Genomic DNA, 72,089 nt, shown 5'->3' with positions numbered 1-72,089 from the left:
GTATAGCTAATTGATCAGAAATTAATATATAGGAAAAATTCAGATAATTTTGAAAAGTTGCTAGCAATGAATCCAATGCAAGTTAAAAATAGTATTGTAAAGGGAATATTTATCTTTAGCTTTTTAACATTATGCAAATCATATTATGTTGTCATGGGCTCTATGGGTTTTGCTGCTTTGAAGTCTTCAGGCTATAGCCTATTTTTGTGACTAAAACTACTTTTTTTTTTTTTTTACTACAATGTGGCAATAGTTAAAACAGAATGGTATTGACAAAAAACAGACACACAGACAAATGGAACAGAATTAAGAGCCAGAAATAAACCCAGTGGTATTTGGGCAACTGATTTTTGACAAAGGAGCCAAAAACATGCAATGGAGAAAAGAAAGCCTTTTCAATCAATGATGCTGAGAAAATCAGAAAGCCACATGCAAAAGAGTGAAACTGGATTGCTATTTGACACCATACACAAAAGTTAACTCAAAATGGATCAAATACCTAAATATAACACCTGAAACAATAAAATATATAGAAGAAAACAAGTATTAAACTTATGAACCTTAGTCTTAGAGAGGCTTTTATGAATTTGGCTCCAGAGGCAAGGGAAGTAAAAGCAAAAATAAATGAATGGGACTATAAGAAACTAAAAAGCTTCTGCACAGCAAAAGAAACCATCAACAGAACAAAAATAACCAACCAGATTGGAGGAGATATTTGCAAACAATACTTCCAATAAGGGGGTAATATTCAAAATATAAAGACCTTATACAACTCAGCAACAAAAATACAAACAATCCAATTAAAAAATGGGCAGAAGACCTGAATACTTTACCCAAGAAAACATAAAAATGACCAACAGATATATGAAAAGATCCTTAACTTCAGTAGTTATAAGGGAAATACAAATTAAAACCACAATAAGATACTACCTCTCACATGTTAGAATGACTATTTATCAACAAGGCAAGAGAAAATAAATGTTAGAGAGGATATGGAGAAAAAGGAACTATCACATATTGTTGGTGGAAATGTAAATTGGTGAAGCCACTATGGAAAAGAGTATGGAAGTACTTTAAAAATTAATTAATAATTGGCTACCATATGACCCAGCAATTCCTCTTTTGGGTATCTACCCCCAAAATTGAAAACATTTATTTGTAAAGATATATGTACTTCTATGTCCATTGCAGTATTATTCATGCTAGTCAGGATATGGAAACAACCTAAGTATTATTTGACAGATGATTGGATAAAGATGTGATACATACACAAAATGGAATACTACTCAGCCATAAGAAAAGATGAAATTCTGCTGTTTGTGATAACAGATGGATCTCGAGAGTGTCAACTCTAAGCAAAATAAGTGAGATGGAAAAGGACAGGACCTTATGATTTCACTCATATGTGGGATATAAAACAGAAAGCAACAAATGAACAAACAAAACAAGCAAACAAAACTCACAGACACAGACAACAGTATGGTGGTTACTAACAGTGAAGAGGGGTGAGGAAGACTGAAGAGGGTAAAAGGGGTTAAATATATGGTGATGGAAGGAGAATAAACTTTGGGTGGTGAGCAATATACAAATGCTGCATTACAGAAACTTATATAATCTTATTAACCAATGTCACCCCAATAAATTTAATAAAAAATAAAACTATTGTTTTTTAAAGTAGCTCAAAATTCAATTGCTTTCTCCATGGGAATTTTGCCCATGGATAACTTCCAATAGTCAATAGGTCAAGAGAACTTCAAATACAATAGAAAATGAAGATTTTATAAGTCAGTTCTGATTCTTAAAGAGGGTTTGGCTCTCCAGGCCTGTTATTCAACAAATTAAACAAGTGGTATATTTATTGCATGCCTATAAATGTTAGTATTTTATCAATTCCTGGGATAAAGGAAGGATATAATCTTGACTTACTGCTATCATTATCATATTTTATAATTTACACGGGAGACTTTTTTAGGTTTATATGCTGATTTTTCAAACTTATCTACTTGTCACCCAAGTTTCCATTGGCTTGACTGATATTCCCAGTTTTGCCTGCAAAAATAGAGAATAACCATTGCTTCCTTAGTAGTTCTTTCATTTCCTTTTTGATATCACTTTCTGAGCCCCTCAATTTCATTGCTCTTCAAATATTTCACAATTAACAGGTGAAAACAGCAAAATTAGGACATGTAAAAAAACCCCGAGAGCCATGTTCTCTAACCACTAGGAGGAGCTCCATATTCCCAGCATTTAACACACACACACACACACACACACACACACACACACACACACACACACAAAAGAAACTCTTAATTAAAATTTTTAGTAAAAAGGATAAAAGTATTATAAATAAAATTGAATATAGGCAACACACTCTCCTTGAACCTTTCTTGAAGTTCTCTTTTCTCTGAGCCCCATGAAACCTGTGGGTTTCTAGGTATCTTTCATTTGGGGCATGCCTCCATTTTTGGAAGGCTAAGCTAGACCAGGCTGGGGCTCAGAGAGAAGGGAACCTTGAGAAGCAAGTTAAGCATTCCCTGCTCTAGGCTATCGGAAGGGAGAAGGGATGGTGCTGTTTTGTTTACCTACCCTCTCCTGATGTTACATCTGGATGGCCAAGATCAGCTACGTGGGGATGGGTGAAACTGGGCAAAAAGATGGTTCTTTGTTCTTTTTCTAGTCTAGTTCTTAAGGTAAAATAGCAGAATGAATCGAAAGGCTTCTACTTGGTCCAGCCCAGTTCATCATAGTAGGAGCCCAAAGGCTTTGGTCCAAGGCTCTAGCTAGTAATACATATCATGTATATACTTAGATTACCCTTTGTGCTTTACACCTCTCCTCAACATACTGGCAGTGGGAGATAACTGTTAAGTCCTGGAGGGTTTGAGCCTAGCCTCTCCTTTCATTAGGAGGACCAGTTATAACAGACCTCCTCTGCATTTGATTGAGCGATTTAGAAATATTTTTAAAAAAGTAAATTACCTTCATAATTTTAATTTTCACAAAGATAACCATTTTTCACAACGTGATATATATTAAATATATAACAACATTAAAGAACATATACGGAACATCTTTTCAATCAGTGCACATGAACCTATATCTTTCTAATGACTGCAGAGTGTTCCGTTGTGTTTGACTAATATCTAGTCATTATTTTAAAAACATTTTTACTACAAAATTTGCTGTATTGAATATTGTTGCATACATATTTATGTATGCACACATCTTTAAGTTTATTTATATGATCAACTATTGAAAGTAAAGTCAGGGGTGAGGTTAAATAGCACATTTAAGATTTTACCAAATTTCTTTCCAAGAGTAAAAATGTATATTTCTTCTGGTAGCATATTGCCCGCCACACCCTTATACATTTTAAAACTTTAAATCTTTTAAAGTACTTTAAGTAAAACTTCATCATTTGTTTTAATTTATATTTTAAGTAAGTTTGAGCCACGATAATTAACTATTTGTAGGTCTTTCTTTATGAGTTTCCTGGTCATGTCCTTTGCCTATTTCCCAATTTTGTTTCACCTTATTTTTGTTGCTTTGTCATAATTCTTTGTGTATTAGGAAGTTTACTCTTTGATGTATGTATTAATTTTTTCCTCCAATTTGTCATTTATCTTTGACTTTGTTTATTTTTTATTGTCATTGTTGTTATTTGGCTCTCCATTTAAAATTTTTACTCTGTTCTTAAATCTTCCAGTTTTAAAAAAAAATCATTTTTATATGTCAATTTTTTATTATTTTTAGCTTTCTTGAAATGTGTGAAAAAAGCTTTCCTTATCACCCGAAGATTAGAAAAGAATTCTCACTCATTTTATCCTAGTATTTTTATAACTTTATGTTTTTTTACATGTTAATCTTGGACTCAGTCTAATCAGTGAGCTCAGGAACTGCATCTGGGCAGGGCTCTGTGTCTTTGGTTTGCTTCTGCATCTCCGGCGCCTCATTATCAAGTGAGGCAAGAATGAGTTTCGTGGAAAAACAAATTAAATTGGCTTTTGGAAAATGAGCTTTACAGAAAGGTGAAAGGTTTAGAAAATTTCTACCTTTGTATTTCTGTTAAAATATCTTTATGTGACCCCAAAAGCTATAGGTTCCCAGGGGTACAGAAAAGAGGATAAACTATTGGTAGTCTGAGGAAGAGGGACATCATCAACACAGACACTGCATTTCTCTGTTGAAGGGACTCTGTGGAGGTTCCCTAAGTCTTAGGGTTTCTTAATCACAGTACCTAAGACTTCTGAGGTGTTCTTTGATGGCAGTATTGGTTTGAAACTAGGGCTGCTATTTGTATTTCCAAAGTGTATGGCCCATTCCTTGGTTGTGCATTAATGTAAAATATTTGTGTAGAGAAATATGAACCAAGAGCTGAAGTTTGACTGCTCACCCTTTTAGTCCTGTATCTGGGGGATTAGATCACTTTTGGGGCATTAGCCTGTTTCCTGCTTTGGAAGCTTACTTTCAGTCATTTAAGCATATTTGTATGTCTCAAGGAGAACAGGTAGGTTACTCAGTTTCCTAGTGAGGCTGAAAATTGGATTCAATCATATGGACTGATTTTAGAACTTGGACTACTACTCAGGAATAGAAGCAAGGTGTAGCTGTTAATTATATTTTCTATTCCTTCTGTACTGAAATTAGGAGGGACCCAAGACCTGGACAGTAGGCTTGATACAGCTATAGCTGGCCTGGATGAGAAGGAGTGTGCTCCACTTTCCTCCCTGTTTTCTCTAGTTTTGCTGGCATTCCTGGAGTTGCACATGATTTTTGCCAACATTTTTTTCTCTTTTTTTTTGTTGTAGATCCCATAGATTTTATTCCTCCCATCTTTTCACAAAAGTAAACTTCTTCATAGTGTTCCTTGTATCTTCTCTTCTCCTTCACCCCCACCCTCCAAAATCAAAAGTTATCCCTAGCTACCTCCTCACACTTAGTTTTGTTGTCTTTATCCTTTTTTGTTAGGATAAAGGCAGGAAAAATGGCTTCTTTGCTGGGATAGGGGTGGCAGGAGGATGAGCTAGGCAGGGGGGTCGTCTGGTTGTCGTAAACCAGAAGGCAGACAATTGACCCTAAGGGAGCAAATAGAACCAGAGTGGATAAAGTAAGTGAGCAGGTGTAGACAGTGAGATTCAGTTGGGGAAAATCAACTAAGTTGAAAAGACCATTACATATTTTTAGGTTTCAGAGTTCAGATCAGATTTTCAAAAGTAGTGATGCTAATCTTCTCCCTTAAATCTCCCCATGGCTCATTCTTTCACACTATTGGGGTTACTCCTGGGAGACCTTCCTGACCACCACTTAATCTAAAATAGCCCTGGTCATTTCCCAAAACTGAATCCTCGTACCCTGCTTCATTGCTCTTATTATTACTGACCACTACCAGAATTTATTCAGTTCGCTGATGTACTTATTCATTCTCCCATTAAGTATAAGATACATCAAGGTAGCAGCCGACTTTGTTTTGTTCACCATTGTAGCCACAACACAAGCAATTGTGCCAGCCTAAGAGTAGACACTGTGTGGCTGTTCATTGCATGCATGAATGAGTGTATGAGGGAGTGAATAAAATGTAGTCCTGTTTGTCTTCCTATGAAGGAATTTGTCTAATCTGTGATAATCTTTACCAGATATTACCTTCAAAGTAGAGCACACAGATTCTCTTTTAAAGTAGGCTTAACGGGCAATAGCTTTTTGTACCTGTTGTAACTGTTCTCTTCTGTTGGTCATAGACTGACAGAAAGGCGAGAATGGCTGGTACACATTTCAGAGTCCTTCATGCTGTGGAAGCCCCTAGAGTTATCTGGGGATGATTCAACAGTTAAACCAAAGAAGTTTCTTTTGAAGTGACTGAAAAAGCCTTGAATAGGTCCCTAAGACCTCAGAGGGGAGCCTTCAAATGGGGCAGGTTTGAAACGCTCTTGAGCCAGCTGACAAATTAGAACAAATTTTCTCTGGGAGGGGTTGTGGCAATTTTTTGAGCACCACTATAGATACTTTCTGGTAACACCTGAACCCTGACTAATATGATGGAAAAGCAGGTTATTACTGTTCTAGAAAAGACACTTGTAGTAGAATCAGACGATTGATGTCCTAATTCCAATGTTACTCTTTAGCAGCTTTGTAACTTTGAGCAAATTGTTTGAACTGTTGGTGCCTCAGTTTTTTCTTTTGCAAAATGTGAATAAAATAATTCCTTTCTCATGTGACAGTGAGGACTAAATGAGTGGGTTATTGCAAAATTCTTAGGGAATGTTCAATAAATACTATCATCACTTATCACTTGTGAGAACTTGGGTCATTATGTTACCTCTGAGACCATAGCTGTTCCTCTTTCTTTCTTTTTTTCTTCTTCAAAAAATTGCATTTCTTATTTATTTTATGTTTACTTATAAAAGAAGTATGTCTTGGCTATTGGCAATTTGAAATTATAGAATATATAAAGAAAAAAAAATAAAACCAACCACAATTCTGCCACGGAAAGGTAGTTTGCAGTTGCCCCTTGAACAACACTGGGTTTGAACTGTATGGGTCCAGATACTTTTCTTCAGTAAATACAGTCAGCACTTTGTTCCAGAGGGTTTTGAATCTGACTGATTTAACAAACTGCCAACCAAAAACAGTATTTTTGCATTTCCAGCTACAATTTCCCAACTGTGGATTCCCAATCACAGATAGAAAATACTTTTTTTTTTTCAATTTGAGGTTTGTTGAATCTGCGGATGCAAAACTGGGAAACAAAATGCTGGCTACAGGGTCATAAATTGTACTCAGATTTTTCTTTTAGGGGGGAGGGGTTTGGTGCCCTGAACATTTGTGTCATTCAAGGGTCAACTGTAGTCTTAATTTTGGTTTATTTCTTTTTAGATACTCTTTCTACAGACATACATGTACCTACTTTTTAACAGACTTGACACTTTTTTTGTTCACGTGTTCATTTTATATTTGCGTGGAAGTCATGATTCTATCCATTTATTTATTAAAAACAATTTTTTTAAAATTTATTTTCAGAGAGGGGAAAGGGAGAGGGAGAGAGAGACGAAAACATCAACGAGAGGGAACATGGATTGGCTATGCCCTACACGCCCCCCACTGGGGACCTGGCCCACAACCTGGGTGTGCGCCCAGACCGGGGGCTGAACCCGCAACCTCCTGGTGCAGAAGCCGATGCTCAACCACTGAGCCACACTGACAGGGCTCTATCAGTTTTTTTAAATGCTCCTCTATCACGATCTATATGTTTTTCTGTATGTATACGTCAATTTAAAAATGTTAAATAGCAGCCTGGCCAGTGTGTGGCTCAGTGATTGAGCCTCGACCCATGCACCCAGAGGTCGCCAATTTGATTCCCGGCCAGGGCACACGCCCAGGCTGTGGGCCCGATCCCCAGTGGGGGTCATGCAGGAGGCGGCCAACCAATGTTCTCTCTCTCCCTCTCCCTCTCCCTTCTCCCCTCTCCAAAATCAACAACAAAAAAATTTTTTTTTAAAATGTTAAATAGCAATCCTGGCCAGTTTTGCTCAGCGGTTAGAGTGTCGGCCCTCGGACCAAAGAGTCACAGGTTCGATTCCGGTCAAGGGCACGCGCCTGGGCTGCAGGTTCGATCCCCAGCCCCGGTAGGGGTTGTGCAGGAGGCAACCAATTGATGTGTTTCTCTCATATGGATGTTGTTTTTATTCTCTCTCTCTCTCTCCCTCCCCTCTTCCCTTTCTCTCTATCTAAACATCAATGAAAAAATATCCTTGGGTGAGGATTAACAACAACAACAAAATTAAATAAAAAACGTTCAGTTTAGAGGGGCAGGAAAGGGTGCTGTGGTCCCTTCTAAGGCTGCTCTCATCAAGCCCTTGAAGTCCTGTCTGGGACAAACCAGGACAACTGCCAAGACCCTGGGGTCCCCAGAGTGGGTTGGCGGAGAAGGATGGACATTTTCCAGGCAGGACTCCGAGCTGCAGCCTTGGGCCAGGAGGAGCAGACGGCAGCCCACTGCCTCACTTCATTCACTGAATCCAAAAGCCACAGCCATGTCCCTGTCCCAGGAGATGAGCTGATCCCTGCTCCTCCCTGCTGGGCTCACGGACGGACGCTAACTGGAGGCTTCCTCTGGTTCCCACACAGGAGTAAACCAGGAGGAGAAGCAGCCGGCTGGCATTGAGCGCCATCCTCGCCAGGAAATTCCTGCTTCCGCTGTCATGTTCAGGGAAGCTGGGCAAAGGGACCCTGCAAGAGGCCGTGGCGGGGAGTGGTGGCCCACCACCCTTCTTCCGTTCTGCTGCAGTACTCCTTGAGCATCTGAGCAGTCTGGGGGCCAGAAGTCCAAATCAAGGTGTCGGTGGGGCCTTTGAGACCTTGGGGAGGACCCTTCCTTCCTTCCAGTTTCTAGTGGTTGCCGGCCACCCTTGGCGTCCCTTGGCTGGTAGATGCAGCCCTCCAATCCCTGCCTCCGTCTTCAGGTGGCCGTCCTCCTATGTAAGACTTGACACTTTTTAAAATTTATTATTACTGTTGAAGGAGGTAATCTAGAGGAGGTAACCTCTGGTTGGCCATGAGTTGGGCCTGGCAATCAGAGGCTCCTTGTCCCTTCCCCTGAGCTGTTTTGCTTGCCTTCCCCACCTTCGAAGCTGCCCCAAAGACACAGCCTTGAGGGAGTAATGTGCTGTTGAGATGATCTGGGTGGTGTGCGTGACTGGACACTTTTTACACCTCTAATCCTCTATGTAAACTTTAACGATTCTGGTGGGTGGGTGTGAAAATCTACTTGTCTTGTGGCCACTGAAGACAAGCCTGGTACGTTCCCTTGCTTATTAAACCTGCCACCTGCCATTCTGAAGTGCTCTCCTCCTTTGTGTGCTCTCTCCTTGCCCTCCATGGATATGGGCCAATTTATGAACGAACAACTACATGTATAGATTTTTATCCTCATTGCTTTCAGGAGCATCATGGCATTGCCACTTCTTAATGTTAAGTAGTCTTTGAACAAAATCATTTTTAATGCCTAGGTAATATTCCATCATACAGATATACCACAATTTACTTAGAGAGACCCCTATTTGGGAGCATTTAAGTTTTTATTATTTTTGCTTTATCAATAATACCACAGTGAAAGGTCTGTACATAAATCTCCTTGCTGTTCCTAATTATTTCCTTGAAATATACAGTGGAATTACTAGATCCAAGGGGATAAATATTTAAAATCGAATCAAAGGATTTTTTACCTTAATTTCTTCAGTTAAGAATAAAAAAAAATAATATTTGAATGTCTGTCCTGTTGACTTAACCAGTGTTGCCAGATGGTTTAAATGAATGTATGCAGAAGTGCTTTGAAAAACATATGGCATTGTGTAAATGCCAAATGTGGTTTTTATTGTAATGTGTATAGGTGTTGCCCTCAGAAGTACATAAAACACTTTTTGGAGTCCAGGTTCATTTAGATTATGTGGAGGAAAATAGCAAATTTTCATGTAGGTATGTAACTGTGATATAGACAGGAAAGTATGGATATTTTGTTCAAAGTGTTAAAAGGTTGGTAGTGAGTTATATGATGACATTTGAAAGTACACACCTGGTCCTGAATGCTTTCTCCCACTTATTTTTTCTAGTGCATCTATACCAGATTGTAGGCTCCCTGAAGGTCTTAGCTAGTGAATCACTAGCTATTTTGCAGGTGTTTGACGAGCACTGGGGTGAAGTGTGTGGACTTGCCAAAGTGAGCTGATTGTAATCGATGCTCCGTAATTAATGCAGGGACATGCTCCTCTATTCTTTTTAGTATTGATGGGGATATCATGCCTAGCAAATGAGGAGATGGATGAACCTCTTTAGGTGGTTCCCTTGGAGGTATCATAGATATTTCTTATTTCTAGTTATGCCTCTGACTTCACAAAACAATGCATTCCTGCAGGCTTCACTATGAGGTGATTTAGCAAAGTTACAGAAACACTCTGCACCTTGCTAGATTGCACCTCCACTATCTCATGACAGAAACTAAGAGTCACCCTTAGTTTCTATTTCCTACACTAATATAATATGTCACCAGCTTATATCAGTTCTACAAAGCATATCTGGAATCCATCTACTTCTTTTTACAGCCATGCCATCACCTTAGTCAAAATGTCATCATATCTCACTTGGGCATTGCTATAGCTTTTTTTTTCTTTCTGATTTCATACTTACTTCCTTGCAATTCATTCTCTCTACCCATCTGATGTTTGAGTGGCCTTTTAAAGACATGAAGCCAATTATATCATTCTCCTGCTTAAAACCTTCAGTGATTTCTCATGGCTCTTCAAATAAAACCAAACCTTGTAAGGTGGCCTACATGGTCCTGGATGCTGTGGCTTCCATCTCCCTCTCTGAAATCAGTTTGTACCTCTCTCTGCCTTTCTCATGGCACCCTCACCACAATAGCCTCTTGTCTAGTCCTCTGACCAACAGGCCCTTTGGTGCATGATGCTTCCTTCCCTGCATGCTGTTCCCTTAGCCTGTAGTACTCTTCTCCAGCTCTTTCTACATGAGCTTATCTTCACCCTTCATTTTTAGCTCAAATAACACCTACTCACAGAGGTTTTCTCTGACCATCCAAGGTAAATTGGCCTCCCCTAGTGACTGTTCCCAAACTGTTTTCCCTTCATAGCACTTATCACAATGTATAATCCTATTTTAAACATTTGTTTACCTGCTTAATTTATTTCTCTCCTACTGAGGTATAAGCACATAAGGGCAGGTGTTTGCACTCATGGTGCTGACTCCAGCTCTCAGCAAAAAGATCACTGATTCAATGAATGAATAATTTCAATGTGTTTTATTTCATTGGTGAAATTTGTTGAATGGGCAAGTAAAAACAATGATAAGTGAGCTAGAATTGATGAGGAAGCTACCTGGTGAAGTGGGAAGGCATGTGGGTAAAGACACAGGAGTTCTAGGAGGGGAAGATGGTGGCAGGCAGGACCTGAGGAAGTGTAAGTGCGTGAGAGAGTGAGTTAGTGTGTGAGAGAGTGTAAGTGGATGTGAGGGTGGACGACCAAACTCGTGCAATGCAAAGATGCAGAGCAGAAGGTTCCTGTGCTGTGGAAGGGAGCAGCCAGCTACCATGGTAAACAGCTTTTCAGGGCGCTTCTCCCTGAGCTGTGGGGAGGTCCCACCATTTTGGAAGATCCCAGGTCTTCCCTGGGAGGAGGCAGTGGGAGCAGCTAGGCCCCAGCAACCTGAGCCCACTAGTGCACCTGACATCATCGGACCAGTGGACACCCTGTGTCAACACAGACCAGTGCACAGTAGTGGAGCTGCCAAGGTGCCTGTCGTGGAAGCCGCAGACAGCCCGGAGCCCAGCACCATCCCCCATAGTAGCAGCCCGATCAGAGTCAAGATATACCCCCAGCAACAGAGGCTGGGGAGAAGACATCCATCCCCAGGCAACAGAAGCACAAACCAGTTGAGACCTATCCCCAAAAGCTACAGCAAAAGCTGAGCAGGAGTTAAGCCCCACAAGGCAGCAGCACTCCCCAGCCACCAGCAGTGGGACCTAGGGCATCACCAAGGCCTGTTCAGTCCAGCAGCGAATAAGAGCAGTGGGAAGCCAGAGCTCTAGAGAGAGACTGGTGCAATCCAGCTTCCTGCGCATGGGATCTGCAGGGTGCAGGGGCACCAGAGAAGCATGTGTGACACTGCAGAGACTGTGCAATCCAGTTACCCACAGGACCTGCAGGGTGCTAAAGCACCAGAGAGGTCTGTGTGACTCAGCAGGGTCTGTGCAATCTCGTTACCTATGGGACCTGTGGGACGCTGAAACACCAGAGAAGCCTGAGTGACCCAGCAGGTACTGTGCCATCCAATTACCCGTGAGACCTGCAGGGTGCGGGGGCACCAGAGAGGCCTGTGCAACCCAGCTGCGCACAAGATAGGCATAGAGGATGTGAAAATGGAGGCAGAGTGAATAGAAGCTACACAGATGATCTCCCAGGACCAAATGGGAATTACAACTAAAATAAAGACAAAAACATCAGAAAAAAACAACAGAAAAGCAGCAGGACAGGACCACATAACCAGGGACACTGGTAGGATCTGTGGAGGTATGAGAGGGTGGTGGGCTGGGAGCCCAAGAACAGCAGCAGTCTTAGCTGTGAGCAGCGCCCTTGGGGAATAAAGACCAAGCCCGCTCCACAGCGCAGAGAGCAGGGACAGAGCGCTAAAATAGCCACAGCCACTCACCTGGGGGTTATGGCAGAGAGAGGGCAGGCTAGGCTGGAACTCTGCGGGGACACCTGGGATTTGGAGGGCACTCAGAGTGATTACTGAGGAGTGGCCTCAAAGGACAGTGGCCAGTGTGCTCCTTCCCAGCACTGTGGGAAAAGCCTCCCTCTCCTCAGAGATTCAGCCTTTCCCAGGTGAGGCAAAGAAATGAAAATTGAGGCTCATTAACAACCAGCATCTATCCCACCCTCTGGAAATCCTCTTATGCAGAACACCAGGGCTACATTCCAAGGCACTGAGTAACTGAGACTACTAGTCACCAGGAAAAAGCTAGAGGATAACTGAACCTTTCCTGGGCATGCAAATCTACCCAGGAAAGTAAGACTTGACAGTCATGTTTAACGTGAGCCCACCCAGGCTTATCCAAACCCAGTAGAGGGAGCCACAAACAGCAGGACATCAACACCCACAGGGAAAATTTGGCAGGCTCCAAAACCAACTAAGATAACCAAAATGGTGAAACAAAGAAACAAATCCCAAATGAAAGAACAAGAGAACTCTATTGAAGATGAGATCAATGAAATGCAGCTAAGCAAATTATCAGAGGTAGAGTTCAGAGCCATGGTCTTGAGGAAGCTCAACAGCATGAGTAAGGACATCAGCACCATGAGTAAAGATATAGAAACATTGAAAACCAGCCAAGTGCAAATGAAGAATGACATAGCAGAAATTAAGAACATATTGGAAGGACTAATCAGCAGAGTAGAGGAAGCTGAGGACAGGATCAGTGAATTAGAAGACAGGGTAAAAAAAATCAACCAATCAGAAAACTAAAAGGAAAAAACAATTTAAAAAAAGGAAGACAGCTAAACAGAACTGTGGGACAACTGGAAACGTAATAACATTCACATCATAGGAGTCCCTGAAGAGGAAGAAAATGGGCAAGGGTTAGAGAATATATTTAAAAAAAAAATAGTGACAGAAAACGATCCTAACTTAGTGAAGGAAGAAGGCAGTCAAGTTCAAGAAGCACAGAGCGCCCCAAGTAAGAACCCAAAGAGTCCCACACCAAGACACATAGAAATTAAAATGCCCAAAATTATAGACAAGGAGAGAATCCTAGAGGCAACAAGAGACAAAAGACAGGTTACCTACAAAAGAAACCCCATAAGGCTCTCAGCTGACTTCTCAACAGAAACACTACAGGCCTGAAGGGAATGGCATAAAGTAATTGAGGTCATGAAAAACAAGGATCTGAATCCAAGACTACTCTAGCCAGCAAGGCCATCATTCAAAATAGAAGGTCAAATAAAGAGCTTCACAGACAAAAAAAGGCTAAGGGAATACATTAGCACCAAACCAGCACTGCACGATATGCTAAAAGGACTGCTGTAATTAGTAGTCTTCTACTAATAGGAAGAAAAATAGAACCACACTAAACAAAAATGGCAATAAATAAGTACATATCAATTATCACCTTAAACGTGAATGGTTTGTATGCTCTGATAAAAAGACACAGAGTAGCTGACTGGATAAGAAAGCATGAATCACATATATGTTGTTAACAAGAGACCCACCTCACAACAAAAGACTCACATAGGTTGAAAGTGAAGGGATGGAAAAAAAATCTTTCAAACACGTGGAAAGCAAAACAAAAAACACACACACACACAAATAAAACAAACAAAAAAAAACCTGGGGTAGCAATACTCATATCTGATAAAGTAGATTTCAAAATAAAGACCATAACTAGAGACAAAGAAGGCCACTACATAATATTGAAAGGATCTATTCAACAGGAAGATATAACCTTGGTAAACATATAAGCACCCAATATAGGAGAACCAACATATATTAAAAATCTTCTGGAGGACTTCAAAGGAGAAATCAACAGCAATACAATCATAGCAGGGGACTTTAACACCCATCGGACATCACTGGATAGATCTTCTAGACAAAAAAATAACAAGGAAACACAGGCTCTAAATGAAGTGCTAGATCCAATGGATTTAATAGATATCTACAGAGAATTACACCCCAAAATTGCAGAATTCACATTCTTCTCAAGTGCAAATGGGACATTCTCAAAGATAGACCACATGTTAGGGCACAAACTAAGTCTCTACAAGTTCAAGATTGAAATTATATCAAGCTTCATCACAGATCACAATGGCATGAAACTAGAAATCAATTGCAACAAGAACATGCAAAGACATTTGAAAACATGGACGATAAATAGCATGTTATTGAAAATGAATGGGTTACCATGGAGATCAAGGAAGAAATTAAAAACTTCCTGGAAACCAATGAAAATGAACACACAACAACACAAAATCTATGGGATGCAGCAAAAACAGTTCTGAGAGGAAAGTTCATAGCACTACAGGCATACCTCAAGAAGCATGAAAATTTTCTATTAGACTTTCTAACCTCACAACTTAAAGAACTAGAAAGAAAACAAAAAGTAAACCCCAGAGCAAGTAGAAGGAAGGAAATAGTAAAGATCAGAGTAGAAATAAATGACATGGAGACCAAAAAAAAAAATTCAAAGGATCAATGAAACAAAGAGGTGGTTCTTTTAATAGATAAACAAGATTGATGGACCCTTAGCTAGACTCACCAAGAAACAAAGAGAGAGAACCCAAATACACAAAATCAGAAATGAAAGAGGAGAAATAATAATTGACACCACAGAAATACAAAGGATTGTTAACAAATGTTATGAACAATTATACGGCAACAAATTTGACAATCTAAGCAAAATGGACAAATTTCTAGAAGCACATCGTCTCCCAAACTGAACCGGGAAGAGATAGAAAACTTGAACAGACCAATAACAACAAAAGAAATTGAAGACGTAATCAAGACTCTCCCAGCAAACAAAAGCCCAGGCCCAGATGGCTACATGGGGAAATTTTACTGAACATTCAAAGAAGAATTAATACCCATTTTACTCAAACTATTTCAAAAAATTCAAGAAGAAAAACTTCCAAACTCGTTTTATGAGGCCAACATAATTCTAATTTGAAAACACAAAAAAAAGACACTACAAAGAAAGACAACTACAGACCAATATGTCTGATGAACAAAGATGCCAAAATCCTGAACAAAATACTAGCAAATCGAATCCAGGAATACATCAAAAAAATTATTCACCATGACCAAGTGATGCAAGGCTGGTACAATATTCACAAATCAATAAATGTGATACACCACATAAACAAAATGAAAGATAAAAATCATATAATCATATCAATAGACACTGAAAAAGCATTTGAAAAAATCCAGCACCCATTTCTGATAAAAAGGCTCAGCAATGTGGGACTAGAGGGATCATATCTCAACATAATAAGGGCCATAAATGAAAGACCTACAGCCAACATCATACTCAATGGGCAAAAACTAAAACCATTTTCCTTAAGAACAGGAACAAGACAAGGATGCTCACTTTCACCACTCTTATTTAACATAGTACTGGAAATCTTAGCCACAGCAATCAAACATGAAGAAAAAATTAAAGGGATCCAAATGGGAAAGGAGGAGGTGAAACTGTCATTATTCGCAGATGACATGATACTCTCTGTAGAAAACCCCTCAGACTCCATCAAAAATTTATAGATTTAATAAATGAATTAGGCAAAGTAGCAGGATACAAAATTTACATTAAGAAATCAACGGCATTCTTATACACCAATGATAAACTCACAGAAAGAGAAACTAAAAAAAAAAAAAAAAAAATCCCAATTACCATCACAGCAAAACATTTAAGATACCTAGGAATAAACTTAACCAAAGAAATGAAGGACCGCCCTGGCCGGTTTGCCTCAGCAGTTAGAGCATCGGCCTGCAGTCTGGAGAGACCCGGGTTCGGTTCTCGCTAAGGGCACGTACCTTGGTTGCAGTTTGTCCCCAGCCCTGGTTGGGTCGTGTGGGTGGCAGCCACTCAATGTGTCGCTTTCACGTCGATGTGTCTCTTTCTCTCTCTCCCTCTCACTCTATCTGAACAAAATATCAAAAAATGTCCTCTGGTGAGGATAAAAAAAAAAAAAGAAAGAAATGAAGGACCTATTCACAAAAAACTACAGGTCATTGAAAAAAGAAATAGTGGAAGATATAAAAAAGTGGAAGCACATACCTTGTTCATGGATTGGAAGACTTAACATCATTAAAATGTCCATACTACCCAAAGCAATCTATTGATTCAATGCAATCCCTATCAAAATACCCATGGCATACTTCACAGAACTAGAACAAATACTTCAAAAGTTCATATGGAACAAAGAAGACTTTGAATAGCCACAGCAATCTTGAAAAAGAAGAACAAAGTTGGAGGGATCACATTACCAGATTTCAGGTTATACTATAAAGCCACTGTAATAAAAACAGCCTGGTACTGGCACAAGAACAGGCACATAGATCAATGGAACAGAATAGAGAACCCAGAAATGGACCCAAGGCAATATGTTCAATTAATATTTGACAAAGGTGGCAAGAGCATATAATATGGTAAAGACAACCTCTTTAATAAATGGTGTTGGGAAAATTGAACAGCTACATGCAAAAAAATGAAACTAGAACCATCAACTTACACCATACACACGAATAAACTCAAAATGGATAAAAGATTTAAATGTGACTCATAAATCCATAAAAATCCTAGAAGAAACTGTAGGCAACAAAATTTCAGACGTCACGCGCAGGAATATTTTCACTGATACATCACCTAAGGCAACAGAAACAAAGGAGAAAATGAACACATGGGACTGCATCAGACTCAAAAGCTTCTGCACAGCAAAAGAAACCACCACCAAAATGGAAAGGCAACCCACTCTATGGGAGAGCATAATTGCTATTGATACATCAGATAAGGGGTTAATTTCCAATGTATATAGAGTGTCCTTCAATTCAACAAAAGGAAAAGAAAGATCTCAATTAAAAAATGGGCAGAGGAACTAAATGGACATCTCTCCAAACAGGACATACAAATGGCTAAGAGACATATAAAAAAATGCTCAACATCACTAATCATCCATCAGAGAGATGCAAATTAAAACAACAAGGAGGTATCACCTCACACCTGTCAGAATGGCTGCCATCAGCAAATCATCAAACAATAAGTGTTGGCGAGGGAGTGGAGAACAGGGGACTTTAGTACATTGCTGGTGGGAATGCACACTGGTGCAGCCACTATGGAAAACAATATGGTGTTACCTCAAAAAATTAGAAATTGAACTGTCATTTGACCCAGTGATTCCACTTCTAGGAGTATACTCTATGAAGCCTGAAACACCAATCAGAAAGAATATATGTACCTCTATGTTTGTAGCAGCACTATTTACAATAGCTAAGATCTGGAAACAGCCCAAGTGTCCATCAGTAGATGAATGGATAAAAAAGCAGTGGTACATATTCACAATGGAGTACTATGCATGTGTAAGAAAGAAAGATCTCTTATCCTTTGAGATGACATGGAGGGACCTGGAGAGAATTATCCTAAGCGAAACAAGCCAAGCAGAGAAAGACAAATATCACATGATCTCACTTATTTGTGGAATATAATGAACATAACAGTCTGAGGAACAGGGTAATCCCAGAGATGTGGAAATGGGGTACTGACTGACAATCCCCAGAAGAGGTTCTGGGGGTGTGGTAGAGATAAACCACGGAACTTATATGCATGTATGCATGAACAGTGGACATGGACATCAAAGCTGGGGACAGGGCGGGGTTGGTAGGGGAGGTGGGTATCAGTGGGTGAAAAAGGAGAAATGTGTAACAAAGATAAATAAATTAATTAAATTAAAAAATTAAATTAAAAATATCTGTGGAAAAAAAAAAAAAAAAGACTCAGGAGCTCTCTTCTGTGGTCCTGGATCTGCCACTAATAAGCTTTGTGACTTCTGTAAGTTCTACTTTCTGCTCCTCGAAAATGACTTTTATGGTGCCTTTAAACTCTTTTATTTATAGGATTCTTTAGAGACCCATTTGATGTAAGAAGCTTCTAAGCTTTTGCAAAGTAGATACCCTTAGAATTTTATGGCAGCCAATCTGTGATCTTTAGATGAGGTATTTTTTCCAAAAATCAAGATGTATAATATCAAGGCTGGGTCTGGGGCCCTCTGGATGCTATTTCCAACTTCAGTTCTTTAGTGATTGTGAGGAACAAATGTTTCTCAAGGATCCTGAGAAATGGGAGTTACACATGCTGAGTGGGAACAGAAGGATTGCCTGGAAGGCTGGTTATTGCTTTGGTTGGCTTCCTGAGTGTATATCTCTAGAGTGTGAACAAATTTCTTAAGAGAATTGCTCTTTGAAAGAATTTAGAACCATTTTTGTTTGCATAGTGTGGAATTTGCAGTGAAGAGGGATACATCTTTTTCTGGTATTCTTTACGGAGAGTCATTTTATATGATATATTTTAGGGAAAAAGTTGAAAACACTATTGTAATTTCTGGAAATATCTCTAAAGGTTATATCAGAGTAAGACTTTAGGGATGCTTGGAAGTTCTTGCATTGTTGATTCTGCTCTCAGAAACGTAGACATAATTTATCATTCTAGTTTAGATTTAATAAACTCTTTGAAGACAAACCAAATTGATGGTAAATAATTTTATACAGCTCTTTAGTAGTATTGCTTAACCAGACATTTTATGGTGATTTTATGATGCTTGGGAAGGGATTGGTACACTCCAAATAAAACTAGGTCCCAAATATTTAGATGCCCGCCCCTTTTTTTCTTTTGCTAGGCCTTTCATTATCCTATATCTATTAATGTTTTCCCTGGGCCAATAAACTATTTGATTACCAACATTGGCTTAAATGTTAATTGTAACATTAATTAGAAGCATTTTACAATCTAAAAACAGGCTGGTGTCTCCAGATTAGATCTTATTATCAAAGACTTAATTCTGTTGCTTTCATTTTATGAAAGAAGAAATTGAAGCAAAGAGAAGGGATATGACTTAGTCCATGCCCCAAAGAATATCAATAATAGAATGGGGGACAAGAAGTTAGAGCCACCTGGGTGGCTGCAGTGCTCTTGTCAGACTAGACATTTTATACTCATGCAGTGAGGAATTCATTGTTCCACCATGGAAGACTATTGATTTAGATTTGTGGTCAGGAGCAGGAGATGGACCAGGAGATGGAGTGAGCAGTGGTATGTTGCTTCAAACAGCCATGATTAATCTTGGAGACATAGAGTCCCAGAAGGAATTGTTAAAGAAGAAGCAAAGGAAAGTAGAGTAGGGCTTGAATGGTGCATGAGCATTCTTAATAGCAGGCTTGGGATTTCTGGGTTACAGTGAGAGAGGCTCGTACATGCACCCACTCAAATGCACATACTCCCTTCTGGACCCTCCAGGGTCCTCTTTTCCTGTTCTGTGCTTATTTCAATATGGTTTTGCCACCTCAGTCAGTTGATGCATACCCAGTGGGGTCTATGCTTGTCATAATGTAGATGCCAAGAAGATGCACTATAGACAAAAGTTTCTGAGCAAGCCCAAGACTAAAATAACTTTTATTGGATCATTTGGAGATAACATAGCCAGGTTAAACAACTTGGTGTGTTTGAGAAGAAACTAATTCATACCCATTAGGATGGCTATTATATATAAACAATAAAGAAAAACATCCCTGAAAAGAACAAGTATTGGTGAAGGTGTGGAGAAACTGAAACCCCTGTGCACTGCTGGTGGGCATGTAAAATGGTGCACCTGCTATGGAAAACAGTATGGTTGTTCTTCCAAACATTGAAAATGGAATTGCCATATGATCTAGCAATTTTGCTTCTGGGTATATACCCCAAAGAATTGAAAGCAGGACATTTAACCAATGAAATAAAAAATCTGTACACTAAAAATGGTAAGTCACTGATGAAAGAACGTAAAGAAGACGTAAATAAATAGAAATATATTCTGTGTTCATAGATTAAAAGAATTAATATTGTTAACCTCTGTAAAATACTACCCAAAGTGATTTAAATGCAACTCTTATACAAATCCTAAAGTCGGTATTTAAAAGAAATAGAAAAAACAATCCTAAAATTTGTATGGAATCGCAAAACACAAGGAGTAGCCAAAGCCATCTTGAGAAAGAAGAACAAAGGTGGAGGAATCACACTTTAAAATTTCAAACTATATTACAAAACTATAGCAATCAATATAGTTTGGTGTTGGCATAAAAACAGATGCAGATCAATGGAACAAAATAGAACAGAATTAAGAGGCCAGAAACAAACTTATGCATATGTAGTCAATTAATTTAAGACAAAGGAGCATAGAACATGCAATGGGGAAAGGACAATCTTTTCAATAAATGAATGGTATTAGAAAAACTGAAGAGCTACATGCAAAAGAATGAAATTGGACATATATCTTATATCAATCATATATACAAAAACAAGTTTAAAATGGATTAGAGATTGAAATGTAAAACCTGAAATTGTGTAAAATTCATAGAAGAAAACATAGAGAGTAAAGTTTTTTACATTGATCTTAGCAATGATTTTTTGGATTTGACATCAAAAGCAGACAACAGATGCAAAAATAAACAAGTGGAACTACATCAAACGAAAAAGCTTCAGCACAACAAAGAAAATCATCGACAAAGTGAAAAGGCAACGAATGGAATGGGATAAAATGTTTGCAAACTTCATTTCTGATAAAGCATTAATATCTAAAATATACAAGGAACTCATAGAAATCAATAGCAAAATAACCAAGTAATCCAATTTTAAATAATGGGCAAAAGACCTGGATAGACTTTATTTCTACATGAAAAACAGAGACATGCAAAGGAGCTCCACACTACTAATGATCAAGGACATGCAAATCAAAACCACAATGAAATATCACCTCACACTTATTAGAATGATTATTATCCAAAAGATAAAGCTTAACAAGTGCTGGTGAGAAAGTGAAGAAAAGAGAACCCTGTGCACTGTTGGTGAGTATGTTAACTGAGATAGCCATTGTGGAAAATAGTATGGAGGTTCCTCAAAACATTAAAAATAGAACTACCACATGATCCACTAACCCCACTTCTGGATATATTTTCAAAAGAAATGAAATCATTATCTCAAAGAGATATCTGTATCCCCATCTACATTACAGCATTATTCACATTAGCCAATACGTAGAAACAACCTAATTATCTCCCAACTGTCCATCAACAGAAGAAAGGATAAACAAAATGTGGTATATACATAAAATGAATTGTTATTCAGCCTTAGAAAGGAAGGAAATTTTGGGCACATGTTACAGCATGTAAAAGTATTGTATGACTCCACTTATATGACCCAAGTTCATAGAGACACAGTAAGTAAAATGGTGGTTGGTAGGGGCTGGGGGAGAGGAAGAATGGGTGTTTGTTCAACGGGTATAGAGGTTCAGTTTTGGAGGATGAAAAGGTTCTGGAATTGGATGGTGATGCTGGTTGCCCAAGAATATGAATGTACTTAATGCCACTGAAGTATACACTTAAATGGTTAAAATGGTAAATTTTATGTTATGTGCATTTTACCACATTAAAAAAGAAGTAAAAAAACAAAAACAAAAAGGAGTGGGTGTGAGAAGAGGGGCTCGTTACCTCTCCTTTTTAGGCTCTGGCTCTGATTACCTCCAGAGGGGCGAGGGACTGGCATGCTTGCTAGAGGAATAACGATGATGAGGTGTACTAAGAGGAGCCACACTTTGAGAATTGGTGTTTATTTTTGTTTCTGAAGAGTGATCTTGCTCCAGGTAGTCAATTGTCCTTCATGTTATGATAAAAATGCCTCCCAAGTCTACTTAAAACTAGTCCTAACACTCCCGTCCATCACGATATCCATCACCCTTGCTCCAACAGATCTGCCTTTACATTATTATTAGAGAAAGTGGTGATTTTTAGATCTTTTGTTTCTTTTTTCTTTCATTTGCCAACAAAAGAGTTGTCAAAAGTAATGTTTATAATAATTTAACGGATTATTTGCTTATTAGATATTAATCATTCTGCTGTGCCCAGGGCCCATGCTGGTGCTTTGCTGCTAGAACAGTGATTCTGATCTCAATTAGATTATGTCTCTCTCCTTTACCTCCCCATAAATCATTCCGGCAAACTGAAATTAACAGCTACTGGAGCGCATTAATAATCTGCCTCACACATTGGAAAATGCATTAGCCGGAACCCTCCCATCGCTCTGACTGTTAAGCACATCATTTTGTTTATGAAATATAAACATTTCATGGAAGAGCTCTCCCACATTTCTCTGGGCCTGTGACAGCTAAAATGATTGCACACAATTGCCAGTCAGTCATGCGCCCAAATAAAGTTTGTTTAAAGTCATAGTTCTGTGACTGCCCCATTTTCTCAGGCATTTAAAAACCTACATTTTAAACTAAAAAAATCCGCTGTGATCATGAAAATAATAACAATGCCTTAAAATGGATACCTCACAAGTGTATAGTCCTTTGCATAGTTGACAAAGTGCTTTCACTTTGTTACGCCCCTGAGCCAGCAGGAGGCTATTATTATTCACATTTTATTTTTCCCTGTAGGGAAACTAAGGCGGGAAGTGATTTGGTCAAGGTCACACAGCAAGTGGTGGAAGGAGGTGTAGAGTCCAAGATTTGACTGTAAGTCTCACATTCTTTTCAATGCTCTACAATTTACACCGGAAACTACTCTTTGTATATTTGGGATCACTCTATTTCTATATGTTAAATATATAATGTAGCCATGTGTCCTTTCTAGAGATAAGTGATTTGCCTTGTTCTATTATAGAGCAAAATCAAGAAAAGTCAGAGGTAAATGGATCATTTTGTTTAGTTTAATTCACTGCACTTATCCGTTGCTTTAATTATTTCCCGCAGTTCATTCAGTGATGATGTACACAGGCAGAGTGAAACGGAGGTTAGACATATTACCAACACTGCTTTTTATTCCTGTAGAGATAGATAGCCTTTCTAGGTGATTCAAGCACTCAAACACCTTCTTTACCTCAACAGCATATGTCTTGGGTTAATGTACTTTGATGGCAGAAAAAGTCAGATGGAGGCAAAGCCAGTTTGTATTTTTTGTTGTTGGAATGCCTAGGCAGTCTTAGTGTAAACTGATTACCACTTGACTAGTATCTAAGACCACCAGAAATACTGACTGCAGCATGTTTTGGCTAATTTAATCATGGCAGGTACATAACAGTTTCAGCCACTAAATTGAATGAAACAAAAATATAAATTTGTTGGAATTTTAAAAAAGATTTATTGACAATCCAAACTTCAGAAAAATTCGCCCATTATTATTTCTAATTGGTCCCGATTAGTCTCAGAATGATCCCTTCCTGTGTGGTAAACCTCTCCAACCATAGTTTCTTATTTAGCAAAAAAAGTGAATACATACCCTCTATATCTCAGACTTCATGTGACAATTGAAAGGGGAAATGTATGTAAAAATGCACTGTAACTTGAAAATTCTTCAGAATCATGTATCATTTTTATCCATTATGTTGTGGTCAAGCCGTTGAATAGTCTTACAAGGTATATTTTTTCTAAAGAGTTCAGATAGCTGAGAAAACCCGGTCTCCTGACATCACTGACTGATGCTGCACGCACCTTCCCTCCCTCGTCCGGACCCTCCCCAAGGACACTCTCACTCAGTTTGTTGAACAGAAACAAGAACTGTAATGTCTTTTGTCTACTTCTATAGTTTATAGTATATATCAATCGGCTAGACATACATATGATTAAGTTTGAATACTAATTTAAAAAATCAAAATGTACTGATTGTAGACTGCTAAGAACTTTGTGAACATGACTGGTGGCTTTGTGATCTCAGCACCTAGCACAGTGCTTGCCCTGCAATAGGCCTGTGATATTTGTTTCATGAATTAACAAAAGTCACACTCTTTAATCATGTTTCCATTGCACAAAACATTTCTTTCTTCATATTCCTTTTATGCTGCTTTCAGCTTGGGCTGAAGGGTCACAGGAAGAACAAACCAACCCACAAACCAAACCAGTTTTAATGGTCTGGCCACACCAAAACTCTTATGCTAGCCTCATTCACAAGTCTTGACTAGTCTTGTCTTTGTCTGTTTCAAAGATTTGTGTGCTCCTAAAATTATTTGGGTTTGTCATAGTGATGATATTCAAAAAACTGTGTGAAAGCTTTTTGATCACACCTTGTAAACAGATCTTGTAAGTAGGTATTTTTACCACTGTGTTACATAAGCATTTTTACTAAGGGAAAGAAGTACCATGTAGGTGAGAGTCAGATGAATTAAATTTTATTTTTGAAATGAACCTATTTATTATACTTGATTGAAATTGATGTATTTTCAAACACTGTGGAGCATGTGGAATATTTTCTCTTTGGGTGAAACGATAATAGTTCATTCTGTGAGTGCTTGTTAGACATTATCCTGATCTTAATTATTTTCTTTTATGCTCCTGGAGCCTGTGAGGAGTCACCATTGTAGTGTTCCAGGAGTTTTCAGTGGTGGGGTAGTTAAGGTCTTCCAGCCAATATTAATTTGGAAGTAAATAATTACTTTTAAAATGATGTATGAAATTAAGTAAATTTTGCACAATCTATGCTACTCTTGAAGCAATCTTTAATGAGTATAATATAATAAAGCAATAATTGAATTGGTTATATATTTGTCATTCCTGTTCAAAGCTGTTCCCTCCTCCCAGCAAGCAATAGGAGAGGGTCATTTGGAAAGTGGACTTTCAGTATGCATGATACACACAATCTTCACAGTACTGCCAACTACCTTTTGGAGAAGCAGCTTCTATGCATGTGTAATAACCAATTTTTAAATGTCAAAGTTGCAGTCATTTTAGGAAAGAAATCCATATTTTAGACTAAATGTCATTTCAAATAACTAAGCTATTGGAAAGTTCCATGAGGGTTTTTTTTTTTTTTAAAGGGGAAAAAAGCCAGATCCCTGTAAGCTTTGACTTATTTATTCTTGCATTTCCATAACTTGATAATGACCAACCCTAACTTCCCAGAAAACTGAAAGTAAAATTGTGCTTTGAGCTGAGACTTGGTGAATCTTGTTTCACCCTGAAGGAACTCAGTTTAGTTATAAATCCCTAAAAATCAGGTTTCATAATGGAAATGCTGAGAGGTTCTTTGCCATTTTAACAGCCAGAGCTAGGACTACTTTAAAAGGATGTATATGCATATACTGTCAGGAGGTTATACCTATGTCACGGGTGGTAAACCTCGGTGGCACTCACAAACATTCGTTTCCTATGCTGCATGTGGGACAAACTTGACCTGTTTCTCTTTGGCGTTCTTCTTAGGCCCACTTACCTACCCCCAGGGAGGAAATGAACCTGTGTTCTTTTGCACTAGGAGTAAAATTTGGTGCAGAGAGTCCTTGGCTGTCCTGGCTGATTTTTGTTTCACAGAGCGCTTCATTGCGTACCCAACAACATCTGGGCAGACTAGGAGCCGGCCTCTTTTCCCCTTTGTGTTATTAAACAATAATTGCTTGGGGTTTTATGAATGAAATCTTACATAATTTTTTTAGTGTACATTCAGTGCAAATCCACATACAATATGACATATGTATAGAAGATTTATGCACACTACATTTAAAGTGGAGGGCAATTCAGTGACAGGGGCCGTTGATGAGTGTGGAAAGGGAATTGCACATGGGAAGAGGATTTGACTTTTAAATGGATTGTCTCTCATTGCCCCACAACCAGACTACTGTTTGCTCTGTCTCCAAATTTTATTTAATATTGTAGAGAAAGATTCACTGTATTTTAGAAGCAAAAAGAATTAGGAGTCTAGTCAAGAAGCAGTTCTGTTCTATAAGGATGGGCAATGGGGAAAGAAAGAAAAACCCTATTAATTCTTACTTCTAGTGCATCCCTTGTCCTTTCCAGGAGAGGCAATAAATCTTTGCTCCCCAAATGAACAGCAAAGGGGAAAAAAATAATGTTTGGAGCGTCTATAACTTGTCAAATCAAATGTTAGTGAATCACGTCTTTGGAGGAAATGGTTTGCTGGAGAAGAGTTTCTTTCTTTTCTCTTTTTCTTTCTTTCCTATTCTTCTTGTTAAAAGGGGCTGCAGAATAGCAGTCACTGTCATGTTGCTTACGAACAGCATATTTCTCCCCTTCCCATCTTACAACACATAGACAATATTGGGGATTACTGACAAGTGACTTCTCGGAGGAGTTAAGAATAGTCATAATGACTATACACATCCTGTGATACTGGCTGTGTGCCATCTGTCTCTCTCTTTTTTTTTATCCTCACCCGAGGACACTTTTGCATCCATCTTCAGATAGAGCGGGAGGGAGAGAGGGGGGAAGACAGAGAGAGAGAAACATCAATGTGAGAGAGACACATCGACTGGTTGCCACCCACACAACCCCAATGGGGCCAAGACAAACTGCAACCGAGGTACATGCCCTTAGCAGGAAATGAACCCAGGTCTCTCTGGTCCGTGGCCGACACGCTAACAGCTGAGCCAAAACAGCCAGGGGTCTGTCTTTATGATGTATCCAAAATCTGCTTGCAGCTAGAATCTTGTGCCCTTGGAGAGGAAAATAAAGTCTCAATTGATATTTTTGTCCCTTCATTACTTCATGAGCATTATCTTTATTAACTAACATAACCCATTGCTTCAAATGGTCAAGGTATGTGGGCTTTATAGATTTTGAACTTTAATTTTTCCATTTCCTTGCAATGCAGACAATCCATTTTATTTTTTCATAAAGAAAGGGATGCCCAAAGGTGAATGATGGATGAATCTTAAATGGTTGGTGTCCAGTTTGAAAAAGCACCTGGAAGTTGGGCTGTTTTGCTGCATTCACACAGATCTTTATTATTACTTATCATTCATACAGCATTTAGTATTTGCAAAGAGGTTCACACTCATTTTTATAAGCTATTCTTCGTACCGGTCCTGAGAGGCATGTACATTTCCCGCAATCTGTGGCTGAGAAGAGGTGACAGAGGAATGTGCAGCCTCTTGTGTGAAGGCATATGTGACCCGAAACACTGCAGGCTGAGTACTCGAAGCCACAGTATTACTAGGACATACTGACAAGTGCTTATTTTCGTAGTTGAATTTATTCATAAAGAACATTTCAATTTTATTAAGGCACAGCTTCCGGGGAAGGAGAGGTTGATAAAGTGGACATTGTGCTATTGCAAAGAAAAGCATTGATTCCTTAGCATATTCAAGGATCTTAGATATTTGGTGCTATCCTTAGGGTGGTTTAGAGAAAGGGTATGGAAAACAGTTTAGCTGAAATAGGTTTTAAAGACCCTCATCCTTCTATTCCAGCCCCCTCCTCCTCCTCCTCCTCCTCCTCCTCTTCCTCCTCTCTCTGTCTCTCTCTCTCTTTCAGTAAATTCGCATGCCATTATACTGGTGATACTGTGTATTCTAGGAGCAGAGTTATTTTCATATCTCTGGTCCAAAGTAGGTTTTAAGCAATAATTTGTACCCAAGATTTACACAGAATAAAATAATAAAAGGGAGGACTGGGCAACTATCTTGATAGTTTAGGTATATTATTTCCTTTTCAATCGTCTAGGGGACATAGACAAAAATCATTGTTAGAAGTTTACATTCATTAATTTATTCTGGGGGCAGAGGTAGTTTGCTAGAAAGAGGAAGGCCGAATTACCTTTGGCACTATGGAGTAAAGAATGAAGTCTGGATGTGAGACAAACATCTTACAATGCAGCTCCGAATACAGCCATTCCATTTCTGTTCATACATTCAGCATAAATTGTAGCAAGTGGCCATTGATCAGTAGTTACGTTTCCTTCTCCCAATCCTCACTGTAACAGGAAGCATTTGAGAAATGACCTACAATTTATGATGCTTTATCAATGTTTTTACTCACTATGGGGGAAAGTGTGAGGAACATATTTCATGATGAAGTGGGTTTCTAGTTAACAGGACAAAATGAAAGCAAAGTCATAGATCAGTGTAATATGTCAAGCCTGGAAAGGATTCAATTTATTGTAAATAATACCCAAGTTGCAAAAGAAATACGGTAACAGAAATCAGTTTATTCTATATATGAAAAAGGAAAATTACCAGTAAGAGGTAATAGGCTCCATTTATCCCTTGACAGAAATTCATATTGTGTGTGCTTATCCTCTTTGGGGGATCAAGGACTCTATCTATCTTTGGGGTTTTAGAAGGGTGGGCAAAAATATTAGACTTCCTATGGTAAAGCTATAATAACCAGCACCTTTAAATTCAAAACATTTTGCTGCTGATGTGTGGAGGAACATCGGGGACATTCTACCGTTTAAGAAGTGTCACTCAGAGTGGTTTTGAGTCTGTCTGCATGGACTCATCCAGAGTGCTTACTTAAAAAATTAGATTTCCTGACCCCATGATAGAACTATCAGATCCAAATCTATGGGCTTTAGGGACCAAGAATCTACGCTGTAAAGTAAACTTCCCAGGTAATTCTTATTCTAGGGTTGCTAGATCTGGTAAACAAAATAAAACACACAAGCAAAACAAGCAAATACAAAACCCAGTTAAATTTGAATTTCAGATGAACATTTTTAAAATTTAAGTATATTCCATGCAATTTTTGGAATATAATTCTACTCAAAAGCTATTTATTCTTGATCTGATATTCAAACCGAACTGAGCAGCCCATCTTTCACCTAGCCACCCTATTGTATGTGCACGGACGCCCGAGCAGCACTCATTCGAGGGACACAGCCTCATGTTTTGAACGAGTGCAAAGCTCTGGTCCTTGCTGAAAACTTTCTGGGAGGTGAAGGGTGGCAGGGTTTTTGCTGATCTGACCCTGCAGGCCTAGGAAGTGCTTTGTAAACTACCGAAGTGTGCAAACAAGAGGTCAGCAAAGCCCTGCTTCCATCCTGTTTTACAAGGTGTTTTCCCACAGGAAAAGTGACAACTTTAGGAAACCTGGATCTTATCAGCACACACCCCATTATCTCTCAAAGCCTTGTCCTTGGTGGGGGGATGAACAGGTGCTTCCTAGATGGACATTTTTATTACCTTCTTTGGGAAACTATGATGATTTTACAAATATTGGGCCACACCATTTGCTAACTCTTTGTTCAGCTCTGTCCAGTGTAGAGAAGTGAAGTTAATTACTTGGTAAAATCAGTCTGTACCTTTTAAGGAAAACATGCCCAGAGTCTTTGCGTAAGTTCTAGTTTCTTTTAGAGGAGAATCGAGTTAAAAGATTTTCTGTATCTATAATAATCCAAAAAATCTTTCAGGCCAACATGTGTGCAGAATGATGACAAAGTGATTCCCTGGGACATTTTTGCCCCTGGGATGTTTTCTGTCTCTAGGGCTCTGCTGAGATGCAGCTGTAGGAGTGAAGCCACCTTTTCACTGCAGGTGTTTGTATCACACATGCTTACAAGGCCCCCATGGACAGACTGGAGAGTCCAATAAAGTCTGCTCCATGGTGGGTTCAAGAACACTATTAGAACGTTTCTAGTGTCAACCTAATTTCACTACATTTTTTTCCCCAGCTGAAGATAAGAGTTTTCATTGATTTTGACTGGCTGGGAGCATATTTCTGATTTACATCTCTGGAGTGTACGATTCACTGCAAAGAAGCCCAGATAAAGTGGGAGCAAACAGAGCCGGCTGGAGAAACCGTCAGCATGAATAATACACTGTTTATCTTAATGAAAGCACTATCAGGACGGGAGGGCCAGGCTCTTTTGTTATTGCTAAACACAAGCAGTCTGAAACCTGAAGGAATAATTGCTGCTCCATGTTCTGTCTGAACCTTTCCTAAATAATTTCAGTGCTATTGACTTTTTTGGCCTTTAACCAGGCCATCAGCTCCCCGGACAACTTTGCCTCCATTTCCAGAAATCCATAGCCTGGGGAAAGAGTGAGTGGCCCGAGACATTTTATAAACATGACTTCATTAATCCTTATCATAGCCTCGAGAGGTAAATATCTGCAAGTTCAAATGGCCCCAACTTTCACATGTGAAGAACAAGGTAGGAAAGGTTGTACATGGCTTAGAAGTCCTCTAACAGTCTTCATACGTTTATCTGTGATTATTAATTATAAACATTGGGTGGCTCTCGTACTAGGTGACGTACAAATGCAATGAACTGCCTCTTTCCTGGAGGATTTGTAATACATTATAAAATTTCATTTAGAGTGTATATTCTTATCATGTTAGACTGATACACAAAAACCAAGGTTCCTTTCTCATTATTGCCTGAGTAAAAGCGTAGGTGTTACATTATTCTAAGATGTTTATATAGGAGCTTTGGTGAGATGAGTGCTTGTATCCAACTGATCTAACCTTACTTTCTTGGTCTGATCCAAGGACTTTTAATACCTAAATGATCAACCAGTATATAGTCTTTTCTGTCATATGGATTCATTGGAGGGATGGTGAATATTGTCCGGGCTGGAACACATATCCTTTCATAACCCTTCTGCCAAATCTCAGACACAGGTCCATACCCAGGTCTCTACCTCATGATCTAAAGGTTGTAAATATAATAGAAAGTTGAATGTTGGTGATGACAGACCATGGAGCTAGTGAAAAGAATACAGTCACAGGGATGCAAAGTACAGCATGAGGAATATAGTCAATAATGTTGTAATAACTATGTGCCGTGTCAGATGGGGACTAGATTTGTCAGGGTGATCACTTTGTCAGGTATGTAAATGTACACTCACTATGTTGTCCACCTGAAACCAATGTCATATTACATGCCAAGTGTAATTGAAAAATTTAAAAAGAATAGAATCAGAGAGGGATGCATGGACCTCGCATGAGGGGGACATTTGAGAGCTACCTCTGGAGGCTTTTGCAGGGCACCAGTCCCGCAGACAGGGATAGTTTAGGCGGGAGATATATGTGTCGGCAACTTTTACTACCTAGTGGTAAAATTAAAGGACTTTTACTACGTAGTGGTAAAAGAAGAAGGGTTAATAGTTGAGTTGCAGAGAAGGTCACTAACTATGAGCTGAGTCTTCTGAACTCTGCTGTGTTTATTGTCTAAGGAGGAGATCCGTGTCTATTAGATACCTTTCGGGGAAGAGTGACAGGTCAGATTAGATGGGCTTGGAAGACAGAGGACTGGAGGACTAGATACAGAAAAATGGAGAAGGAAGACTGTGTGTAGCCCCAGCTAGATTTATGTTAGTGCTTATAAATAAAAACATGAGCAGAGTCTCTCTACAGAATTATTTACAGAAGAATTTTAAGCCACGGGCCCTTTCCAGGCTAGGTACTGAATGCTAAAGTTTATGATGTAGAATGACTTTGGCTACTGTGGCCCCAATTTGGACAAATCTGCCATTAACACCAGCATGGCAGTTATTTTACTGGGGGTGACAGATTGTGAGGTAGGGAGAGTAATTCAGACTATTACCCAGGTGAAGGCATGAAAGCTCAGTGATATATGAAGACCACTTAAATTCATTGTATCTTGTACATCACATCTTTGATAGATTATAGCTGTGGCATTAAAATGGAAATGGTTTCTCTGAGGCCTGACAGGGGCTGGGGTGACCTGTGACCTCCCTCTGAGGAATGTGACTGACCGAATTATCAGTTAAGAGAAAAATCTACGGGGAATAGACTCACAGTGATGGCGAATCCACCATGCATATATATCTATATTTTCTAAACCTTTGGTTTGATCGAACGCTTCGGTCCTCAAACCTTGTTTCCACCTCCGCTCCCCACCCCAGCGCCCTCCCAAACCGGGGCTCCCTCCCTCCCTCTCGGCTCAGGTTTCCTACCGGCCCGGCCCCTAATATTGATTGAAAAATTGTTATTAGAGATAGTAGGCCTCCTGCACACTGCCTACTGATTTAATTTAGAAAACATTTAATTTTATGAAGCGGTAAATGATGGTGCCACGCTCCCCTGTGTTAGGGAGCAGCTGGCTCTTTACCTCCTCACCCGCCCAAGTCCCAGGCGTCCTCTTGGCAATCATGTGCTCTCTTCCCCTTTGCTTAACAAGTTATTTCAATTTCTAAACGAAGGCTGAACAAGAGAAAGACAACATGCAAATTGAGATTCAAGCCGCCATTCACACGTGAAAAAGTTCCCCTGGAATTCCCTCAACTCAGCCCACCCCCCACCCCCTGCATCTGTCAGGAAAAAAACAGAGCCCTTGTTCTCCTCAGATTGTTTTCACCAATGACCTGACACCACCATCTATAATTAATTACATCATTTACATTAGACTATTGACTAAACAAATACATAAATCATAGGCAGAGTCAATAGGTGCAGACATATTTAATCATGTTCTAAATAATGATTACTGCTCCCATAATGCAATAATTATTTTCAGCAGCTGACTTGAATTAATCTTCTGTCAGTGTGCCATCTGAAAAAAAGACAGACGAAGATGAAGAAGGCAAGGCGACATTCTCTCTGTTTTTCTTCTTTTCATGCTTCTCCGCAGGTGCTCGCTGAGCTCCCTCTCTTTTCATGATTCCTTCTCTCCTCCTCTCTCCCCCTTCCTCCGCTCTTCATGCTCCCCTTGTCTTTTCCCTTATTCATGCCCTTCTCAGAGTTGTTCCTTTTGCCACCTGTCTTCTGTTGCTTTTTCTCTGGGTCCCTCCACATGTAACTTCCCCATTCTTCTTCCTTTCCATTTGTCCTGGGGTTAGACAGCGCCCGTGGCGGCATCTCGTGCCCCTTGCTAGCCCCTGCCCCTCGCCCCAACCCCTGCCCTCCCATCATCTTCATTTCTGAATCTCAGGGACAGTTTAAATGTTAAAGACTCGAAGCAGCGGTTTTCTTAATAACTTATCCAGATTAGATTTTCTTTCTCTCCTGTTTGACAGCTTTTCCTAAATCACTTTCCACTTTGGAATAGCAAATTGATTAAAGAGGAGGGGTAGTTATAACACAGGGGTACTCTACAGATGCAATACTCATAATTTTTAGACTAATTTAGCTTTTGTCATCAGAGAGACCAGAATAAATCAGTGTTTATAGGTGTACATGGGTTTTTATTAAACTTAAAAATGGAATCAGCATGCTATAGCTAGTGGGTACCTTGCAAATACAGTACTGCCTTTTGTTCTATTTCATATTTGGCTAACAAGAGGCAAGACCAATTATGAAGAAATGACAGCCTGAAGGAAAGTCATCACGCCACCTTTTATTTACATACCAGGAGGTTTGAAGTACTAATTCTGGGAGACCTGTTGAGAATACATGCAGAATAAAATTTTGTGTGCCGTCTTGTCCTCCACGTCATCCTGTGGCTTCTCTGTAAGTTTATACACAATTGTAACATAGGAGAAAAAAATCATTTTGGGTGAAATAATACAAAGGAGTTGGAAATATTTCCTCTAGCTAGTTTTAATATTCTCTCCTGAAAGCTTTTCTTCAATGACATTTCAAATTAAAGCCTGTTCTCTGGAATTTATGGCCAAAAAACTTACCAGATCACTATCCATGAAGTGAGTAATACATTTTTTTCCACTTCTTTTCTCTATTTGCATCCCAAAGGGTGAACCACTTACGATTCTGCGGACACTCCTGAGGTGTGCCAGGCATCCAGGCCTCTTTTGTCCTTTCAAGCAGTGACGTCCTTTCTGGTTGTTGTACATACTTGCTAATTTAGGGGCCATGTAATAGGACAGTGATTGGAATTTGTCCTGATTAGTGGTATAAGGGAAGACAAATTTGGCAGAGAATATTTAGAGTCACAGGTAACAGCATATTTATTCATTCAAAAGTATTTACCAAATGCCTACCTGTGGCAGGTACTGTGCTAGGTACTGATTCTCCAGGATAACCGCCAGTGCATAGTCATTATTAAAGCTTTCTTTCTAAACTCCTGGTTTAATTTCTTACTGGCATCTCTAAGTAAACAGAATTATTTTTAAATAGCACAGCATACAATGCTAATTACTGAATATGCCAGCTAGGATGAGCTCGTTTGGTGTCAAATGAGCCAGGTATGTTGCAAACAGTTTAACAAAGGTGTGTGATTAGTGCACACTGCAGTAAAAAATATCTGAAAAGGATAAATGTGAGGTTCAACTTCTTCCCATTTACCTGTCTGTTCTCTAACGAAAAAGTCAAAGGGTAAAGAGTTGGACAAGAAGGAGATAAATAAGAGACCTAGTACAGAGAAAGAGAGAGGGTTTGTAGTAAGAATAAGTCTCCAATGTCCACCCACCAAAAAATATAATGCAGCGAGGAAGTGTTTATCCTGAACAGATCCTGTCTCTGAAATAAGAACACTATTTTGTAATTTCTCCAGGAATGGGGGTACATGACTTAACATGAATTGTTTGAAGTCTTGAGGTGTCATTTATAATGTTTATTTATCGAGGGCAAGTATCTTGATAAAAAAAAATAAAACTTGCAAAACAAAATGAATTTTCCTTATGTGAAAACAGGAGAAATCTACCTCATCAGGGTGTTGTGAAGTTTAGAGGACAACGTATTTCTGAAAATGCAATGTACTTTGCAATAGGCCCTATATAGTAAGTTCTCATTAAATGAGAACTGATACTGTTTTTCTTTACAGTAACTATTTTATCAGTTACATCTTTAGTTATTTAGCCAATTTTATTTTATTTTTTCCTTTTCAGCCATTCCCCCAACCCACCCCCTTTGGCAATCATCAGCTTATTTTCCGTATCTGTGGGTCTGTTTCAATTTTCATTTGTTCATTTGCATTTTTTATATTCCACATATAAGTGAAAGTACAAGGTATTTGTTTTTCCTCTGTCTGACCTTTTCACTTAGCATTACACACTGTAGGTCCATCCATGTTGTTGCAAATAATAAGATTTCATTCTTTTTTTGTTGCCGAGTAATATTAAAGTGTATGTGTGTGTGTGTGTGTTGACATTCAATGTTATTTATGTTACTTTCAGGTGTACAGCATAGTGGTTAGACATTTATATAATTTCTGAAGTGATCTCCCTGATAAGTCTATTACCCACCTGACACCATACAATCTTTTTACAATATTATTGACTATATTCCCTGTGTTGTACTTTATACCTGTGATTATTTTTTAATTACCAATTTTTACTTTTTAATCCTTTCACCTTTTTCACCCAACTCCCTAACCTCCTCCCATCCATCAAGCATTAGTTTGTTCTCCATATCTATGAGTCTGTTTCTGTTTTATTTCTTCATTTATTTTGTTCTTTAGATTCCACATATACTTGAAATAATATATTTGTCTTTCTCTGTCTGACTTATTTTACTTAGCATAATACCCTCTAGGTCCATCCATGTTGTTGCAAATGGTAAGATTTTACTCTCTTTTTTAATGGCTGAGTAATATTTCATTGTATATATCTTTTTATATTGTTTTATTGTATCACATCTTCTTCATCCAACTGTCTATTGATGGACACTTAGGTTGCTTTCATATCTTGGTTATTATAAATAATGCTGCAGTAAACATAGTTGTGCATTTATCTTTTCAAATTAGTGTATTGGATTTATTTGGATAAATATCCAGAAGTGGAATTGCTGGGTCATAAGGCAATTCTATTTTTAATTTTTTTGCAGAAACATCATACTGTTTTCCATAGTGGCTACACCAATTTGCAATCCCACTAACAATGCATGAAGGTTCCCTTTTCTCTACATTCTCACCAACACTTATTGTTTATTGATTTATTGATGATAACCATTTGACAGTTGTGAGGTGATATCTCGTTGTGATTTTAATTTGCATTTCCCTGATGATTAGTGACATTGAGCATCTTTTCATATGTCTACTGGTTATCTGTATGTCCTCTTTGGAGAAATTTTTATTCAGGTCCTCTGCTCATTTTTTACATTGAATTGTGTGTGTGTGTGTGTGTGTGCTAAGTTGTATGAGTTCTTTACAAACTTTGGATATTGACCCCTTATTGGATATATTATTGGCAAATATCTTCTCCCAATATGTAGGTTGTCTTCGTTTTGTTGATGGTTTCCTTTGTTATTAAAAAACTTTTTTTTTTTTAAATTCTCACCCGAGGACATTTTTTTTTTTGCATTTACCTTTAGATAGAGAGGGAGGAAGAGAGAGAGAAACATTAATGTGAGAGAGACACATCGACTGGTTGCCACCCACACAACCCCAACCAGGGCCGGGGACAAATTGCAACCTGAGGTACATGCCCTTACTGGGAACTGAACCCGGGTCTCTCTGTCCAAAGACTGACACTCTAATTGCTGAACCAAACCATCCAGGGCTATACAAAAACTTTTTGGTTTGATGTGGTCCCATTTGTCTATTTTTATTTTGTTTCCCTTGCCTGAGGAGATATATCAGAAAAAGTATTACTAAGAACAATGTCAGAGAGTCTATTGCCTATGATTTCTTCTTGGAGTTTTTTATGGTTTTGGATCTTACATTTAAGTTTTTAATCTATTTTGAGTTTATTCTTGCATGTGGTATAAAAGAATGGTTCAATTTCATTTTTTACATGTATCTGTCCAGTTTTCCCAACAACACTTGTCGAAGAGACTTTCTTTACCATGTTGTATATTCCTTCATTCTTTGTCATAGATTAATTGACCATATAAGCAAGAATTTATGTTTGGGTTTTCTATTCTATTGATCTGTATATCTGTTCTAGGCCAGTACCATACTGTTTTTATTACTGTAGCTTTATAGTATAGTTTGAGCACTGATATTGTTATTACAGAATGATCTAGTACAGAGTCTTAGCATATTTGTAATTGAAGGATGGATTGGCTCTTTTTAGGTAGTTTTGAATAGAACAAACCTTTGTATGGTTCTAATTCTATGTTTTCATGTATATAACCCTATTGTTAGTGACAGAATCTTTTATTAAAAAATTATACATATTCCATGTGTTAAAAAATTTCATGTTCTGGGAGTAGACACCAATGCACAGACAATTTTCATAAAATTATGGCATGCAATGTAATATAATGTTTAATAATAATTTGTTCCTGAAGTGACTGAAATTCACCATCTCTATAGTTGTACTATGTAATACTTGCATTGAGTATACTATTAAACGAGGTTCAGAATCAACAAAAAGATAAATACAAACCAAATTTTCTAAATAAGCATGGCAGTTTCTTCTACTTGACTGTGACTCAGTGTTGTTCTCTAACACAGTAATCATGTGACCTCTAACTTTCTTGGGGAGGCCTGTTCTTAGCTGCAGTTTAATCAGTGATATAGCATTTCTACATATGAGTATCTTCTTAAATGCAGAGAAATTTGGGGGAAGTTATACTAGCACTTCTTTTGGAACATATAGCAAAGAGTTTGTAGTACTTCATAACTTAGCACATCAAGGAGCTTATATAAAAATGAAGGAATTGTGCATTTTGGGCTACCACTCTGAAATATTTATAAAGGAAAATGAAAAAGGAGTCCACTTTTCCATCAGAGACAATGTTACAGCCTGATTAATATTACATGATGAGTGAGCTATAAATAAACAATAAATGGAAATAAAAATAGTGAATCTAAAAATAATTATTGATATAAATAATAAATGAATAAATCATAAGTTTAGGGTTGAAGTGAAATAGAACTAGATGTGAAATTTAATTGAGCTTGATTCTGAGTTAAAGAAGTCTTTGGAACCAGTAGTTCAGTAAAGATTTCAGGATTTTTTTTTCCCCTTTAATTTTAAATGAATGTGCTCATAGCTCCTAGATCCTCAGGTCAGTCAACCAAAGATAACTATTACTGTAATTCCAAACAGCTGCCTGGGGAAGGTATTTGGTCTGAGGATGGGTTTAGACCACAGGGACCAGAGGTTTTCATTTTTAAAAGGATCATCCCCTGCGCAAACACTTTTTATCTGTCCTTTAAGAAGTCTTTTGAGAACTGCACATTATCCCGTTTTCTCAAGGAGAAAGCAGTAGGAGGAAATTCTTTTCTTTAGTCTTGGGATTAGCCCGATTTGGAGAAGCCTTTTAGATCATTAACCAAATGGGCTGTCAGATCTAAATTTTCTAGAAGTTGTTTGGGGGGAAAAAAAGAAAAGTTTTAGCACTGTATCTGCATGGACTCAATTGAATTCTCCCAACAGTTAGATTTGATGAGGCAGGCTGTATGAGTTTATATCTCTGTTTTAGAGGTCAAACTCAGAGAGGTTAACAGACAATTGTCCAAGTTGTAAATGATGGAACCAGTCTTTAGTTGGGCAAAAAGGCTCCAGAGGTTAAACTGAAAGTAGCAGGACACATGGCAAAAGCAGAAGCGAAACGTATGGAGACTTTAAAGTTTTAACAATAGTAGTAAACCTGTGAGATAAGCAAAGATAGAACTCTATTCCTTCAACTCCCATAATTCCCAACCACCTCCTTCTTCTGCTTCTTCCTGGTGCTTTTCATGATGCACCCTTCATGCTACGTAGTGCTCAGAATTCTGGCATGGATTCTGGTACAGGGAAGACAATAACTATTTATGTCATGAATGAATGACTAATAGACATGGTGCCCCCGAGTATAGGCATAAGGGTCAGACTACCTGGGTTTAAATCCTAGCTCTACCGCTGTCTTGCCTTGTGACATTGGGCATAGTTTCTTCTTGTGTCCCATTTTTCTTACCTATAAAATGGAAATAATAAAAGTGCTGAGTTTATAGGATGTTTATGAAGACTAATTGACATAACATAGTAACAATGATTAAGATGATGGTGATGATGATGATGTGTTACTCCTAATCAATAAAAAAGACCTCAGGCCCAGCTGATGTGGTTCAGTTGGTTGAGTGTTGTCCCCTGCACCAAGAGGTCACTTACTCTATTTCTGGTCAGGGCATATACCTGGGTTGCGGGCCTGATTCCCAGTAGGGGGCGTGCAGGAGGCAGCCGATCGATGGATGTTTCTCTCTCATTGATGTTTCTATCTCTCTATTCCTCTTCCTTCCTCTCCCTAAAAATCAATAAAAACATATATCAATAAAAAGAGATCTCAGGCAGAAGGTTCAGTTAAACTCAAAATAATGTTTTGTTTTGTTTTAAGTGGTGGAATTTTAGGAGTTGTGAAATAATTTTTAGGTAGGAAAAACCTACCTAAATCTCTCAGATTGAACTACATAGGACCTATTTACTCTTACTCAGGAACTGCTACTCACTTATTTAATTCATGCTTATTGGGTACCTATTATAGTAGCTAACATCCATTGACTGCTTACCAAGTAACTGTGGTATAGAGAGGTTATGTAAATTGTCCAAGGTCACACAGCCATTACCTGGTAGACCTGAAATTCAAACCCAGGCAACCAGACCCAAAGCTAGTGCTCTCAACCCACAAAATACCAAGGACTGTGGTTTTGAACACAGTGAAGGGTTGATGGGGGTTGAATTAGAACCTATTGTCTTCAGGGACTCACTATAACCCCAAAAGGTGAAGTCTTGTCTAGCTGACGCCAACAGATCACCCACAGAATGTTGTCACTGACTTATGTAGGGCTATTTTCTATCCTAAAGACCAACAAAGAACATTTTGGGGACCTGGAGAGTGTTATGCTAAGCAAAATAAGCCAGTCAGAGAAAGACAAGTACCATATGATCTAACTTATTTGTGGAACATAATCAACAAAAGAAGCTGTCTACCAAAAGAGATCTAGAATCATGGAAATAAGGAACAGACTGACAAACCTCAGAGGGATGGGAGGGTGGGAGGGGTGGGAAGAGATAAACCAAAGAACTTATATACATATATGCACAACCAATTGACATGGACACTAGGCTTGGGAAGGCAGGAGGGGAATGGGAGCAGGAAGGAGGGGTCAATGGGAAAAAAGTGCTACATCTGTAATACTTTCAACAATAAAAAATAAAAAAAGAAATATTGGGATGGTATATGATGAGGAGGATGGGAAAAATTTTGTGTAGAATTAATGAATTTTTTAAGTTTAGAATTTTGTTAAGTAAAGTTTTAGAAAGAAAGGAAATTCCTATATTTTAAATTGGAGCAAGAATTTATCTCTATTATATATGCTGTTTTCTTTACTGAGGACTCCTAGTAATTCATTCAAATTTCAAAATATACCTATTTGTATAGCCATACTGAGAGGTAGAGTCATTCATAAATATTTAGTGCCCCACTTTCTAGTACCTGATTTGTTCAAAACCTTTTGGTGTGGCAGTGGTAAAATAATAAATTCAATTCAATTTACCAGTCATTTATTGAGCAGCTACTATGTGCCAAGTACTGTGTTATAAGACCTTGTTCCAGCTCTCAAGGAGCATAAAGAAGGAAGGGATACATACATATGTATGGATATATGAAACTGTACACAGTGTTACAATTTAAAATAATGTATGCTTAGAGCCTGGAGGACTCCTCTGGCTTTTGGTAGGGGTGGTGGGTGGCGGGGGATAAGGAAAGCTTCTTGGAAGAGGTAATATCATATATGTCTTCTGAAGAGTTACCAGGTGAACATTCTAGATGAAAAAAGCAGAATGTGCATGGAAGAAAGTATTGTATTGAAGACTGAGGGTCAACTGAAGATTGGAAATGGGGGATCTGACACCTGTGCACACAGGTGGGGGGTGTCACCAGCTATGCTCTGCTGCCTGAGTATAAAGCTAGATTGAAGATGGGAGGTTATAGACCTAATCCACTGTTGGAGATTTGTAAGGTAAATTCTGTAGCAAAATTATATGGGAAGAGAGTTAGTGAGAAAATAATTCAAGTGATTGCTCATGGAGTCTAGGATAGAGAATTTCTTATACTCTAGACAATTTAAAGGTACACAGGTTAATCTTACTGTTACCTCAGGATCTGCTCAGAGAAAAGAGCACTGCTGTATCTCTAGCTCTGTGTCTTTCTCTACCCTTACATCTATATCTATATCTATATCTATATCTATATCTATATCTATATCTATATCTATATCTATATCTATATCTATATCATCTATATCTATATCTATATCTAAATATATCTATATCTATTTAAAAATGACTATTGAGGTATAATGAACAATAAACTGTATATATTTAAATTTTATAATTGGACAGATTTTTAAAAGTCCATTAAATTTCCATTTTATTTATTTATTTATTTATTTATTTATTTATTTATTTATTTATTTATTTTTGGTACGTGTCCCTAGTGGGAACCAAACCCAGGACTCTCTGGTCTGCAGGCCAACGCTCCAACCACTGAGCCAAACTGGCCAGGGCTATTTTAGTTTTATATCACACTAATTCAAATGCATTTCTCTACAACTACTCCAACATAGCTCCTTTGGAATTATTTCAGTTATCTGTATAACATGAGACTTTACCAAAGACTTTTAATCTAAAACAAACATAAAATTTCAAAATATTAATTTTTAGATGAAAGGGATAAGAAAGTCATTAGATGATGGTTGGGTTGTTGCTTTCCAAGAAGACGTTGTGTTGAACTGTTTCTTCTGATATAGCAGTTATCAATTAGAACCTTCAAAGAACAAGGACAGAACCAAAGTACAATAAAAGAAGGCTTCTGCAGCATAAGCTTCCCACAGTTCTAAGCAAAGTAAAGCATCTCTTCTGAAAATGAAGTGGGTTTCCAGTATTTCCATGCAGTTGAGCTTTCAGAGACAGATACTCAAGACTTATCATTAATTATATACTATCTTGGCTCTGGTTGCATTAATTATGCCTAAAGAATTTAGTACCCATCCAAGTCCAAAGGTGGAAGAACACGGACACTGGTATGGTAATGGGCAAGAGCAAACTGTAAAAGCTGACTGAGCTAGTGCAGCCCTGTGGGAAGTTCTCTTCCTCAGAGGCTGAGTAGATCAGTCCTGCTAAAGAGATCAATGGAATAAGGACAGTCAATGTAGGAAGAGATAGAAACATTCTTCTCTCCCACTTACTACCTGCCACTTTGACTTTTTAAAAGGTAGACAGTAGTAAGAAAATTTAGTTGTATCTGTTGTTTGTAATTATGACCTAGTGCTGCTCCATATCTTCTTGCTTCTTATTTTGAGGTGTCATCCTAGCTGCCTGTGGTATCATATTAGGAATCCCATCAACAATTGGATAGGCTATTCCCAACTCTTCATTAATCAATTCATTTGTCGATACTTCGTATCTGAGAGGCTTCTTGGAGAGCGGGCACACCAAGAACTCCAGCAGCGCCGGGTCGAAGGCGCGGTTCCCCGTTCCTCTCGTTCTTGTCTGCGCACAGCCGCGACCCCGACACCCGCAGGCACCTGTGGGTGACCGTGGGGGGCGGCGCGCCTGTGCTCCTCAGTACTGAGGGGAGCCTGCGGCCCGCTACACTCAGCATGGTCTGGCAGCCCGCGACTGCCCCTCACCGCCCTCCACCAGGCGCAGCCGCTTAAGCTGACCCACTGCCTCCAGTCTAATTGGACAGTTTTTGACATATGTATGCATCCATGAAATGATCACCACAGTCAAGATAATGAATATATTCACCACTCTCAGAAGTTTTTTTGTGTCTTTTTAAATATCTCTATTTCTGTTCCCACCTTTGTAAATGTTCTATGAGCACTTGAAAACAATGAGTATTTGGCTGTTGTTGAGGGGATGGTTTTACAATTGTCAAGTTGTCCATTAGGTCAAGTTGGCTAATAATATTACTCAGGTGTTCTATATCCTCACTGCTTTTCTGTCTACTTGTTTTGCCAATGCTTGAAGTAGGGGTACTGACATCTCCAAATATAATTGTGCATTTGTCTGTTTCTCCTTGCAGTTCTAACAGTTTTTGTTTCATATATACATATATATACTATATATATGTATATGTGTATATATATATACACTATATATGTATATGTGTGTATATATATACACTATATATATATTTTATTTATTGATTTTAGAGAGAGAGGAAGGGAGAGGGAGAGAGAGAGATAGAAACATTGATGAGAGAGAACTTTGACTGGCCTCCTTTTGCATGCCTCCCACTGGGGACTGAGCCCACAACCTGGGCATGTGCCCTGACTGGGAATTGCACCAGCGACCTCTTGGTGCATGGGTCGACACTCAACCAGTGAGCCACACTGGCTGGGCTATTTCATATATTTTGAAGCTATGTTATTGGATATATATATATATATATATATATATATATATATATATTAGGCTGCTTAAAAATTCATTAAAATTATTTTTCTCCCTGTCTTTCCTTTTGGAAAATTAATATTTCTGTCTTTAGCTTCACTAATATGTTGTTTTTACAATATCTAATCTTCCATTCATCCCATCCAGTGTATTTTTTAAAAATCTTAGACACTACAGTTTTCATCCCTAGAGTCTGAGTTTGAATTTTGAACAATATTTTCTATGTCTTAAGTACGCCTACTTATATTTTGGATAAGTATAAAAACTGTTTTAATGTTCTTATCTGTTAATTCTAACGTGGGTCAATTTCAACTAATTGAATTTTCTCTCTCCAATATGGGGCACATATTTGTACTTTTTTTGCATGCTTGGTACTCTTTTATTTGATGCCAGATATAAAAAATATTGTTGAACTTTGTTCTGGGACACAGTTAATTTAAAACTGGATCTTGCTTTCTAGATTTGTGAGTAAGACCAGAGCCATACCTAATTTCTGACTAATTATTTCTGGCTATTAAGGCAAGATACTTCTGAGTACTCTGCTCAATTCATTGGGCCCCATGAATATTGAGGCAAGCTAGTAGGAACAAGTTCTATTCCTGGCCCTGTGTGGGCATCAGGCACTGTTCTATCTAATAGTGAACAAGATAATAAAGGAAGACATAGTGTCTTCCTTCATATCTATTGGGATTAATGCTGAGTGATAAGTGCTGAGTGACGAATTATGATGGTATACTGAAGGAAAACAACTAGACTAGAGGAATCAGGGAGTTTTTTATTTTCGTTTTTCCAGAAGAAGTGATATCTAAATCAAATTTTCAAAGCTGAATTAGGTATTATCCAGGCAAAATACAGGTAGAAGTGCTTTTCAGTCAAAGGAAATGATATATGAATGTCTAAAACAAGACAGAGCAGGGCCGGCTTGGTTTGAAGAATTAAAACAAATCTCAAATGGCTGCAGTAAAGAGTGTGAGGAGTAAAGGCAGGAAACTGCCATTTCAATCGCTCATAATAAGCAATATAGTATTGACAACAGAGGCTCTATAGTCCACCAACCTGGTTTCAAATTCTTGCTCTGCCACTGACTACCCTCAGTTTCCTAATCTCTACAATGAGGATGATAATATTGACCTATTATACTAGGTTAGGTTGGGTTACATAGAATAGAACACACAAAAGATCAGCAGCTTAAGACAGATGGACCTTTGTTTCCTTTGGTGTAAGAGATGTCACCAGAACAACTTAGGCTCCTATCTGCTAATGTCTTAATGCATGGTCTAGGGTGCTACTGGCACTGTTACCTCTGTTTTTCAGATGAAGAAGGGGGAAATGGGGGAAGGGCAAACGCAATGATAACTTCCTTTGAGAAACAATCTCTGAAGGCCCAAACAACTCGTAGAATTGTTAGAAGCTATTCCCATGGCCATTCCTAGTTATAAAAAAAAAGCTGAGAAATGTCTTGTTAGCTGGCAATACTGTCAGTAGGAATAAAATTAAGTTTCTATTGCTGGGGACAAAAGGGAGTATAGATATTGGATGAGATAGAAGCAGTTTCTTTTCCCATGCCTCTCTCACAGGCTTCATGTGAAAGTTCAATTAAACATGCATGTAATGCATGTGGCAGAGTGTCTGGCATGTGGTAAATGCTCAGTAGATGTTCTCTTCACAAAGCCAATTCAAAACAGCTCCTTTTGGAAGCATTGTAGAAGGACAATTAGCTTTAAACTAATAGTCTCTTACTTACACTTGGATGAAATGGTTTTTCTCCCTCATTGCTATGGTGTAGATGGGAGTCTATGACACCATGCATATGACTAACAGCACAAGATCAAATAAATGAGTCTCCTTCACACTGTATTGGCATAATATACCCCACAGCTGATTGCCCTTTGTTGACCCGAAGAGTTATTAATCTTTGTTAGAAAGACATGCTAATTGCACCTGATCAACCTGACAAAATAAGCAAATCATAAAGCCAACCAAGTAGAAATCAAACAGAAAAAAAATGAAAAGTTTTTTTGGTCATAAGGCCACCATATTTATTCATGATATGAAGTAAACAGTCACTTATTGACTCAAGTTCCTTCATTTATATCTTATCTCAGCCTATTTACTTTACTAGTTTGGCACCGGTCAGTAAGTAGAGAAAGCTGTCCACTGCCACTTCATATGCTGGCATCAGCATCATCATCATCAGCAGCAGCAGCAGCCGCAGCATCATCATCATCATCAGCATCATCATCATCATCATGGCCAACATCATTAACTTCCCTGTGGTCATGATTACCCCATGCAGGGACATTTTCACTAACCTACAATCAGCTTAGCCAGAGATGGTAAACAAAGGGAACACAGGCAGACTTCCCCTTGGTCGGCCTGACTAGGGGGAGATCTAGCCGGAGTGTTAACTAAGCACTAAGAGATAAGGCTATCATCAGCTGGGGAAGTGAGGCTGGGAGGCAAGTCCATTAAAAACAAGGGAGGCTTGACTTATCGCTGCACGTGACTATGTGCTTTTAAATGTCGACAGCTTCTATAAAAATTCCATCTTCCTCACATGTGATCAACTTGACTTACTGCGGTGAGAACTGGCAAGGTTCTGACCCTTCACATTTATCTCAGCCAGAGCCAGATAACCTTGCCCTGTAGTCTAAAAATATTCTGCCCTCCCAAGTATTCTTTTTATCTCTCTGGCAATAATGACAAAAGGGAGCCTGGGTCTTGGAAACTGATGTGTGGATTTGGAACACCATGCATTCCCACCCCTGCAACCCTAACACACTTGACCTTTGTTTTCAGGAATTGTGAGCACAGAACCTCCTGCCAAGGGGTGAAGTGAGGACATCTGCAGGTTTTCTCAGGCTCCCGCGTGTGGCATCAGATTCCAGCTGCTTCATAGGTCTGCTGATCTCTGCTGAAGAGTGACAGTAAGTACTTCAGTGGGTTGGCCCTTCCTGGATGATATTCACTGGAATAGTAGAATTAGCAATCAGAAGTGCTTATGCTAGTCCTGGTTGATCGCCATACTTCGTTAGCCTTGAGAAAGCCGCTCAGGTGTTTGAGTGTCTCCTTCATCGCCTGTAAAATAAGACAACTGATAGATCATCTTCTAAAAGAAAATCAAACTCGTACATCAATGAGTCTTTTCTTGTGCTATAATGCCCCATCTTTTCAACCCAATCCCTCAAATTTTGCCTTCTGAAACTTCCACTGGTGGCTTGCTTTGTTGAATATCTTCTTGTATTTTCTTCTCCATCTTCACCTGGGATCCAACCACATGAACTCTGGGCTGGTTGGTAATTCAACATGGCATGCACCCCTGTATCCCCCATGCCGTACACAGGCTGTCCAGAATTTCAGTAGTTCTTGGGGATGCTCTGAGATAAACAAGGTGATGTTTTTGGTCTAAAGGTGGTTGGGGCTGCTGATATATTCCCGGCAGTTTACCAAATTATAGGAACAGAAAAGCTTTCCAATGTCTTGGTAACATACCAGGAAACACATAGCCAACAGAAAGAAATCTAGGTGCCTCGTTTTAGAGGTAACAGGGAGGCTTGGGATTAGTCACCTGAACTATCTTTTCAGTCATACAGAGGAAGAAAAATTCACATGGTGCTTGGCATAAAATGAGATTTAGGCTTTTGGAGGCATTGTTTGGCTACCCCAAGTTCAAGACTAATTTGGTTCTGTACAGCACGGTATTGACCTGTCTGATTTGGAGTGTGTCCCCTGAATGTTTTTCCTCTGGTCAAAGCTGACACAAGCTGACAGTGAGCTGAGTTTGCCTGAAATGGATACTGTAGAAGGAGCCCAAATGTTTTAAATGACCCACAAGCAGATTGAAATTAATGAACTTTGTTGATTATCACCTTTTTAAAGCTGTATTTAAAAACGACCTTTTAAAGTGACGCTTCAGAAACACAATCCATACCAATGTGAGCAAGCCTTCAACTTGATTGGATCCCAGGTATCTTTCTCTTGATGAAATTGCAACTTATTAACATTCTCAAATGAGATGGAGCTATAAATGTAAGTGGGTTTTAATACAATCATTTTTGAGGAAATGTCAAACTTCATTGCACACCTCTCCCTCTTGTCTCCTCCTTTAATGGCAGAGTTCAGTGAAGAACCGAGCCAGATTAATGAGCAAGGGACAGAGGGGATTTTGGAGCCAAGGAAAAGACCACACAGCAGATCAGTCTCTAATTCAATAATCTCAGTAGGCTATTCAGTGTGCTCGCTTTATTGAACTACCCCGATCATGTTTATGTACCTGTGGAAGGAAAAAGGAGAGAGAAACTAGGGCTGTGTTTATGGACATAAGGGAGACAGGAAGAGAACAAAATTGTCAGCCTGAGAATTCTGTGACCTGGCACGAAAAAGCATAATTGGCTAAGTAAATGCCCGTAATTAAATTAAATATGAATAGCCACTGATTGAGAATTGCACCGCGGACAGAATATGCTTGCTGTTAATGACCCACGATTTATTTACACCTTAAACACCGTGTTTCCTTACTGCTCTAAAGTAGTAAAATTGCCTTCTTCCTGGTGAAATTTATTGCCATTTAAACATGCCAAAAGGCCATTCTGGCAGTCATTACAATAATCTATCATTTCTGCAACTGCTGGTATCCTGTTCTGTGGTCAAATTCAATCTGAGAAGGGTCAACAGAATTTTTCCACCAAATGCTTCCCTCTTGACTATCATCAATTTACTTTTGTCAACAAAAAGGGCATTACTACGGAAAGAAACAGAAGATCCCCGTAAGACCTCTGGCAACACGGTGAGCTCCTCTGTGCTCAGTGTCTCCTCAGCCCGCGGATCTGTCTTTCTGCGTGTATCTGTGTGCACAGTTGGGCCCCATCACGCAGAAGCGGGACCAGGAGCCCTGCCGCCTGTCTCGTTCTCTCCAGCGACAAAAGGAAGCATACTTGACAGTAGCTTACACTCTTTGTGGATCTTGGCTTCCAATGGGATGGCATTTTCTTTGAAGGAGGACCTTTGTGGGTGAATTGTTGCCGTAGTTAGTCACACTGCTATTCTCTTTTCTTCCTTTCTGCTTCCCCTCACACCCTTTCTTATCTTTTATTACATGACATTACTGTTCAACTCTCAGATCACACAACTCTAGCCACTGTCCACAGCGGGGGATGCCAGCTCTAACATAGAAAGGAAAGAAATATCCTTTAGCATTGAGATTTTCTCCACTCAAGAAAAATGAGATGGAAAATTAAAGAACACATGCAGTGAGTTCAGGCCTTCCCCTGTATTTTCCGGGACAGACGGAGGAAGGGTGATGTTTCTTTTTATGGGAGCAGGGAGAAGGACATGGATAAATGGAACCATTCCTGTATTGTCTGTGTTGGTTCATGTTTGTGGGCATGGCCTCCATTTGGCCTCCCTCTCTTGAGGTCATTGCTGTCTTGACTGTGGATGGGAGGCAGCATCAAGGCAGAGCAAGTGGCCGCCGCCACAGTGTAACTGCACAGTGGTGACCACGGCATCCCCGGCCATCACCTGTTCATGGAGGCTGGAAGTAGGTCATGCTTTATGATCAACAGGTCTAGTTGTGAATGGTCAGACTGCAAACTTGAGGTTGATACAGTGTTTACAGTGCTGTTGATTTTTATGTGTGTGGGAATAAAAATAAGCTTCTGTTGTTATTGTCAGTCTTTTCTTTCTTTGATTATTTAAAGATTACTTTCACATTTTATCACTTATTTATATTTTTACAACAAGTCTAAGCAGGTTTTTTTCTTCCTAGGAAAGTGGATTGTTCCTCCCCTCCAGTTTCATTGAGAAATAATTGACTTTTGTTGTTATTCCTCACCCAAAGATATTTTTTCTATTGATTTTTAGATAGAGTGGAAGGGAGGGAGAGAGAAAGAAACACTGATGTGGGAGAGACACATCTGATGACTGTTTCCCCTCCCACATGACCCTGGCCAGGGCCAGGAGACCAAACCTGTAACTCAGGTGCGTGCCCTTGACAAGCAAAGAGTTGCTCTTCTTTGCCCTTTGACACTGATTTTGCCATTACTTCCTATTTGTTAGGTTTTAGTTTGTGTATAGCTTAAGTCTACTTTTGGCTTTATATATTGTGTGGGCAAATTGAAAAATTGAGTTAATCTAGATGTACCCATTACTACAGTTGAAGTCTAGCTTTAAATTCAACAAAACAACAAATTCATGAATATTCTGTAGATTGGATTAAGCTAAACTTAATGAGATACTTTATTATAGTATCATATCAATTTTACAGATATTTATACACATTGGCTGTTTGAATTATTTAAAATGCCAATCTCCTAGCTGTTTTATTTGTTTATTTAAAATTAATTAATTTATTTTTGTTACAGATGTTTCTCCTCACCCCCCCCCACTGATTCCCCCTCCCCCTCGCTCCCCACCCTGTCCCAAGCTTTGTTGTCCATGTCCATTGCTCATGCATACATGCTCAACCAATCCATGTGAGTCCTTCCCGAAGCTGAGCGCTCGTTCGAAGAGGACGACCTTCCCCCCAGAGGAGAGGACCGGTCTTTGGTCAAGGGTATACGAGTAGCTGCGCTCCCCTGCTAGAACCTCCAAACAAGCTCTCTCCTAGCTCTTTTAAAAAACATTTTGTTATTTGTTAATCCTCACCTGAGGATATTTTCCCATTGATTTTTGGATAGAGTGGAAAGGAGGAAGGGATAGAAAGAGAGAGAAAACCATCGATGTTAGAGAGACACATTGATTATTTGCCTTCCCACAGGACCCTGACCAGGGCCAGGGTTTAAACCTGCAACCTAGGCATATGCCCTTGACTGGGTATCAAACCTGTGACCCTTCGGTCCATGGGCCAATGCTCTAACTGCTGAGCCAAATTAGCCAGGGCAACTTTTTTTTTATTATTACAAAATAAGATGCATGTTTATTGTAGGAAAAATAGAAAATATAAATAAGAAAAAAATCAGTATTATATTATTAAAATTATTTATAATTTCACAACATAGAGATAATCACTGTTAATATCTGGGTATACATCATTCCATACTTTTTTGTCTACTTACCTACCTATATATATTTATAAAAAAACAAAAATGTATTTGCATACTGAGTTTTATGTAAGGTATTTTATTTTTTATTATTTTATTTATTTTTGTTACAGATGTTTCTCCTTTTTCCCTCATTGACACCCTCCACCTCCTGCCATGTCCCCAGCTTTGTTGTCCATGTCCATTGGTTATGCATACATGCATATACGTTCTGTGGTTTATCTCTTCCCCCCTATTCCCTCTTCTGGGGATTGTCAGTCTGTACCCTACTTCCACATCTCTGGGGCTATGCTGTTCTTCAGACTGTTATGTTCATTATATTCAACAAATAAGTGAGATCATATGATATTTGTCTTTCTCTGCTTGGCTTCTTTCACTTAGGGTAATACTTTTTAGGTCTCTCCAAGTCGTCTCAAAGGATAAGAGCTCTTTCTTTTTTACAGCTGCATAGTACTCCATTGTGTATATGCACCACTGCTTTTTTATCCATTTCTCTACTGATGGACACTTGGGCTGTTTCCAGATCTTAGCTATTGTAAATAGTGCTGCTACAAACATGGGGGTACATATATTCTTTCTGATTGGTGTTTCAGGCTTCTTGGGTATATTCCTAGAAGTGGGATCACTGGGTCAAATGGCAATTCAACTTTTAATTTTTTGCGGTAACACCATATTGTTTTCCATAGTGGCTGCACCAGTCTGCATTCCCACCAGCAGTGTACTAGAGTTTCATTTTCTCCACACCCTCACCAATACTTGTTGTTTGATGCTTTGTTGATGGTGGCCATTCTGACAGGTGTGAGGTGATACCTCCTGGTTGTTTTAATTTGCATCTCTCCAATGATTAGTGATGCTGAGCATTTCTTCACATGTTTCTTGGACATTCGTATGTCCTGTTTGGAGAGGTGTCTATTTAGTTCCTCTGCCCACTTTTTAATTGGGTTCTTTGTCTTCCTTTTGTTGAGCTGTGTGAGCACTCTATATATTTTGGAAATTAACCCCTTATCTGATGTATCATTGGCAATTATGCTCTCCCATACAGTGAGTTCCCTTTCCATTTTGGTGGTTGTTTCTTTTTCTGTGCAGAAGATTTTCTTTTTTATCATCACTCGAGGACATTTTTCAACCTTTTTGTTCAAATTGAGTGCGAGAGAGAGAGAGAGAGAGGCAGACATTGAGTGGCTGCCTCCTGCACGACCCAACCAGGGCCGGGGACAAACTGCAACCAAGATATGCGCCCTTAGTGGGAACCAAACCCGGGTCTCTTTGGACCACAGGCCAACACTCTAACCGCTGAACCAAACAGGCCAGGGTTGTGCAGAAGCTTTTGAGTTTGATGTAGTTCCATGTGTTATTTTTTCCTTTGTTGCCTTAGGTGATGTATCAGTGAAAATTCTGCTGGGTATGATGTCTGAAATTTTGTTGCCTACATTTTCTTCTAGGATTTACATGGATTCACGAGTCACATTTAAGTCTTTTATTCATTTTGAGTTTATTCTTGTTTATGGTGTAAGTTGATGGTTTAGTTTCATTTTTCTTTTGCATGTAGCTGTCCAATTTTCCCAACACCATTTATTAAAGAGGCTGTCTTTACTCCTCTTTGTATGGTCTGCCGCCTTTGTCAATTATTAATTGAGCATATTGTCTTAGGTGAATTTCTGGGTTCTCCATTCTGTTCCAGTGATCTATGTGCCTGTTCTTGTGCCAGTACCAGGCTGTTTTGTAGTATAACCTGATGTCTGGTATTGTGATCCCGCCTACTTTGTCCTTTTTTTTCAAGATTGCTGTGGCTATTCAAGGTCTTTTTGGTTCCATATGAACTTTTGAAGTATTTGTTCTAGTTCTGTAAAGTATGTCGGTATTTTGATGGGAATTGAATTGAATCTATAGATTGCTTTGGGTAGTATGGACATTTTAATGATGTAAATTCTTCCAATTCATGAACAAGGTATGTGCTTCCACTGTTTTATATCTTCCTCTATTTCTTTTTTCAATGTTCTGTAGTTTTCTGCGAGTAGATCCTTTACTTCTTTGGTTATATTTATTCCTAGGTATCTTAATCTTTTTTGTTGCGATGGTAAATGCTAATTTTTTTTAGTTTCTCTTTCTGTGAGTTCATCATTGGTGTATGAGAATGCCATTGATTTCTTGAAGTTAATTTTGTATCCTGCTATTTTACCAAATTCATTTATTAAGTTTAGTAAATTTTTGATGGAGTCTTTAGGGGTTTTTTTGTAAGGTATTTTAGTAGAGTGCTGTTCATAGTATTAAATACCTTCAGACAACCTGAATATTCATCAAAATAAATTGTAGCTCCTTCATACAATAGGATAGTATATAGCAGTCAAAATGAATGACCTGAAGCTGGCCACAAAAATAGATGAATCTTAGCATTATAATCTGAAGCAAAATATATGTCTCCAAAGATTATATACAGCACGATATCCTTTTTATCATTAAGCAAAATACAACAAAACCCAACATATTTGTACCTATGCTTTAGAAATACAGAAAAATGTAATAGAACTCAGAGAGTTTGCTGCAAAGGTGAGAAAGACAATGGAGTAGTTGCATGCTGTCCAGATTTGAGGGAAAATCTAGAGATGCTAACACTCCATAAATGACTTACAACCAGTTTCTCTCTTCTTGATTCCAATTCTCATCTCTGCTTCAAGGGTTTTGGTATCTCAGTCTTGGCACTTTTGACATTCTTGATAACTCTTTGTTTTGGGGGGCTGTCCTGTGCATTGTAAGATGTTTAGCAGCAACCCTGGCCCCCACCCACTAGATTCAGTAGCACCCTTCTCCCCAGTTTTCACAGTAAAAAATATCTATAGACATTACCCAATGTCCCCTGCTGGGCAAAACTGCCATTGGTTGAGAACCACTGTGTTAGGAGAATGCATGTTGATTGTTATTGGCTTAAGAACATACACGGTAAAGTGGATTCTCTGGTTTTAAAATATAGTTAATCATCTCTTAGGATTATACATACTATAAACACACAACATTTAGTTCCCCATTTGGTAGATTTTGGTGTTACTAGAGACCACTGAAATAACACAGCACAGCCCCCTGAAATAACTTGATACAGAAATGCATTTTGCTATTAAGAAGTCCTTTTTAAAATCCACTGACATATTTTTGTTGGCTCCTATGGAGCCGTGTTCTGCAATATCATTGGTTCTCTGAGCAGTATGGAAACTTCTGGTAGGGAGCCCATCCTGCTGGGTGACCTCAGGAAAGCCACTGTGTTTCATCAATCCCATATGAAAGAAAAAAGAGCAGTCATAACAATTAAACTGGCTAGCCTAGAAGGCCTTCTGAAGAAAGTCTGTGTGAGGACAAACTTGTAGTATTTATTGTGATTATCAGCCCCTCAGGGGCCTTTTGAAGAATTCTGTCTGATTTATCAGGCAGCTGTACCATGGATATGCATGAAGTGAGAAGGAAAGGATTGGGGGTGTTGGGGGAGTGGCGCGTGTGACCAGGTTGATGGCCGTGCTCCAAGGGTGACCTCACATTCACTTCCAGATGTTCAGATCATTTCTAAATATCATCACAACCTTGGTGTGATGCCATTTTTAGTTCTTGCTAAACTTTGGTGAGCACGGAAGACTTCAGAATTTTAATGCTCACTTTAGCCGGTGAAAGACATGGTAATGTTCAAAAGTAGCCTGACCTTTTCTTTATTCATTGCTGATTGGTTGACTGACCATTCCTATTCCCCATTCCAACTGCTTCAGCAACTTTCTTGTCTCCTTCCCTTCTTAGCACCAGGTACATAATTCTGCCAATGCCCTGACCTTTTCCAGTATATTTCTTTGCAAAGATCTAGTGTATCTTATTCTAGCCCATTTTTTTTTCTCAAGGTGAAGAGTAAATGATGAAAGTAAAGCCTAGCAGGAAAATAAAAATCAATGAATGCCAGTATCTAGAATTACTCCTTCATCGACAAAAGAAGGAATTATGTGATAGTCTAGCTTGTAAGAGAAGCTAAGCAGTGTTCTTACCTTCAACTAAGAGAGGTCATTAAAATGACTTTGAGGAGGAATACTCAGATTCCAACTAATTCTGAACAAGAAGGGCATAGGTATAATAAAGTACTTAAACCCCCCCCCCCCCAGGCTGTTGTTATTAGCAACGACTGGCTGTATACTTGTTATTTAAGTATGGGCTCCATTTATGCAAACAATATCCTCAATAGCTAGATTTCCCACCTATCCTGACTAGAAAGTCCCATCACTAGAGTCATTCTTGCTCATCAAGGTGGGAATATTTACCCTAGGGGCCACAGCTGGAATGCACCTCTGTTATGTGGAAGGGGTAGAGGAGTTGAGGGAGGAAGAGGTACAACTATCTGCCATGAACATACTTTTGAAAAATTAGCATTAAATATTTGACTAAATTAGCCATGTTGACATGGTAAGAAGAGAACAGGTCTGAGCTGTGAGATAGAGGAAGGACAAACTTTAAATAAAACTTCCATTTCTGATATTGACTCTAAGAATATGATATTAAATTCATTGTCTACTGCTGGCTAAATCCATTCTCAAACTGTCCATATTTCTCTGATATAGAATAAGACATATTTGTGAAAAGAAGCCAGGGTGTGGAATCCATCACTGCGGTAGTGACAACCCTGTCAGCTTTAACTAGACAGAGGAAGCAATCGTTTAGGATGATCTTCACCACTTACAGATAAAGTAATCACTAAACACATGTTAGATGACACAAAGATGTCTCTTCAATGACACTTCTCTGAAAATGAAGAGCTGCGGCTCACCAGGCAATATGAAACACATGAACCAATACAAATCGAGGCTTTTCCTCCCCCATGTTAGACACTCCATCCTGACACTTAACAAGTAGACTTATCTCTCAGGGATTAACTAAGAAATAACTGCATGCAGCTTGCACCCTGCTGCGCTCTTGAAAACCCTCATCAAAGACCATTCGGAAGGGGACAGAGATCTACTGGATGTTTTATAAGCAATTAGCACCATCAACTAAAGGAATTTTAATAAAGAGGCACATTTGGAGTGACACTAAAGAAATAAAACAGTTAATTTTTTCCCTGCATTTTTAGATGGGATAAAGACTGCTTTGGACTATGAGCTCCAACAAGGCAGGGACCAGGGCTGTCCTCTTCATGCTATATCTCCAGTACTCAGGATGTGCACATTAAAATTTATAGGGTGAATAAATTAATGATTGAATGCTTGCATTATACCAGTTTTTACGTGCAAGTTCATTGGTAAATGAAATGATAACCAAGTTATGAATTCCTCAATAGCGTTATAATTCCTTACATTTATTGAGTATTTACCATGATCCAGGCACTTTGAAAGTGCTTTGCAGGTATAAACACTAAACCTTTAACAATTCTATGCAGTAGGCACTATTTTAGTCACAAATTACATATGAGGAAATTGAAGCTTGGAGAGGTAAAGTAACTGTCTAAGATCATGCCATTAGAATCAGAGTTTGAACTCAGGTCTAACCAATTTAGAGATTTACTGTATTGTTCAAGTGCAATTTAATTATTGATTAAAATCCATTCTAGACTTCCGGATTCCGCCACTCTGGTGAAATGCAAATCATTCTTGAAATTCCATCCTATCATTTCTCATTCTTTTGCCTTTCTTCCTCCTGGTTTCTTCTTCTTCCCCTCATCTTGTTGCCTATCTCTACCCCAGTGTGGTAGTTGGCTTTAGGGAGTAGGTTCCAGATTGTCAGAGTGAGGGAAGAAATAATTCCATTACCCTTATAGTTTCCCTTTTCTCTACTCCTTTTTGTTGTTGTTGTTGCTGCTTGTGTTCATAGAGAATGTACCATAAAGAAATAAAACTCAGAAACTCACTGAACTTTTAATGTCTAGGTTTTTGGTTTTTATTTTGAGTTTGGAGTCCCAGCTCCATCACTCACTGTCTTTCCCTGCTTCTGTTTGCCTCTGTGTCTTCATCTGTGAAATGCAGTGCTTCAGAGGGTGGAGATGGTGAAATGACATGATAGACACAGAGCTGCCATAATACTTTGCTCAAAGTGTGAAAATTCAGTAAGTGTTTAGTTCTTCCTTTCCCCCTCATGCCCCTTCTCGGAAAGAGATGATCACGCTATGATATCAGAGAGCAGGGCAATAGAAGGGATATAAGGACGAGGCGAATTTAGGTATAGTTTCACCTGGTCAAGTCTTGTGTATTCAATACCATTATGGCTCTTTCTCTTGAAGAATCTAAAACCACTTTGTACTCAGAAAGGAGTGTTCCACATGATGGCCCATTTTAATTCCTTAATAGGAGTCACTAAGTGAACCAATGGTACATCTTCTAATTCTTTGCGTGGATTTTGAAATTTGTCTTCTTCAGGTCATTGTTTGAGTTTCCTGATTCAGAACTACAAACGGTCCCCTATAGCTAACCTGACCCTTTCTGCCAGAGCCAAGGGCTGGTACTAAGACACCTGAAAAACAGAAAAGGCAAACCAAAATGTCATCTGCCCGCAATTTTATAAGCTTTGGCTTTGTTAGTCTTTTAAGGAGTTACAAACAGGACACCACTGCAGGAGCAAATTCAAGTTTTTGTGGGGCCTGAAGCTTATATAATTCAGGAGGTATTGTTTAAGATAAAATATCAAAGAGCTCCTTGAACATATTGATAAGGTCCCTGGAAGGAACCCATGCAATTTGAAAGAGTCTGCGAACAAAGTTTAATAGCTTTGTGTTAAATCCACTCACGATCATGACTCATTCAGTGAAGTAAAGCCTTTTTGGATCCTCAGCCAGGACCTCAGCTGAGCCCATGTAATGGAAGCTCATCCTAACATACTGTATGAAAAACCTGTTCTTGCCCTGGCCAGTTTGGCTCAGTGGTTGATCGTGGGCCTGCAGACCAGAGAGTCCCGGGTTTAGTTCCCGTTAGGGGCACGTACCACCAAAAAAAAAAAAAAAAAAAAAAAAAATCTGTCCTCTTTTCCCTTTTCCTTTTACCTATCTTAAGGCACTCAGTTTTTCCTACCTTGGAATTATCAGAAGCTTCCAAATGTCACTCTAAAGGAACTTTTAGCAAGCAGATTATAATTTTTGATTTGTGACAATAGCTAATATTTTTAGGCATTTACCATGTTCAGACTCTGGGACAAACACTTTATATATAGGTTGCTACTTAATTCTCACACCATCTCTGCGAGCTATCTACTTTCTGTTTTTCTTACTGGATAAAGTAACTTGCTCATTCTCATGCCCAGTTGGTGGAAGAAACAGGTTTCAAGCACAGGCCCTAGTGGTTAGATCAGAATCCAGTTGTTACTAACTTTGCTATAGCAAAGGGATTGAAGGTGTGGTAGGTGGGTGATGCTGGGTGTTCTATGTGCAATGGAAGCAGTTCACTTTTAAAAAGCAGGCAAGTAGGGATTGCCTTCCACCTCAATCTTCTTTCTCTTCTCTTCTTTAACTAAGTAACTGCTCACCCATTAACAAATGAACCCACTTCTTCTACATCACAGGTGCCCCAGCTTTGGAAGCTGCTGGCTGGATCCTACATCCCTTGAGGTTCTCTTAGTTTAAACTCCGTAATTACTCAACTACTGCTCCAGTTCCTAAACACCTGTCTCAGTATTTGCCTAAATTCAGATCTTAAATAAATAGCTGACATCTAAATGTGTCCCAGAGTTTAAGATGGAGCCAGCCATCAAACAGAAATCTCCAGTGGAACGAGCCAGTGTTGAGACTTTGAAAAACAAAGATCAGTCTGAAGAAGTTCAAAGAGAGGAAGAAAAAGGTGTGTTTCTAGTTAAATGCACCCATGTTGAACTGAAGACCCAGAAAAGTTCTTTTCATTTTATTTTATGCTGGACTGACTTTTAAGAAAACAATCTTGGAAGTGTTTATTTTATAACTCTCACAGCGTCCAAGAAAATGTGAAAAGCCAAACTCTGAAAAAGCACAGTTGTGAATAGAACTCATTTTCAGTGAGCAGAAAGCCCTTTGCTGTCCCAGACATACATGTCCCTATGAAGTTGTTCCCCCAAGAAGAGGACAAAAGACACTGTCAACTGGGTAGGGCATCCTGAACTAAGAAGATCTTCCTCTAATATCTCTTTTTCAATTGGGCCATTTAAAATCTTGTTCTCCATTGCAAAATGGGAAAGGAAGCCATATTTTTTATCTTTTTGATTAGTATTGCAGCCCAGATTGTGACTTGATGTTGGGAATAGGATATTATCTTAAACATACCAGCATGTACTACAGCTTGTGTTTTGCAGCATTGATGATGTGTATTAGGACAATATTTCTGCTCTCTTTGTGAGTTCTTTGGTATTTATGCAGTTTTAACCAAAGAAACATTTCATAGATCTTTGCTTCTACTATGTAGACTTGTTCAAGATAATTTTAAATAGTATAATAGCCACTGTGTGTGTGTGTGTGTGCTGCTAATATCTGAAACATACAGAACAGAGCTGGAAATGAGTGAAGTGATAACACCATTAATTCTTAATACTCATATGCAACCTTAATTTTTTCTTAACTCTTTTTAATATTTTAACAAAGTACTAATACTTTTCCAAAATGTTATATTGAGGGGTAAATCCTATTGCTCTTAATCTGCATTTAAATTTTTGATGAAATCTAGATGCAGTTATTAAAAATATTTATCATAGTTTATTTATTTATTTATTCTTCATCTCATCTTCTATTCTCATGTCAGTCATGTGTGCTAGGTAAATCATTTATTGATAGGCTATTTAATGAAGAAATTAGGCATAGGTTGCCTGTGCTTGCATTGGTAGGCATTTATGTTACATGGAGGGACAACATTAACACAAAAAACTCCCAATTAAAATACAAGAACTTCCTCTTTTTTTCAGTTTTATTATAATGGTAAAATACATATTAAACATACTGTCTTAGCCATTTTTAAGTGTATAGTCATTTTAAAGTGTATAGTTCAGTAGTATTAAGTACATTCAAATTGTTGCACAACTGATCTCCAGAATTCTTTTCATTTTGCAAAACTGAAACTCTGTATCTATTAGGTATTAACTCCTATCCCCATGGCTTGGACCCTGGCAATCAGCATTCTACTGCTGTCTTTATGAATCTGACACTAAGTAATTCTCATATAAGTGAATCACACTGGCTTATTTCATTTAGCATAATGTCCTCAAGGTTCCCCTATTTTGTAGCAGATGAAGGATTTTCTCTATTTTAAAATTCCTCCCTTGGCTTCCATGACACCATACTCTCCTGGTTCTCTTCCCACCTCTAGAACATCTCTTTTTAGCCCATTTCACTGACTCATCTTTTTCTATTCACTTCTTTAAGGGAGGCAGCCCCCAGAGTTCTGTCCTTGGCCCCCTCGTACTCCCAGTAGGAGATTCTATCTATTCTCATGTTTTTCACTCTCACATATGTTCTGATCACTTCCCATCCTGTGTACTCCAGACTCACATCTTATTGACCACTGGACATTTCCACCTGGATGTCAGGGGAGTTGTGGTAGGCTGTTAAAGGCCTCCAAAGATATCAGTTCCCAATCCTTAGAACCTGTAAGTGCGATCAGAAAAAAGATCCTTGCAGGGGTGATAAAGTTAAGGATTTTGAGATGAGATTATCCTGGGTTGTATGAATGAACCCTAAATACAATCACGAGTGTTCTGTTAAGAGAGAAGTAGAAGGAAATCTGACAAATACACAGAAAGGCAATGTAACCATAGGGGCACAAATCAGAGTGATGTGGCCAAAAGCCAGGGCATGTCAGCAGCCAGTAGAAAAGGCAAGCAATGGATTCGCTCCTGGAGCTACCCTAAGGAAAGCTCCGTGGACACCCTGATTTTGGCTTAGGGAAACTGATTTTGGACTTCTGGCCTCCAGAAGCGTAGGAGACCAAACCTCTGCTGTTACGGCGCCCTGCTCTAGCAACCACAGGAAACTGGTAGAGTGCTGCATTGATTTCCTAGTACTGCCACAGCAAAGCACCACACACTGAGTGACTCAAACAACAGAAACGTACACAGTCCTGGAGGCCAGAAGTCCAAGATCAAGGTATCAGCAGGGCTGGCTCCCTCTGAAGCCATGATGGAGACTCTCCTCCATGCCTCTCATGGTTTTCTGCCAATCCTTGGAATTCTCTGGCCTCAGCTGCATCACCCGATCTCTGCTTGTCTTTCCATGGTATTCTGCCCGTGTATGTGTCCTTGGGATCCAAATTTCCCCTCTTTCTAAGGACAAGACATACTGGACCCACCTTAATCACTTCATTTTTCTGAAAATTAATATGTAAATACCTGGTTTACAAATAAGGTCACATTCATACGTATTGGGAGGATAGGATAGCAACATCTTCTGGGGGAACACAATTCAACCCATAATAGTTTATTCTCTAGCTTCCCCAAATTCATGTCCTTGCAAAATACATGGACCTCATTACTGTCTCTCCAAAAGTTTTAATCACTCCGGCGTCAACTCTAAGTCCAAAATCTCATCTAAACATCATCAGCTCAAGGTCCCCAATCTTGTCTAAACATTCAAATCAGACATGGGCAAGACCAGGGGTAAGATACATCCTGAAGCAATACCCTCTTCACTGTGAAGCTGGACAACAGATCGTCTCCTTCCAAAATGCAATGGAGGAACAGGCATAGGATAGAGAGTCCCATTCCAAAAGGGAGTCATCGGGGAGGGAGTGCTATGTGTCCCAGCAAGTCAGAAAACAAGCAAGGCAAATTCCATTACATTTTGAGACTTGGGAAGGATCCTCTTTGGCTTGATTTCATTTTGTCTTCCAGACCCACCAGGATGGCAGCCCACTCCTTGGGCCCAGGGTGCTTGCCAAGACCTGTGGAGCTGGAGAGGGGGTCCTGCCCCTCTAGCCTGTGCTTGGCAAACAGCTGTCCAGACACACCCTGGGGGTTCTCTTCAGAGTACACTTTCTCTCCCCCTGCCCTTTGTTGCAATATAGATAGGCTGAGAATTTTCCAAATCTTCAAGTTATGTTTCCATTTTGTGTGAAAATTCCTTCTTCAATTTATTTCTGTCATCTTCCATTTGACTACAAGCAGCAAAGAGAAAGTAGGCCACACTTTCAACATGTTCTTAGAAATTTCATCAGCTAAATATTCAAGTTTATCACTTACGAGTTCTACTTTCCATCCAACACAACACAGTCAGCCAATTCTGCCACCTCGTCACCAAGACTGCCTTCCCTCCGGGTCACACAGCATGTTCCTTGTGTCTGTCTGAGACCTCATCAGAATGGCCTCTACCATCCATGTGTCTAGCAACATTCTGTCCATGATACATGTGTTCTCTGAGATGACAGAAGCTTTCTCTGCTGCTCTCCTCTCTTTTTTTCTGCACTCTCACCAAAATCGCCTTTAATGTCCACATTTCTACCAATGGTCTCCTCAAGGCTCCCTCGCATGCGCCTCCAAACTCTCCCAGCCTCTGCCCATTCCCCAGCTCCAAAGCCACTCCCACACCTTCAGGTCTTTCTTACTGTGCACCATACTTCTCAGCGCTAAAACCTGTATTAGTTCCCCAGGGCGGCTGCCGTGATGAAGTACCAAAACCTGAGTGACTTAAGCAGCAGAAACTTCCTCTCTCACAGTTCTGGAAGCCAGAAGTCCAAGACCAAAGTATCTGCAAGGCTGGTCTCCTTCAGTCACCTCCTGGCTTCTGTGGTTTGCTGGCCGCCACCGGCGGTCCTTGGCCCCACTGCATCACCCCGTCTCTGCCTTCCTCTTCACGTGACATCCTCCCTGTGTCAGTTATCACCATGTAGAATGAGACTGTCTCCCAGAGTTGTGTCCAACCCGTTTAAAGATGACGAAGCTTTAATGAAAAAGACCATCATATTACTAAATTCTGAAGAAAGGGTTCTAGTCTAAGTTCTGTTACTATCGACTCATGTAACTATGAGCAAGTCTTTCAGTATCACCGACTCTCAGTCTCTCCATCATCAAATTAGGAATAATAACATACCTTGCCTCGCTCACAGGCTGAAGCAATGACCAAATATTAATATATCTATGGAATTTAAGGGCTATGACGATGGCAAGAAGCCATTAGATGCCATTATTGCTTCAGATTTTAGCTCTGACATTAGACCATGTAAAGAATGCAAGTAGGTGGCAAGACATGTGATGATGTTTTTAACTTCATAGCAAGAATAGGCTACTTCTCTAGTTTTGGGGTCAGACTACACACAGGCATATGCTGATGATATCTGTTTTATAGATAAGAGCCACTTGGAGCTATGTACAGAGCTATAAGGTAATCTATGATTTATTTGAAACACAGAGTTAATTCCAATATTAAACCAGGTTTTACAAGTGTAGATGGCTTATAGGAGTCTAAAGCAATAGGTAAAGGCTTGCAACCTGGTTGTGCATCAAAACATATGGAGTTTTTTAAAGCTATGTACTTGTGCATTTCTCCCCTGAAGATTACTGATCCAGAGGTCTGAGTGGGCCTGGGCATTTATAAAGTTGAGAACCAATGCGGTTTTTTTTTTGTTGTTGTTGTTGTTTTTTTATCCTCACCCGAGGATATTTTTCCATTTTTTTGTACAGATAGAGTGGGAGGGAGAGAGAGGAAGGGAGAGAGAGACAGAAACATCGACGTGAAGGGACTCATCGAGTGGCCGCCACCCGCACGACCAACCAGGGCCAGGGACAAACTGCAACCGAGGTACATGCCCTTAGCGGGAACCGAACCCGGGTCTCTCCGGACCGCAGGCCGACGCTCTAACCGCTGAGCCAAACAGGCCAGGGCCCAATGCTGTGTTTTTACATCTACTGGGTAAAGTCATTACTGTAGAAGGCAGTGAGGTTAGTGTTTCTCTTTGTTCTAGCTGGAGTTTGTCAATGGTATCACCCACACTGCATGACTTGTCATTAACACTCAGGCCTTCACTCTGTCTGCTGTCTGTGCCTTCTGGTTAGTCTTGCTTTCTGTCCACCGCCTGAGCTTCCAGCTTTTGCTCTAACCATACAACCTTTGTGACACTCCTTCGGACCCAGCCACTCATGACTGAAGCCACCACAAGCTCCATCAACCGAGAACGCATTCTTTACAAGTCATCTTTCTTAAAACCAGCCTAAACCTCAGCCTTCCATGATACTTTTCCAGATGGAGGAGAAAAGAAATATGGTTACTTACCACCCTACCTCCCTAGATTTTCTGAATAGCGAGTGGTATGATGAAAGCAGTACATCTAGATGACCAAGCTGGCAGTGGGTGAAGAATGGATTTGGGGGAGGAAAGAATGGAAGCAAAGACATCAGCAAAATTGTATTGCTTGGTCCAGAAGGATGATGGGAGAAGGATGTAATGTCCTAGTTGACTGAAGTAGGGATGATGGTGGGAATGAGGAACATGAGGGACAGAACTGGTTTGTGGAGAACAATCACTTTGATTTTAAACATCTAAGGGATTTCATGATAATAAACCTACGTGTTAAATAGTGGACCATAACTGCAAATTTCACTGTAAACTGTAGCAGAAAAAGCCTGAGCCAAGGGAGAGGAAGTTTGAGGTCTTAACACTAATCCTCACTAGCTGTGTGTGCATGGGCCCCTCACTGACCATTTCTCCACTTCAGTCTCTTCCTCTGAAGACCAGAACCCCAGCGGTGTCTCTCACACACCACAATGATGTGTAACATATACATCACATTTCTGTTTTTTTTTTTCCTGATGTGATAAGGTATTGCAATAAATTCCACTTGGGGAAGAAAGGACATCTCCAATGGGGCCCAGGGAACAGACATCAGGAGCACTGCAGCTCATTTCCACTCCTGCGCGATGCATTTTGCTCCGAGACTCTAAAGACCTTGTCTGTGCAGTGAGATTGCACGGAGCGTGTTAATAAATGACATCCAGGGAGTCGCAGGGCATCGGGCTGGTCTGTTCAGGCAGGGTTTCCCGGAGTGAGGCAGCACGCTGCCCTCCACAGAGAACTCTGTTTATCACTTTGGAGATGCAATAAAAATAACAAATGTCCAGAGTAAACCTAATTCACTATGCTACTTAGTATTTGAAATACATAAATATGTCAAGCAAAAGACCTCTAATAGACCCTTTTATCCTGGTAATAGTGTACATATAATTTTCCTCTCATTAGTACAAAAACTACCTAGGGAACTCTCGGCCCATCCTTCATCCATTTAATCTGCATTAGCTTACTTTTACCTTGTGTTTAATCTGCTTTCCCTCAAGGTATTTTGAATAAATCAATAGGAATACATGATTGTTTAATGATTTTTAGAAGAGCTCCCTTCGACCACAGCTGCATGATTTAGAATGACTAATTCCACTTTTTACAATTGATCCTTCCCTGTGTGGACCATCCATTTCTGCCAGGCCATTGTGAGAGAATTCTACAGCAGACTGCTCCCTATTCCCGGGGCTCCTGGCGGGACTGGATGGTTTGCTAGCTGGCAGAGCCCCTCCCTCATCACCATCTGATTAAGCATCACATAAAGGCCCCTGCTCAGCCCCCTGCTCAGCTGCTGCTTTGAGGCAATTTTCTGGGAGCTCAAATGTGTCTGATTTCAAAATCTCTTCCCTGCATTTCTCTTCTCACTGGTGTTTGAGAACTGCCTCCCCTCCCATACACGCAGAACTTACTGAGTTATTTGATGGAATAATGGGTACAGATATGACAAAGTCGCAGCAATTCACTTTGCTAGAGGCTCATAATTGTCTAGTTTTATCTGTGTGTGTGTGTGTGTGTGTGTGTGTGTGTACGTATGAGAGAGAGAGGAGGGAGAGAGAGAGGAGGGGGAGAGAGAGATCTTGAGATTTCTGGTCTCAATCTGGGTCATTTGTTCAAAAGCTCTGAATAAGGAGCTGTGAGTGGTGATGAGGTGATGAGCTTGGAGAAGCAGAAAAAAAAGAGCAGCAAAGAAGGATGAAGCAGAGAGAAGCAGGGCAGGAGAGTAGTGGTGCCTTACAGGGAGGCAGAGCGCCGACACTCAGGTCCTGGTTCTGGTCCGTGAGACCTCGCTGTCTTTTCTCCCTGAGGTTCTCTGACTGCTTAAAAAAAACACCTTTCTTTTCTATTTCTTCTTCTTTTTTTTTTTTGCTTAAAAATAAATTGATATTTGTTTCTTTAACTCAAGCAACTTTGATTGTAAGGGAATACTGTTGATTGGACTCTGGTGATAAGATACTTAATTAAAGTGATCATAGGAGCTTAAATTCCTCTCCCTAGCAGATTCATGAGGATATTCTTGGAGACTTGCAACTTCACAGAAAAATAGGCAAACAAACTTTATTCTTAGTTTCCTGAACTATTATAGTGTCAATGAAAATAAAATAGTTGGTTCCCTATTGTTTACCCTATAGAACATAAAATGTAATATGTATTATTGGTGCTATAACTTTGCATTTCAGCATGGATTTGGGCGTTGAACATTAGTTCATTCTGCCTCCTGAGTCTACACCTCCCTGAGTCTATTTTAATCATTCATTGTGCAAAAGGAAAATGACAACTTCTTTTTCTCAGGCTTGTTGTGAGAATTAAATGGATAACATGTCAGGTACCTGACTCACAGCTGATGTTCATTTGAGCACAGTGAACGTTTGTTGAATGCCTCTGATGTATTCCAGTAACAATAGCTAAAACTTAACTGCTCCCTCTGTCCAGGCATGATTCTGCACCATTTTGTACACTGGTTTATTTAATTCTCACACCAACCCCATGAGGTTTGTAGCACAATGCAGGTGTCCTGCCCAGTGCCCTCTGCACTCACCCTTCCCAGACTTCCAGCCACTAGCCTGCAGGTGGGAGGACAAAGGGCACCCGGGCAGTCGGGACTGTCCGTCATTGTGATCACACAGTTTGTAGCCTTTTAAAATTGGCCTCTTTCACTTAATAATGTTCATTTAAGGTTTGTCCACTTCTTTTCATGGCTTGGTAGCTCATTTCTTTTTAGTGCGGAATGATATTCTGTTGTCTGGGTTACTGGTGTATTTATCCACGTACTTACTGAAGGACATCTTGGTCCCTTCCAGGATTTGGCAGTTATGCATAAAGCTGCTGTCCATATTCACAGGTAGGTTTTGTGTGGTCATAATTCTAGATTCTTTTCACACACAGCATTTAATCTGCTGCAGTCTGTGAAGTCCTTCCTTCGCTTTTTGTGGATGAAAACACAGGAGCTCAACAGAGGCAGCAGGCAGTCCCTGATCTACAGTGGTTCGACTTATAATTATTCAACTTTACGATGGTGTGAAAGCAATCTGCATTGGTAGAAACTACACCTGTAGAGCTGTGTGGCATGATCCTCACTCGTGATGTTGGGCAGCAGCAGCAAGCCGCAGGTCCCAGTCAGCCACGGGGTCATGAGAGCACACAGCCGATACGCTGTACTGTACTCATGGTTAGGTGATTTTGACCAAGTGTCAGCTTAGAGTGCTCTGAGGACTCTTGATGTTTGGTGGGTTAGGTGTATTAAATGCCTTTTTGACTTATGGTATTTTCAACTAGGATGGTTTATTGGGACGTAACCCCATCACAAGTCAAGGGGCATCTGTACTTGCCCAGAGCCACCCAGCTGGTTGAAGCCCTGCTAGACTGTAACCCAGGTTTGCCTGACTCCACAGGTGGCATCTTTAATCACTTTACCATACTGCCTTTCTCAAAGAAGTGTTGATTCTGTATCTCTCTATCCATATATCATTAAGGGGGCTTGCAAAGATTGCCGATTAAATAGAGTGACACCGTCCCTCACTTACATTCAGTGGGGGAGACTTTGTAAATGCAAAAATGAAGGAGGTGGGGGTTGGGCCCTCCTAGGCATGGGTAATGGTATTAGAAGCTACACAATCCAAGGAAGGGGGCTCTGAGGAAATTTGCTCAGTTGGAGGGAGAGTGAATGGGGAGTCATGTTGGTGAACCAGGGTAGGAGATCCCAAATTGACCGAGGGGACACCCTGGTTGAGCCGTTTTGTTTGGCAGTCCGGAGGGTACTTCCCTTCCATGTGGGCTTCAGAGGAGGCTTGGCTAATTCTAGAAGCAGTTTATTCGGTAAGGAGCTGAGAAAGGCCTGTATTATTTGTAGCCCAGAGATGGTCTCTGTTTGAACATTTCTTAGTGCTTCTTAGTCCTGAACTTCAGTGTAGAACACACCGGGCTGGGGATCAGTTGGAAATTACAGGCTGGAAGTCACTGAGATAGAACAGTGTTCAGAAGTCTTCTTTTGAAGATGAAAGAGCTGAAATTGTGCTGCCCCTTGCCCTGCCTTCTCAGGCTAGCGCATCGCTCTAAATGAGGAAGCTGCTCTCCTGCTGTCTGACTTTCCAGCTGGAGGAAGCCTTCGCTGAAAGTCAGCTAACCAACTTTGGTCACTACAGCATCCTGTTAGAAGCCTGAATATTCGTGACTTTGTAAGGAAGAACTGGACCAGTGAGTTCTTTTTTAAAAAAGAGTCCTGGTGCTATTATTCCACTAGAATGGATAAAATGCATATTTTTACAAAATAGAGATCTAAACTCACCAGGTTTAGAAATAGAGTCCAAATGCCTCAAGGCAGACAAACATTATTTAGTAATTTCTTTAAAACACAGGAGCCACATCATTAAACCTGGCTGCTTATTTCATAACTAGAAATCTTGCCAGTTGCTCTCCCAAGCTACCTCACTGAGTCAATTCTTCAGGCTGAGCAAGACCTCAGGGTCCACAGAGGCTGGCATTGAACACACGTAGTGGGGCATTATTTGTAGTGGCCATTTGATTGTAACAATGTCCTGAGTACTTATCAGATTGACACACATTGGGGCATTGTTTGTAAGCAAAGACTTGGAAAGGCTCATTTGAATATTTCAAACCTCTAAAATTGTTTGATTAATTCATATTCCAAAACCCTACCCTGTGGAAGAATTTACAGTCTGAATAAGTCCAACTATAAATCACCCTTTTTATGTCTGAAGGGTGGGTAGAGTATGATTTTCTTTTCCCCTTTTTGGGTGGGAAGGAGTGTGAGAGTCAGTGGAAGAAGGGTTTAATATTATATTTTTGCCTTTAGATTTGCCAATATAGAACATTTCCTTGGACTTGAAGTGAATATGTGTAATAAGTACATGGCATTGTTAATAGACTATAAAAATGTTCTTTTGCATAGAAGCATGCACGGGTGGGCATATGTGTATACACATTTCTACATGAGATTTTTAATGGACTGTTTTAAACCCTTACATCAACTGCTTTTTAAACAAGCGTCTTTGGGCCATCGCTTAAAATGTTTGCATTTTGGTAGCTGATCAAAGTCTTGAAGGTTTTGTGTAAATCAATGGAGCTGGCATGGCCAGGGCAGGATCTGAGCTCAGCCCAGGGGTTTTGTTTGAAGAATGGCACTGTTGCGGGGCTTGCCAGCCAGACTGTGAAGAATTCACTTCTGTTTTTGCCTCCCTACTGTACCTTCTTTTATCCTCTGCCTGTCCTCTAAGGACATGTGGAATTCTTCCCAGTCCCATTCTGCTTAACCTTGCTTCTGATCTTTCTATTCAGTCCTTTAAGATTCTCACACACATAAACATCTTTCTCTGACAACATGCCTATGTAAACTGATTCCAAGACACGGCCTGGTTTGCATGCAGTCAGCTTGGCTCACGTATCCTGAAGGGGGCTGCCTCGGATTGGACGCATCAGGCCCTTGAAGTCATGCCAAGCAAAAACACTGGCACTGCGACAAAACCTAAAAAGCTGAGTTGGCTACCTGTACAGTAAAGTGTAGACGCGTCGAGCTGCTACTCCATTCCTGGGCTCATTCGATTGGACACTTCCCAGAGTGGACAACTGCTAATATCTGTTTCCCACTTTGTTTGGAATGAAACTTTGGGGGCTAAATTGGTTTTGGCCCCAGTGTCTTAATTTTATTTGCTGTAGGTGGTGAAGGTTTAAATACCAAAGATTATCTTATTACCAATTTGGTGAGCAAACCACTGTAAAGAAACATTTTAGGACTAACAAAAAATACCCTGATAATATAATCATTAGAATAATTTTCTAAAAGCAATGTTTAATACTTGTAGAATGATTTCTACCTATTAATGAAACATTTTTCTTGCTTGTATTTAATACATTCAGGTGATAAGAAAACATAGGCTAGAAACTAAATCCTCTAATGCAATTCTATGATTGCTTTTTAAAAAATCATTACGGAGACAATTCATCTGGATGCAAATTGCAACTTCTATGATGGAAAAACATTATAAAAACGATAGCAAAAAATTAACAATTCCTGTGAAGCAAACCATTGGTTTTGCTCTATACACAAATACCAAGCACCTTTGTCTGTATGGAAGGAACCCGTCTTTACCAGCAGAGTAGGACCCCTCTTTGATTTCCAATATCAAGATGTTAAAGTATGAAAAATGTATATACATCTTAAAATCTTTGAAATCTGTTAGGTCAGCCCAGCTGGTGTGGCTCAGTGGTTGAGTGTTGACCCATGCGCCAAGAGGACACCGGTTCAATTCCCGGTCAGGGCACATGCCCAGGTTGTGGGCCAAATCCCCAGTGCGGGGTATGCAGGAGGTGGCCAATCGATGTTCTCTCTCATCAATGTTTCTATCTCTCTCTCCCTTGTGCTTCCTCTCCTTCTCAAAATCAATGAAGAAAAAAAATGTTAAAAAAGTAAAAGAAATCTGGTAGGTCAATCTTGGTGTTGCGGTAGAATCTCTGAAGCCTTGAAGGGCCTTGACAAGTCTTGTTCCCATGATAAAGGATCCCTGCCATCCATCCAGGAGTCCCTGGTAGTTGTGTTAAGAGAGGAGGCAATATTTTCCAGGGGGTTTTACATTGTTGATGTCCTTATTGGTTCTGTTTGATGAGGACCTCACAGGTAGTGATTTTGATCAAGATAAAAGAATAACATTATATACTTCTTTGTGTTGATATAGATATTAATTTATATGAATCTAAAAGTCCTGGTGCAGCCCTGGCCGGTTTGGCTCAGCGGTTAGAGCGCCAGCCTGCGGTCCTGAGAGACCCGGGTTCGGTTCCCGCTAAGGGCATGTACCTTGGTTGCAGTTTGTCCCCGGCTCTGGTCAGCCGTGCGGGTGGCAGCCACTCGATGTGTCCCTTCACATCGATGTTTCTCTCTCTCTCTCTCCCTCTGTTCCTCTCTCTCCCTCCCACTCTACCTGAACAAAAAAATGGAAAAATGTCCTCGGGTGAGGATAAAAAAACTAACTAAATAAAAGTCCTGGTGCACAGTAGGAACTCAGACAATAATAGTACCTATTCCCTCTAATCTAAAAGTAGGGAATATATTGATAAATTTAACATTCTCCAACTATTTATTACATATCCACCATCTAGCTCTACCCTTTGCCTCAAATGGTGCACTCCACATTTTTTTCTTCAGTGTCTAGAATAGTGCTTGGCATACAACAGGTGCTCATAAAATAACTGTTAAATGATGATGGGGTAGTGGAAAATAATGTAAGATATGTAGGTTGGGATTAAATTGTGGAAGACTAAACTAGAAAGCCATGAAAAGATGCCTTTTCATTTCTTACTTAATATCTATCTTCTTTCTCCAAAACTTAGTTATTAAAAATCACCCATCTTTCTAGACTAGATACTTTGGGGTTGTATTTGATTCTACCCTTTTCTTGCACCAAAGATTGTTATTTGTGCCTTCAAATTTATAGATTCCCATCTTTTCTTTATTTCTATCTATCAAAAGCCTCATTACATAAGGTACTTCAACAGTATTCTAAATTCAGTCTTGGCCTTTAGTTTCTTTCTTTTTCTCTCTCCAACCTTTCTATATGAGATATAAGACTAAACTTTCTAGAACACTCATTTGATTATTTTTTGGTGAGATTCAAATTTATGACTTATTTCTTATGACCATGTCTTCCTTCTACTTAACAAGTTCAATGCTTTAATCTGGTGGTCAGTATCTTCCATAGTATAGAGCCCACTGTATTTTTAGCTTAGATTATTTCTTTACACATGTAACATGAATGTTCCAGTACAGGAAGACTTCAATACCTGTCTCCTACCCCCCACTCCCCCCCCCCCTTCCTCCTGAATCCAAACACTTCTTCCAGCCATTTGACTTTGGTCATGCTTTATCCTCTGTTTCAAATCTTCTCCCTTCTCCCTCCACACTTTTCTATATCCTATTCATATGCTCTACAAAGTCTTCTCCAATTATCTCAGCCCATGTTGATCTTTATCTTATTTGAAAACCTCTGGAGTTGCTTTTTAATTGCTTATGTTAATTTTACTTCACCTGATAAATTGTAAGGCACTTGAGTCCAGGTACCAAAGTTTATCTATGTTTTGTTTTCCTCTCAACACAGAGCTAGGAGTTCATCATGGGAGTTGAAAATTGTTTTCTTGTTAACAAATTAAATTAGGGGACCAGTTAAGATGATTGAGTAAGAAATTCTAGCCGAAAAAAAAAGTGATTCTTAAGGAATATAGCATGGTTCAGTGTGAACAATGGAATGAATGGAATAGAGTGAAGCAAGAACTTGTATCAGAAATAAACAATTTTAGGTAAACTTGTGGATTATTTTGTGAACTGTTGCTGAAAGCTACCTGGACTTTATTTCCAAACTGTGTGGATGTTCAAAGATATAGCACAGAAATGCTATTAAAATCTCTTTTATGTCTCAAGATGTAAATCATGTAAAGGTGAGACTCTATAGTTCATTTGTACTTTTTATGGGTTTTCAAAACTGTTGCATGAAACACAGTGTACTGTGAGAAAGCAATAGTTATTTTTTTAAAGGTGTTTCAGGGTCAATGTATTTGGGAAATACGGTTAATCTAAAGTTCTTTTTTTCCCCCTGTAGGAATTCTCAAAGTTTTTCAAATGCTA

The 72,089-nt window shown here is 39.4% G+C and overlaps 1 protein-coding gene and 1 pseudogene across 1 annotated transcript; both read right to left on the bottom strand.

Moving 5' to 3' along the window:
* Window positions 1-41,764: 41,764 nt before the first annotated feature.
* Window positions 41,765-41,974, bottom strand: LOC118616336 (phosphatidylinositol N-acetylglucosaminyltransferase subunit Y-like). Its single transcript, XM_036241917.1, has one exon. It carries the CDS (start codon window positions 41,972-41,974, stop codon window positions 41,765-41,767), a length of 210 nt encoding a protein of 69 aa, XP_036097810.1.
* Window positions 41,975-41,997: 23 nt separating this feature from the next.
* Window positions 41,998-42,477, bottom strand: LOC118616328 (annotated as a pseudogene).
* Window positions 42,478-72,089: the final 29,612 nt, after the last annotated feature.

The sequence above is a fragment of the Molossus molossus genome, unplaced genomic scaffold (assembly GCF_014108415.1).
Source record: "Molossus molossus isolate mMolMol1 unplaced genomic scaffold, mMolMol1.p scaffold_m16_p_1, whole genome shotgun sequence".
NCBI classification, from domain to species: Eukaryota; Metazoa; Chordata; class Mammalia; order Chiroptera; family Molossidae; genus Molossus; species Molossus molossus.
This window is presented reverse-complemented; position numbering and strand designations above follow the sequence as displayed.

Excerpts from the sequence above, each read along its gene's own strand:
- LOC118616336 (XM_036241917.1), bottom strand. The coding sequence starts at position 41,974 with ATGTTTCTATCTCTTCCTACATTGACTGTCCTTATTCCATTGATCTCT.